Raw genomic sequence first — 72,089 nt, forward strand, 5'->3', positions numbered from 1 at the left:
CTGCGATTGGAAAGACTCCTAGACTTCTTGAGGACATGCCCTACGTATGATAGCATGCTACTACATGGCCGACGAGTTGCATAATTGAGGAGAAGCCCTGCTTGGTCTACAAGGAGAGGGCACACTGCAAATAGGAAATTGGCTACAACATAAGGAAGGAGAAAGAGTTGATGGCCGAACAAAGAGAGATAATGCAATTTTAACAAGGGAAAATCTATCGAAAAGCATCCATAACTCTTTATGTAGCAAACCTTCAACATATAATATAAAATTAAATCTACTTCTCTTTAAGCTTAATCAATATGACACATCTCCTATATTTGTCTTGATGCGTGTTTTGTGTATGGCAGGGAGGACAAGACATTTTAATTGCACAAGCTTGACTCCAACTTGAGAACACTACACAGTTCGTTATTTGTATCCAACACCCCGTGACTATGCGTTTGCTTGGCGCAACACTTAAACGCTATGGGGCAAGGCACGACTTCCGTTTCTTATAATTTTTAATTTGGAGAGACACAATGCTAGCTCTCCACTATACTTTGTATGGCACCTCTGCATGACGTGCATTGTATACTTTGAAGTTTCAATCTGTGACGTTTCATTGCAAGACGATATGTTTAAATATTCACATTGACTTTTTGTAGCTTGACTAACGTTGTCCTCTAGTTTCAATCTGTGACGTTTCATTGCAAGACGATATGTTTAACTATTCACATTGACTTTTTGTAGCTTGACTCAAACGTTGTGCACAATTGGAAGACATTCGTACACGATTATCAGGTTAGTAGTGTAGTACAATTTTTATAGTCTGTTTATGCTTTCTATATTTTTGAGTTTGTCAAAGCTTCCTTAACTTTAGTTTAGCCACATGTTTTCCTCACCAATGCATACTCAATTTCCATCATCATATCTATATATCAAATAGACATGCAATTCGTTTCTCGTAGTTTGGCAATTCAAACTATATATTGAAATAAAGGAAAATTGACTACGCTAGATTGAGAATAAGATGGGTGTCTCAAAGATGGTTCCACAATTTAGAGACTAAATAATCGATATTACTAGGTTGAATGGTGCAATCCGCAAATAACTACCAAAGTAGGTTAATTTGCAACCCTTTTGCTCGATTCAATTACCCTCTTTAGTAGCCCTTTGTCGTATAGGGAGCACTATGGGACACAACTTGCTTCTTCTCAATGCTCATCAAGTCCCAAGCTTAGCTATTATTCGTGCCTATCAATTGGTTCTACTCATTTTCTCATGTCACCACAACAAAACCCAAGGCGACAACAATCACTAACCAGCTGCGCTCCAAAATCTATTAGATTATGTACGACAAAGGCGCACCAACCAAGACTAGTTCCTCTTCAAGCACATACACACACATTACCTAGGCTAATAATTTTGGACACGTGGGGAGTATCAACCCTCTCAGTGTGATAATACCGCTCATTGGGTGTCCAATTATTAAAAAGAATCTGACTGCAATCATCGGCTGGCGGAGAGATAAGCATCGTTGGAAGTTTCCATGGCGCTGGGCGTCACGTGCAATTTACCTGCTACTTCAAGGGTAGGTCACCTTCAACCATACGCTCTTTGGCCACCATGAGCAAGAAGTCCGTCAGGGCAAGGACACTTTAGATGAGTCTAATTGGGTGTGGCCGTTAAATTCACAAGAAGTTTTGGACAAATTCTCACAATGATTCCCACATTGTAACTTACCTCAACATCATGACTTTATGTGAGGGAGGCACTGCATACCTAGCTAGGTGCGATTGGGTGCAGCGGACGGTCGGCCCAGTGGGGGGACCTGTGGTCCCCTGCCCCCAATCGTACATAGCTAGGTATGCGGTGCCTCTCGAGCAAAAGCTCATGATGTTATGCATTGTATGAAAAACATTGATAAAGACTCCGTTTTCCTACATTGGAAAATTTCTAAATCTTCTTGTGTAAACTCCTGCCATTTGTATCGCCATAGTGGTGGTTCTGTTGCATGTTCTTCCTAGGAGCTTGTTTTTAACTCTTCAATTCTGAAGGGGTTTTTCCACAAGGCTGTCTGCTCAGGCTAAGTTTTGAGATAACCTTCCAAATTTAGCTGCACTGATGATCAATAGTTTTCTCAGCTTGCTAATCTGTGTGCTCCTAGTCCCAGGCTTCTCTAGCCTATACTGGACTTGACCCATGTACACCTTGACATGAAAAGTGACTTTGTTTAGCTCATGATGACAGCGTTGCTGCTTCTTCAATGTGACATCGCTTCTTTTACAGGCCAAGCATCATTGACCTCTAGGATGGCTTGATGGGGCACCCTTATTGGGAGCATTTGTCTGGCATCTGGACCCCTATCCTTTGCGTAAAAGGGTGTTAGTTTAGGTGATGAAGCAAGGTAAGGGAAGACAAAGGCAGGATTTGTTCCGGATTTTGTGGGGGCGACCTTAGACCATGGGGATGAGAGTACCAGACTCAGTAGAGCATGGGGCAAGGTACGAGATCAGGAGGTCCTGATATTTTTTGATGGCGTAGCCAAGGCCAACTTCATTTCATTGGAATTGGTGGCTCGACTTGAAACAACGCCCGGAGAAATGGGACCACAAATGGATGTGGTTATAGCAAGTACCCGGGCGTGACGTTGCCATTGCACTCGTCATTCGTTGCATTGTCAGGTCTATATCTTGCCTCTTGAGGATGTGATATATCTTGGTATCACAAAAACTGTGTTGTGGTTGACCATTGTGCAAGAAAGCAACATTGAAAAAAGAGAAGGGCAAAGAAATTATCCTTGATGTAAATCGAGGGTGTCCGAACGGTTTCATCGATTTTGTGCACCAAGGACAAGATTTTGAAGCAGATCAATACACACAAGATTTGGAAACTTCTTTTGCTAAGGTGAAGGAGGCTTTGGAGACATCTCAAGCACGACATAAGAAGGCAGCAGACAAGCATCGACACGGCTTGTAGTTGAAAGAGAATGATAGGGTTCTACGTTGGTTTGAGGAAGCATGCCTACGGAAGAGGAAGAGTAAGGAGAGGCTTTTCCCAAAGCTTAATGTACAATACTATGGGCCCTTCCAGATTCTGAAAAAGATCAATGAGGTATCCTTTTAATTGAAGTTGCCAGATACTTGGAAGATTCACAACGCTTTTTATGTGAGCCTCTTGGGACCTTTTAAGGGTGAGGTGCCAAAGGACAGTGAGCCAGAGAAACAACGAGAGACGGAAGCGATTCTTGTTCCAGAACAGGTCCTAGCGTACACAGATTGGGAAGTGAAGGGTAAGCTGGGCTGTCGATATTTGGTCCAAATTGAGGAACTATCCGGCTCTTGATGCAAAGTGAATGGAGGAGGTGGACTTAGCAGATTCTCCTTAGTTACTTGAGGCTTTTGGTTTAGCTCCGACTATTCCGAAAGTCCACGTCGAATCGGTGGGTTGAATATGGTGCGGTGCATGTTGCACAAGAGGAGTCAACTTTACTCCTTTGTCAAAGATTACCTAGAACGAATGAAGTCACTTTGAGATTTACTGACAGGTTGACAATATCCTGCTAAATGACTTTATGAAAAATGTACATTGAAATGGGAATTCCTAGAAAGAACTTGTTACATGTGCTCTCTCATGTGTGTATGTTTGAGTATGTCTTGAAAGATGAAATGATTGCCACATTTTATGTGTTCAAGTGACGGGTGACGTGAATATGATAGTAACAAGTTTTAGTAGATCAAGGCATTTGTGAAAAGATCAGTGTGGTCTAGATAAATAAGTTACAATGATCATGATTTGTGTATTTGTTCTCAAGAGCGATAATGATCTGAATGTGATGATGGCTATTCAATGATTGGTGTCTTGTGCTAGATGTGTGCAGTTGTCACGTGTAGCGGAATTGAAATGGTTGACAAGATGTAGACTTTTCACTTCTTTACTTCTTTCCTTGCTTGAATGTGTGTTGCTTAGCACGAATGATGGTTCCTTTAGAATATGAGAGAGAGAGAGAGAGAGAGAGAGAGAGAGAGAGAGACGACACTCGATGAGGTCCCAACCAACCCTCTCAAGGGCCCACGAAATGCTGGGCTGGTCTGCACTTGCGCTCCAAACTTATGAAAAACGCTAGCCTTGCTGCTTCCTTATAGTGACTTTTTGGGTGGTAAGTCAAAAAAATGTGCAAATGTGCGCACATGTGAGTTTTAGGCGATAGAAAGGCCATAACTCGCCGATGTGTGAACCATTTGACGAAAGAACTAGACCAACACGTTCCTCTAGTCTAGATCTACATGCACATCATGTCAGATACCGACCAAATTGTAATAACATTTGTCGAAACGCGTGTACAAACCATTTATGCAAGAGGGTTCCAAAACTGATTCGTCTGAACATGCAGGTTCTGCAAGCAGGCTCACAAAATTGCTCATACTAATCCTCCTAGGCTTCTAGACACTCCTATCTAGATATGTGTAAATATGTGTACAGAATTGGCTCTGGAAAGTCAATGAAGCATGTCCATGCGGCACATAGAGCCATGTGCACGTGACATCCCTCCTGCTTAAGACGAGATATGGGTATCGAGTTGCATGGCCTCCTTGTATGAGGCTAGCAAATCTGGACAGTCGATAAAAAATTCCTCGTCCACCCACGATCCTTGAACTTCAGGAAGTATTGCCTTGCTTGTTTCTTTGTTCCGTGCTTGAATGGATGCAAAAGGATATGTTTCGGCTCCATAACTTTGGCTTAGTTATTTATCTCAGGTTGCTCCTCATCTGGAATGTTCCTTGGAGGATCACCTTGACAAACATTAACACTAGCCCTGAAAAAAAAAAGCCACTTTTGTGGCTTTAAGAGGCTTTTGTAAAAAAGAAATTCAACATCTATTTAGATGTCTAAACAAAAAACCGTCTCAGGGAAATACGTCCAACACATAGTATGAGTGGATAAAAAATGTCAAGAAAATAAATCAAGGGTTGAAGTTGTCTTTACATGGCCATTTCTAAGGACTAATTTGGTTAAATGCATATAATTTTAGTAAATTGACTCAATGGTAGACCATTTTTTATAAACAGACTCAAACTTCTATTCCTCAATAGGTATGTAATGAGCCTATTACACTTCTATATTGCTTACACAAAGACTGCCAACATTTACTACTCGCCCAAGTTAAGTAGTAAATTACAATTTTACGCAAAAAAGGCTCTTTTTAAAAAAGTAAATTTTTAAAGCATTTTTAAACCAAATATGACTCTCAAAGTCTTAGACACATCCTAACAAGATGCTCAAGAAGTTTCATGAAGTTTTTATGTCATATGCAAAAGTTATTCTTATAATACTAGAATCTAAGCAGGAGCCGCTTTAGTGGCTCTAGCCACTTTTGTGGCCCATTACAAGACTAGTGTTAAATTAATTAAGTTAATTAAGCCAAGAAATATGAAAAACATTATCCATTGTCGAAGAAGGTTGTCACGTGCACATGGCTTTGTGTGCCACATGGACATGTTTCATCGACTTCGAGAGCAAGTTTTCCACTTCTTCCTAAATAGGAGTGTCTAGAATCCTAGGAGAATTAGTACCTGCAATTTTTTGTGAGCCTGTTCGCATGACCTGCATGTCTAGACGCGTCCATTAGATTAGGTTTTCCGGTTTTGGAACCCTCTTGCATAAATGGTTTGTACAAGCGTTTTGACAGATGTTGTTACAATACGGTGGGCATCCGGTATGACATGCATGTAGTTTTAGGTTAGAGGAATCCAACGATCCATTCCCCGCATTGATCGGATTCCTGAGTGGGCTGATGTGCAACAGTTTCATCGAGAAACTAATCCCCTGGTCAAACTTATTAATAAATCTATCATATGATTTATTTGTAGGATTTGAGAGAGGTTTGGCCCTACCTAGCCCTTTAGTGGTTTATAAGGTGAAATTGTCCTATAAAGGGGCACCATCAACTAGCGTTTTGGCATCAGTTGGGAGAGTGCTAGCCAGAAGAGCAGATCAGCCTCAACGTTTTTGCTGAGCATCAGATCAGCTAGCGTTTTGCAGATTTCAACCCGTGGCGTTTTTGCAACTGCAAATCAGCCCTAGCGCTTGTAGATTTTAGCAGCCAGCCAGCGTTTTTAGATTTCAGCCCTTTCCGTTACCAAAAAACGGCTTGGATCTTCTCTCTCTTGATTCCTGTTGAGGTTCGGTACTTCGGCAACCCATCGAACCTCACCTCGGCCATTCCCTCACCGTCATCAAGTGCTCCCATTGCTGTCCATCATCGGCATCGTCGAGATCTACGTTTTCAGCCCTTCATTCCTCTCACATCGAAAGAAAAATTCAGCCTCATATCTACACATTGGTGGCCATTGCAATCCCACATCGAGAAGGGTCCACCAAAGGTGCATCAAATCAGTCCCGAAGGTGCCTCATCTGAGGAGTTACTGTGGCGACATTCGTCATTTGAGTCAGTAGAAGTCTGCGCTTGAGGTATTGCATGTGTGTGCATATCATTTACGCAATCTAAAGCAAATATCACATCGGCAATGGTGTAGGGGCCCCTTGAGAGGGTTGGTTGGGACCCCATCGGGTGTCACTCTCCTCTTCTCTCTTTCTTTCTCCCTCGACATCTCTATCACTCTCTCATTCCCTCTCTTCAGGGAACAATAAAAGGAACCATCATTCAAGTTAAAGGCAATCACTAATGCAAGGAAAAGAGGTAAAAGATTTGTGGAAGTGGAAAACGTAGATCTTCACCATTTCAATTCCGGTGCACCTAACATTGGTATCAAAGCTTTGAAGATTTTGTACTAGTCCGCTAATCCCACAAAAGTTATTTTTTCTTTTGGTTGTGTTGGCAGCCTTTCACTGTATACTTCTCCCTCTCTTGGAATTGCAGGCCCACCATTGTGCGTAGGACCTTGCGCCTTGAGCGTCGAAAAATAACAACCAATTGTATACCGGGTGTTGCATGCGGGGTGCACCAACGAGGGGGTAGATAGTCTCCCAAAGATTAGTCTGCGACCTTACTTGAACCAAGAGCGGAAATCCTTGCATGGTCAAGACTCGTAGCGGTATGGAAGACGAGCAAGTTCCACCTACGGATCCTCCCATTAGTCCTCTCGCTACCCCTCCCTCTTTGCCACCAAATCCCATGGATTCTATGATGCGGATGATGATGGTGCGGCAAGAAGTAGCGCATCGACTAGAGCGTGCGGAAGCGGTAGAGCGAGAGGAGCGGCGATTAGCGGCCGAAGCCGAGGCTCGTAGGCAAGAAAGGGATTCCATACGTAATCTCATCACCACTTTGGCGGTGCGATCCAATACTTTCTCTTTGGAGCCGGATTATGAGTGGCTTGCCAAGACCATCACAGAGGCGACCAATGCTACATGAATGACCAATGAGAGAAGATCACGTTCAGTAAGTATCAAGGTAAGATGGATGCTATTGTCATTTATTCTTGGTTGCATCAATTTACATCCTATTTTGCGGTTGTTAGAAAATGTGATAATAACAATCTCACGGGTGATGCCATCACTTGGAAGGATGAGTGAATGGAGAAAGAGGAGGAAGCTCACAAGGCTGCCCACTCCGCATCTTTTCTCGTTCCCCCTCTTGAGCTTAGTTGAGAAGAGTTCGAGGAGGATTTGAAGACGTGCTTCTTGCCTCCACAGTACTTGAAGCAATCGAGGGAGGATTTTCGGGCTTTGCCTCAACAAGGTAAACCTGTGATTTCGTATGCTAACCGTGTCTTAGTTAGCTGGACAATTGAGGAAACTGGACGAGGAAAGGTTAAGAGGCCTTTCTCTTTGGATTGGACCACTCGATTAAGTTTGATGTGGAAACCGGGGCCCGGTGATCCGAAGACATTGCAAAAGGCTATACTCTTGGCTCAACTCCAAGAGATGAACCACAAGGGTAAGCTCAAGACTGCCTCAAGACCGCCAACGGTAATGGTAACTCTTCCTCTCATGACTCCTCTAAAGACAAGGACAAAAATTCTAGGGAAAATTACCAAAATACCCCTCCAATTTGTGGAAATTCCCAAAATACCCGGATGAATAAGGATTTCTTTGCCCACTTCCGAGAGTGTCCCAAGGGGACTTCCATTAGATCCCTATGTGATTCTGCAGACAGATTACATACGGATCCCGATCAGGTCCTTGGCATAGCTTCAGATTATTTTGAGCATTTGTTTATTGCTGAAGCTTATAGATGATATTTTGCGTGCGAGAGAAGAGGTTTGGGCTCATGTATAGACTGTGGTTATAGAGGCTATGTGCCATACGTTACTAGCCCCTTTCTCTATGCAAGGGATGCATGATGCACTTTCAGGTTTGTAGTACATATTTGACACAGGAGAGATGCTTGCATCTATGTGTTCAGGACTCATTTCTCTTATACCAAAAGGCGAAGATGGATTGTCCCTCCTACAGTGGAGACCGATCACCCTCATGTCTTCTGTGTATAAGATCTTCGCTCGCATGATCAGTATGCGCTTGAAACCCTTAATGCCCGATCTCATCCATGCTTCGCAAATAGGTTTTGTGTAGAACCGCTTTATCCTAGACAACATCTTCACTTTCTATGAGGCAATTGAGGGGGCTGGTCAGAGAGATCAGCATAGAGCTTTCCTGCTTCTTGATTTTGAGAAGGCTTATGATAGAGTAGATTGGGGTTTCTTGGAGAGCACTATTCAGAGGATGGGTTTTCCCTTACAGTGGATCAAAGGTGCATCTCCATTATACCGTACTGCTTTGAGCGCTGTCACAATCAAGGGCCACATTGGACGCCGTTTTCCTTTGTCCTGTTCAACTCGCCAAGGTTGTCCTCTGGCTGCCTACTTCTTTCCGCTTTTTGCGGAGGTCATGTCTCTCTTCTTGCGCGATAGAAACCCATAGTTTAGAGGTCTTGCAATGCCATTGGTTGACTTGCGAGATTTGTTGGATCAGGAATATGCTGTTGACACTGTGCTCTTTGTTCGATATCACACTTCTACCTTGGACAATCTACGGGATGCTCTTGCATAGCCAGTGATGCTCTCATAAACTGACACAAGTCTTTTGGCTTTCTAGTGGGAGAAGATGAAGATTCTCACTGGGGTGCACATGATAATTTCACTTGGCTACCCAAAGGGTAGACTTGTAGATATTTGGGTTTCCATGTTGGGATTGATGTGTCCGTTGAGCTGCGTTTTGCGCCCGTGCTATAGTCCATCAGGAGGAAACTTTGCCATTGGTCATCTTTGCATCTATCTTTGGTTGGAAGGGCCCTTATGGTGAATCAGGTTCTTGCGACAACTTGGTTCACCACATCTTGCATGACTCTTCACTCAGGCATCATGGCACGTTTAAGGCGACATGTACGCAACTTTTTGTGGGGTGGCGTGGATGGCTTTACTGACACTCGACCACGAGTCCACTGGGACACTATCATTTTGCCTAGAGAGGAGAGAGGATTGGGGATTATTGATCCAGAAATGTAGAGCAAGGCATTGCTTGTGAAGCTCATAGTCCGTAGATTGTTTCCAGGGGCAGAGCCTTGGAAACAATTTCTACATCATGATTTGTCACATCTCTCTCCTCATTTTGGATCTCTAGATACTGCCGGTGTTTGGCGCTCGACCATGTCAAGGAGGTAGCGAGGCAGCCACTAGTATGGAATGCATAGGTCACAGATACAAAAGACCGTCAGCTAGGTGAGAGGACTCGCGTTGATTGGGCTAGATGAGATGACGGACCGGAAAGCTCTTTACGGTGTTTCTCAGATGCTTTATTGGTTGGGGCACAGGTTATCAGAGCAAGCTACGGGATTCGCAGAGGGTTTACCTCTTGTATGTGAGAGATTGATGAGGCCATTCCACCCGATTGGCATGCCTTGATCGAAGGACAAACTACTTTTCCTTCTCATCAAGGATGGTGGGTGTACTTTGATCCCATCGTAGGAAACCCGATTATTGCTTAGCATGGGACTCTAGTCTGTAATATGGCTGAGACGGGCCATCATGGACGTCACATCAGATTGGACTTTCAGGGTGAGGTTTCACCTGATCAGAGGATGACTGCCCATTGGCAGCATGTTAGAGTGGTTGGCTCTTTTCAGAGGAGATCATGTGTCGACCTTGTTTTCACCATTGAGAAGGCTCCACTTTGGAGATTATGGATTTGGCAAGGCAAGCCCCTTGTTTAGTTGGTCTAGGATCTTGGAGAGTGGCATTGGCCTTCGTTGAGAGATGATGGAACCTCTCTATCCTTTTCTGACTACACAGTCGGTGTAGGGAGACGATTCCTTTGCGAACCCGGCATCCACTTCTGTCACGTGCACATTTAACCCTATGTGTACGTTGACAAGCTACTTCATGACATGGGGTTTAGTTCAGTTAGATTAAGAAGTGATCTGGCACTTTTGTGAGTTTTTTTCGCAGACCGTGCATGTCCAGACACTTAGAAAAGATGCATATCCTCTGGTTGCACACATCATGATCATCATATTTCCATCAAAACCCATCAGGAGCATTTTTACAATGCAGACCTATTTTCCAGCCATTTTTCACTTATTATTTTCAAGTGACTCTTGTTGGGAACTGGGTAGGGCAATTTGACTAAGCCAATACATAAGAAACCTAGCGCTAGCACTTTCTGGCAGAAGAGGCAGCAGGAACGCAGAGTTCGACAATGCATCTTCTCAGCAAGACCCCCGGCGCAGGAGATAGAGTTTTCAGCCTTCCAGAAGGCCTAGCGTTTTCAGCATTTGCAGATCAGCCAGCGTTTTGCAGTTGCGGATCAAGCCCGACAGGAGTACTCAGCAGATACCTAGTGTTTTTGCAACATGACAGATTCAGCCCTAGCGTTTTTGCATCAGCATGTCAACCTAGCATTTTGCAGTTTCCAACGACATTCAGCCCCTCTGCATCAACGTTTTAAGTTTCCAGCAGTCAGACTCGGCAATAGAACCCCCAAACCTCGTAGATCTCACCTCCCGCAGCAGATCCTCGCCGCACGGTCAGATCAATGAGCGCTCACAGTTTCAGCCTGGAAAATGCAGATTTCAGCATCTGCGTTTTCAGCACGTCGTCGTCGCATCGTCGACATCGACATCATCACTGACATAGAGTCATAATTCAGCAGATAAAGATTCGCAGATTTCAGCCCTTGCGTTTTCAGATTTCAGCCCGTCTTGTCGTCGTCCTCATCGTCGTCGACATCGTCAGCAAGTCCAAAGCATTGTAGAGATTTGTGCAATCAATAGTAGACCGCTCTCGCCATAGAGAGTGAGGCCTTCAGAGGAGGGTTTGACAACATTCTAGTGTCGTATTCTTCTCTCTCTATCTCTCAATCCCGTGCATCTTCATTCACAGTGTTCACCACTTTGTTTGTGTCCATTGCATTCTCTCACTAAAGGAACGGAAGGATCTCCCTTCCGTAAGTAAAAGGAACCCTTGAGCACAGTTCAGAGCACTCATCTTGAGCAAAGTTCAACATTCACATCCGCTGCACCTTACATTGGTATCAGAGCTTTGGTAGTGTTCTGTATCACTCAAGAAAAGAACCACATAAATTTTTTTGCTTGTTGCGGTCGCACGTAACCCAAGTCTACTTTGGCGTGTCGATTCCGAATCATGTTTTTGGAGAGTGACAGGAAACCAAGAAAGAAGGGCTTGTCCAGCCGCCCCTTGTGCCTCTTTTCACTCATTGAGAGGGGACCGTGTACTTAGCGGCCGGCCAATCGACGTGAGGTGGGAAAAAGCAACCTTGGTGGGAGTGCAAGGCTGCCAAGGGGAGCGCCCGTGGGAAAGAGAAGAGCTCGGGTAAAGAGAAGATCCTTCTCTAACACATATTGCAAGCTAAAGAAGAACCTCAAGACACTCAAGAACCTCAAGGCTCAAGACCCTCAAGAAGCTCAAGAACCAAAGTTCCTCGTGAACTTCAGAACCCAAGACTTCAAGTGTATGGTCATTACCCGAAGCGGGATGAATACTTCGCATGGAGGTGATGAGCATGGCAGTGTAGCGAAGAAGAATTTTCCCCACCAGGAGGTTTTTTTGACCCTCCCCCTTCCCCATCTACGCCAAGGATTGTACCAAATCCGATGGAGGCTTTGGTCAAGATGATGATGGACATGATGAGACAACAAGAAGCGTGGCACGAAGAAAGAATGGCAGCCTTAGCGCGTGAGCGCGAGCAAGCACGCTTGGCGGACGAAGAAAGCATTGCAGCCTTAGAGCGTGAGCTCGAGCAAGTACGCTTGGCGGCCGCAGAAAGAAAAATAGAATTGGATCATGAGCAAGTTGTTCATTCTTCATCTCTCATTTCTAATGTGCAGGTGAAGATTGAAGAGAATCAGGAGAAGGAGACTCTCTCAGTCTTTTCTTCTCCAAAGCACAACACACATGATTTGCATGATAATGATAAACATGATGATTTTCATGATCAAGATGTGATTATTCACGAGCATGATGATTCGCAGGATAAAGATGTGATTGTTTACAAGGATGATGGTTTAGTTGATACTTTTTCTAGTGAAGCTAACCTCATAGAAGATTCGATCAATCACGAAGAACTGATCTTGGCTCTCAAGTCGAGGTCCAAAGAACCCGCACACGAAGTATTGTGTGTTCGAATGATTAGTTAGCACGCATTGTTGGAGTGTTCCATTCGTGATGGTTTCCTTTATTTTAGTCACCGTCCTTATGTGATCCCTTTTTGCACGATGAACAAGATTCACTCATGAATGAGCACGGATGTATGCGGATTACTCATGGAAAGATGAAATGTTTGCACCCAGGGAATTCACATTCTATGTCTCTTTCTTGGCATGACACAGTATCCGAAAGAGCACAAGAAGGATTGAGCATCAACAAGCATCGGCATTTCCATTGTGATTTGCCACAGTTGATTGATTTAGATCAGAAAGTCAAGATTCGACCCCATTGTTTGCGTATGTTTAATGAATGGTTTGGCACTCCATCTCTATGTTCATCTCCATTGCATGCATAGTCTTTTCGAAAGACTAGAAATTTCTCAGTCACTTTACATGGAATGGGTATGTTCATGTTTTTATGTTGGAAGTGGTATCAAGAATTTTCATCCTCGGAGATTTTTGAAGAAGGTAGATGCATGACTATAGACGAAGTTGAAGCATTGAAGGAGCCACAGATGACTTTGTGTCGCTTTCGGCGCGGCCCAAAGAAGCAAGCATTGCAAACCTTCATGAAGTTCAAGTATTGCATGACCCACACATCAGAGTGGGCTAGCGAAGAGTCCTTTCCAGGATTCCAAACACTGTTGGTGATCTCCCTTGACGCCTAACAGTTCGGTACCAGTACTCACTTTGAAAAGGAGGAGATGTCACGTGCACATCTAACCCTGTGTACATGGACAAGCTACTTCAGGACATGGGTTGCTAGATTAGGAAGTGATCTGGCACTTTTGTGAGTCTGTTCGTAGACCGTGCATGTCCAGACACTTAAGTAGATGCATATCCTCTGGTTGCACACAACATGATCATCAGATTTCCATCAGAACCTATCAGGAGCATTTTTACAGTGCATAGACCTATTTTCCCCATTTTAGCCATTTTTCACTTATTATTTTTAAGTGACTTTTGTGGGAACTGGGTAGGGCAATTTGACTAAGCCAATACATAAGAAACCTAGTGCTGGCACTTTCTGGCAGAAGAGGTAGCAGGAACACAAAGTTCGACAGTGCACCTTCTTAGCAAGACCCCCGGCAAGAGACATAGCATTTCCAGCCATCCAGAAGTCCTAGCGTTTTCAGCATTTGCAGATCAGCCTGCATTTTGCAGTTGCGGGTCAAGCCCGACAGCAGTACCCAGTAGATACCGTTTTTGCAACAGGACAGATTCAACCCTAGTGTTTTTGCATCAATATGTCAACCTAGCCCCTTTGCATCAGTGTTTTAAGTTTTCAGCAGTAAGACTCCGCAGTAGGACCCCCGAACCTCGCAGATCTCACCTCCCTGCAGCACATCCTCACCGCACAGTAAGATCAACGAGTGTTCACAGTTTCAGCCCGGAAAACGCAGATTTCAGCATCTGCTTTTGTACCGTGTCGTCGTCGCATCGTCGCCATCGACATCGTCACCGACATAGAGTCAGAATTCAACACATAAAGATTCACAGACTTCAGTCCTTAGCGTTTCTAGATTTCAGCCCGTCTTGTCGTCGTCCTCATCGTCGCCGACATCGTCGGCAAGTCCAAAGCATTGTAGAGATTTGTGCAATCAATAGTAGACCGCTCTCGCCATAGAGAGTGGGGCCTTCTGAGGTGTCACGTCACATCCAACCCTATGTGTCCATGGACAAGCTACACCATAACAAGGTTTCCGTCAAGTCCAGTCACTCTAGATTAGAAGTGATTTGGCACTTTTGGGAGTCTATTTGTAGACCGTGCATGCCCAGTCACTTGGTATAGATGCATATCCTCTGGTTGCACATAGTATGATCATCAGTATTCCCATCAGAATCCATTAGAATCAGTTAGGGGATTTTTCCAGTGCATTTAGCCTATTTTTTCTATTTTTGACATTTTTCACTTATTAATTTGTGTAACTTCCCAACAAAAGTAGGTAGGGCAATTTGGGTAAGAAAATATATAAGCAAACCAAAGCTAGCACTCTTTGGCAGATGAGCAAGGAGCACAACAAGCCTCAGGCAGCAGGTACTCCCCTCTCTCAGCAGACATCTCCAAGCTCCCTTGGCGATCCCAACACTCCTTCAGCCTAGCGTTTTTGCTCATCGCCAACACCCCATTTTGCCTAGCGTTTTCAACATCCCCTACCACTTAGCGTTTTCATTATCGCCAGCAAAGCTGCAAGCAACTAGCGTTTTCAGCCTTCATTTGCAGCAGAGATACCAGCGTTTTTAGTGTCAAGTACAGCAGAAAATTCAGCCACAAAAACAGCAGCACATCAGCGTTTTGACCACCAATTTCAGCCTCCCAAAAACGCAGTCAAATCAGCGTTTTCAGCAGCCTGAATCAGCCCCAGATTTTCGGCAGATAGCGTTTTGTGGACAGCAGTTAAAAGCTTGCAGATTTCAGCCCTTAGGTCATTGTCTCCATCCCCGCCGTCATCACCGACATAGCCCCGAGCTGCATCAGTTTCCATGCATCATCATTGTACCACTTTGTGCAATCAATAGTAGACCACTCTTGCCGACGAGAGTGGGGCCTTCGGAGGAGGGTTTTACAACGTCTCTAGTGTCGTATCTCTCTTCTCTCTATCTCTCAGTCTCATACACTTGCACGCACAGTATCCACTCACTTTGTTCGTGATCACAGCACTCTCCATAAAGAATGGAAGGCTCTCCCTTCCATAAGAACTAAAAGGAACCTTGAGCAAATATGGATCACTCATCTTGAGAAAAAACAACATTCATTCCGCTGCACCTTACATTGATATCAGAGCTTTGGCAGTGTTCTGTATCACTCAAGGAAAGAACCACAAGAATCACAAGAATTTTTTTTGCTTGTTGCGGTCGCACGAACCGAAGTTCGCTTGGGCGTGTCGATTCCTAATCGTGTTTTTGAAGAGTGACAGGAATCCCAGGAAAGAAGGGCTTGTCCAGCCTCCCCTTGTGTCTCTTTTCACTCATTGAGAGCGGACCGTGCACTTAGCGGCCGGCCAATCGACGTGAGGTGGGAAAAAGCAACCTTGGTGTGAGCAAGGTCGCCAAGGGGTGCGCCCGCGGAAAGGAGTAGAACTCGGATGAAGAGAAGATACTTCTCAAACACGGTTTGCAAGCGAAAGAAAGCCTCAAGAACCTCAAGAACCTCAAGATCCTCAAGAACCCAAGTTCCTCGTGGACTTAAGAACCAAAGATCATAGTGCATGGTCGTCACCCGAAGCGGAATGGATACTTCGCATACAGGTGATGAGCATGAGAGAGGTAGAAGAATTTTTCCCACCAGGAGATTTTTTCGACTCTCCCCCTTCGCCATCTACGCCACCAAGTGTACCAAATCCTATGGAGGCAATGGTCAAGCAGATGATGGACATGATGGCCAAACAAGAAGCAAATCGCCTTGCTTTAGAACGCGAGCGCGACAAACAAAAAGAAAGAAAAGAACAAAGAAAGGAGGAAGCGGCAACACGAAATGCGGCCTTGGAGGCCGAGTGTGCAGCTCAAAGAGCGGCTTTGGAGGCCGAGCGTACAACTCAAAGAGTGGCCTGGGAGGCCGAGCGTAAAGCTCAAAGAGTGGCCTTGGAGATCGAGCCTGAGGCTCAACGAGACCTACGCACTCAAGAATTGATTCGACAAGTACTTGCTTCAAAGTCCGAACTAGTCAAAGATCGTGGGAGTTCATCAAGTGGCGCAAGCCACGATGCGGATTCCAACCATCCAGTCACAGAGAAGTTGACTTTCAATAAGTATGATGGTAAGATGGATGCTACGGTTATTCATTCTTGGTTGCATCAATTTAATGCTTATTTTGCGACAACTAAGAAGACAGGTAATAGCAAAGTTTTGACGGCAGCCATGTACCTTGCCGGCAATGCCATCAATTGGTACCACGCATGGCAAGAGGCGCAGTTAGCCGCACACCTTAAGGAAGCCGACGAACTCACGCCCCTGTCCTTCAGTTGGGCTAATTTCCAAGACAAGCTCAAGGCGCGGTTTATGCCTCCTCAGTACCTCGCACGCTTGAAGGAAGATTGGTGCAATCTCAAGCAACATGGTATGCCAGTCATGTCTTTTTCTAACCGTGTTTTGCAGCTCGGCACTCAATTACGCAAGTCGGATGATGAGCGCAAGGAGGCTTTCCTCTTTGGGTTAGACAAATACATCAAGTTTGATGTAGAAGTCTTTGACCCTGCGGATCTCAATAAGGTGGTAGCGATTGCTCTCTCCCAAGAGATCAAGCACAACAAGGGAAAGCCTAAGGAGAACAAGACTTCTCAAGGGACCTCTCAGAATTCTCAGACCACGCAAAATGGTAAGAATGGTAATTCTTCTAGCCCTTCTTCCTCTAATTCCTCGGAAAAGAACTCTAACAATGAATCTAAGGGTACAGCTAAAGCACCTGCAAAACCTAAGCTAACCCCATATGAAAAAGCTGCACAAGGAATTGTAGGAGGATACATCACGGCTGAAGAACAAGTGATTTATGCTAAAGAAGGTAGATGTTTTCAATGTCACGTCAAGGGTCACATTAAGAAGGCCTGTCCTAAGACAATCCCACCTAAAGAACAAAAGGCACCCACAACAACCACAAGCACTATCACAAATCAACCTGCATCTTCTCTTGACTCTGACACACACATTGATGAGTCCCTCATGAAGTGTTATGGTCATGTAAATGGTCAGCATATTGTTTGAACTAGGCAGTATGCATGATGTGATTAGCCTCCCTCTTGTTGAGAGAGCCCGCTGTAACAAACTGCTGACGTGTCAAAGCCTAAAGAATGGAGCCAACTTACAGATGCTGGCCGAGGGGCCTAAACCCTAAGAAGAACAAGCAGTAGAAGAAGTGTCACAGAGTGAGGACGTGGTTGCCCGAGTGTAGAAAACCCTAATCCTAATTTCTGCCAAAAACCCTAATTTTGAAAACCCTAATTGCAAAATCCCTAATTCTGGAAACCCTAACCCTAAAACCTGCAAACCCTAATTTTTGCCAGAAGCCCTAACCCTAAGGCAGCAGACAAATTCCGAAAATTGCGCTGACATGATGACGTGGCAGGTTGTACGGATTTCCGTGATTTACGCTGGCAGCTTTTGGCATTGCTTTTTGGACCATAAGCTTTTGAGTTTGAAAGTTTTTCATGTAAACTGCTTTTTGGACCAGAAGCTTTTGAGTTTTAAAGGCTTTTTACTATAACTGCTTTTCAGGCCAAGGGCCTTTAAATATGAGGCTAGGACTCATTCTCTAGCATGCTTCCTGGAGAAGGTGCAGAGTCTGGAGTACCGGCTTGTACTTTGATGATGCAATATAAAGAAATACCGAAAGGGGCGCCAAGGTTTGGGGCCAATACTCTCTAGGGTGGAATTCTGCCACTTGGTGTCGCGTGTCGTCTCTCTCTCTCCCTCTCTCTCTCTCTCAGTTCAGTTGTTATTGAAGTGCGAAGAGTTTGTTCAGTCTGTTCTTTTCTATTGGCACGTGGTGCCCGCCTTGTGACAGTGGTATCAGAGCATCAGGCGTGTGCTTTTCTGAAAGCATACCGGTCCTACAAAAGAGCAGACAGAGCTTTATTCGAGGATATCTTCGCCCTCCAACCCGGACTTATTAAAGAGAAGACAGAGCTTTATTCGAGGATATCTGCGCACTCCCACCCGGACGTATCAGCCACTCCCACCCTTACTTCATCGCGCATCGGGCGCGCTCCCGTCTTCACCGCAGTGTCTTACAGGGCATAAGCCAATTAAGATCACTTGCAAGAGAAGGATCCAGATTTGTTTCAAGTCACTGTTTTTTTTCTCAGAAGCAGTGTCATGCAGATGTTGATGTCTACAGCTACCAAGCAGCATACTCCAAGTACTTGGCAAGCTTTCAAGAAAATATTTGCCCGAAGTTATATGGTTTCTGACATCTTCCTTCGGAATGCAACTTCTAGCAGAGTGGGGTATCCTGAAATGCTTGCCATGGAAAACCTAGCAGATTATAACTTGAAGTTTCTCGACATCTCGCAGTAGATGTCTCTTCACGAGACGATGAACTTGGAGACCGAGTGCGATTGCTATCTTGGGACTACTATCGCCGCCAAAGAAACACTGTTTGTCCAAGAGCTGATGGACCATGCTGTGCTGGGCTATGACCTTATGGAATGAACCTAACCCTAATTTTGGTGCAGGTTTAAGGATGGGAAGTCAGTCGACTTTTCGAGCTCGACTGATGTCGAGATTGCTTTTTAAGTTTGAAATCTGTTTGAGAACTTGTTTGGTGATCCTGTTTGAAATTTGTTTGAAATGGATGGTATCTGTTTTGAACCTGTTTTGGTGCCGATTTGAATTGTTTGACTCTGGTTTGATATTGGTTTCAATGATTGGTGATTTTACTCCCGGGTGGAGAAGTGAGAAATACTGTTTTGAACCTCGGAACGACACAGGCCGATGCCTGGGGAGCGTTTCGTTGTATGTTTGAAAACCTAAGAACGACGCAGGCCGATGCCTGGGGAGCGTTTGGTTGTATGCTTGTAAAATAATTGTTGTTGTGACTCCCTGCCCGGACCTGGATGGTTATGCGGGAGGAGTATTAAGAAGTCTGAGCAGTGGTTACTCTCAGCACCTCCAAACGACGCAGGCTGCGGTCTGGGGGGCGTTTGGTTGTAAAAGGCCTCTATATCTCCCGGCCTGGATCTTTTTAGGTTATGCGGGAGGAGTGATGAGGGAGTCGTTGAATATCTCCCAGCCCGGACCTTGTTAGGTTATGCGGGAGGAGTGTTCATCGGCGGCTTTATGTTTCTATGTCTTGTAACATGCATATGTGAGCATTTGTGTTGCATTGTGATGTGCCAACCACTGAATATTCCTAATTGGATGAGATTGCTTGGGTATGTAATTTTAGTGCATCAAGACACCCGAGGAAGATCAGTACGGTCTGGGTGTGATGGCTAATTTTACTACGCCGGAATATCAAGAGTTCCGATCTAGACGAAAGGAGACGCTAACTCCTTGATCAAAACAGCCGATAGGAGCAGCTAACTCCTTGATCAAAAGAGCAGAAAGGAGAAGCTAACTCCTTAATAAAAAGAGCAAACTGATTGTCCCTCGGAATGTCCCTTGGAATGACCCTCGGAAATTTTTGAACTAACTTGAGTTGTTTTGCAGATATGCTGTAATCGCGGACGATTACTCTCTTTCAAGAAGGGGAGATGTAACAAACTGCTGACGTGTCAAAGCCTAAAGAATGGAGCTAACTTACAGATGCCGGCCGAGGGGCCTAAACCCTAAGAAGAACAAGCAGTAGAAGAAGTGTCACAGAGTGAGGACGTGGTTGCCCGAGTGCAGAAAACCCTAATCCTAATTTCTGCCAGAAACCCTAATTTTGAAAACCCTAATTGCAAAATCCCTAATTCTGGAAACCCTAACCCTAAAACCTGCAAACCCTAATTTTTGCCAGAAGCCCTAACCCTAAGACAGCAGACAAATTCCGAAAATTGCGCTGACATGATGACGTGGCAGGCTGTACGGATTTCCGTGATTTACGCTGACAGCTTTTGGCATTGCTTTTTGGACCATAAGCTTTTGAGTTTGAAAGTTTTTCATGTAAACTGCTTTTTGGACAAGAAGCTTTTGAGTTTTAAAGGCTTTTTACTATAACTGCTTTTCAGGCCAAGGGCCTTTAAATATGAGGCTAGGGCTCATTCTCTGGCATGCTTCCTGGAGAAGGTGCAGAGTCTGGAGTACCGGCTTGTACTTTGATGATGCAATATAAAGAAATACCGAAAGGGGCGCCAAGGTTTGGGGCCAATACTCTCTGGGGTGGAATTCCGCCACTCGGTGTCGCGTGTCGTCTCTCTCTCTCTCTCTCTCTCTCTCTCAGTTCAGTTGTTATTGAAGTGCGAAGAGTTTGTTCAGTCTGTTCTTTTCTATTGGCACGTGGTGCCCGCCTTGTGACACCCGCCTTGAGGTTAGTCAGAAATCTCCTCTCGAGGTTTCTGGCTTCGCTCCTTGTATGGACTCTCTCATCACGAAGGAGTGCCTTGATGTGATGTTTACCGTTCAACAAGCTTCTTTCAGTAGGAAATTTCTTGTGTCTCCTCTCTCAGGACGTGATATGATTTTGGACATAAGAAAGTTTCGTGAACTCAACCCTCTCATTGATTGGAAGGCTAACACTCTCACTTTACATGACAAAACTGATTCCCCCCTCATCATTCGTGCTGAGGAGGGCTTGCATTCTTTGCCTCTCATCTCTCATGTGCAGGTAAAGCGTGAATTACGACGAGGAGCACAAGCGGCATTCATCTATGCTGCTCTAGTTTCCCAGAGCATTCTGGCTCCAGCTAAGTATTCAAAGTTGTTTACGAAGTTTAAACATCTCTTTTTGTAAGATGATCTTCCACCTCGTCTCCTACCCGAGCGGCCGGAGGACCATCGCATCGAGCTTATGAAGGGAGCACAGCCTGTCAGTAAGGCTCCCTATCGATTGAACAAGACACAGGAGGAAGAGTTAGAGCGACAACTCACGGAGTTGGTGGCTAGAGGATTCATACGCCCTAGTGTAAGTCCTTTTGCTGCTCCTATTTTGTTTGTTCGCAAGAAGGATGGTTCGTCTCGTTTGTGTGTTGATTACAGGGCATTAATCAAGATGACCGTCAAGAACAAGTTTCCGATGCCTCGCATTGAGTATAGGCTCAATGGGGCAAAGGTTTTCAGTAAGGTCGATCTCAAAAGTGGATACCATCAGGTACAGGTATTCAAAGGCGACATTTTCAAGACCGCCTTTCGCACCGAGCGAGGGAAATGGGAGTATATTGTTATGCCTTTTGGATTGACAGGTGCCATGGGTACATTCAATCGTCTCATGGTAGGTCGTTTCGGCGATATGGTCGGTGTATGTGTGCTCATCTTTTTAGATGATGTTCTCATTTTTTCTGCGTTGTGGAAACAACATGAAAGAGATGTTGAAAGGGTATTAACTCGTTTGGATGAGTGTCAGTTGTACATTGCAGCTAAGAAAGTCTGAATTTTTTCTTACAGAAGTCACTTATCTAGGTTATATCATTTCTGGAGACGGCGTCAAGCTAGACCCCGCAAAGGTAGAACAGGTTCGTAATTGGGATTTGCCCAAAACTGCATATGATGTGTGTTCTTTTCTTGGTTTATGTCAAGCATATAGTTCGCACATAGAGAATTTTGCACGCATTGTTCCACCTATGACTTATGTTTTGAAAGGAGTAAAGACTCGCCGTCAGCGCGTAGACTTTCCTGAGGCTGCCATTGAGGCTTTCGCAGCTCTCAAGGTTGCGGTGACAGAAGCACTGTGTCTTATCCTTGCCTCTTGGGATGATCCCTTTGAGGTATGGACGGATGCGAGCAATGTCGCCATAGGCGCTGTGCTTCAGCAGCATGGTCGTCCAGTAGCTTTCCTTAGCCGGAAGCTCATTAGTGCGGAAAAGAATTATTCAGTTTATGATAAAGAACTTTTGTCTGTCATTTATTCTCTTAAGCATTGGAAGCATTTTCTTTATGGTAGAGAGTTTACAGTGTGCACAGATCATCAAGCCCTCAAGTGGCTCCAGTCTATGCCTAGTGCACATTGGAGTGATCGCCAAGCACGGTGGTCACAATTTTTTGAGCAATTTGGAGGTTTGATTGAGTATGTGCCTGGAAAAGCTAACCCTGTTGCAGATGCGTTGAGTTGCAAAGGACAGATTTTGGCTCTTGAGCCAAGAACCACATTTTCTATTCAGGGTGAGTCTTTTGACAGCATGAAGAATCAGTATGCGGATTCCGAGTTTGGTAAGCATTGGTTGTAGACTCTTGCTTCCCAAGGGCAAAGCAACTATCTCATTCGTGATGGATTGTTGTTTTTTCGTCAGCGTCTATGTGTGTTGCCCTCTCTCAGGCCAACCATATTGCATGATGCACATGATTCTCTCTCGGGTGGGCACAGGGGAATGAACACCACATTGGAAAAAATTGAAGGATTTTTTTATTGGCCTAAAATGAGAAAAGATGTGTTTCGTTATGTCACACAGTGCACTATATGTCAAAAAGTAAAAGCTCCTCGGGGTAAGCAGCAAGGCCTCTTGCTTCCGCTGCCTATTCCGGGTGGATCTTTTCAGGATATTTCTATGGATTTTGTGACTAACCTACCACCAAGTTTGCATTCAAGGAACACTCAATGTTTAACAATTGTTGATCGTTTCAGCAAATTTTGCATGTTGATTCCTTGTAAAGTCACAGTTACTGCACAAGATGTAGCACGGTTGTTCATTAAGCATTGATACCCCCTCTCTGGTTTGCCAAAGTCAATTGTTTCAGATAGGGATGCTAAGTTCACGTCCAATTTTTGGTACGTACTCTTTGAAAATTTTGGCACTAAGTTGAATTTTTCATTGGTTTTTCATCCACAGTCAGATGGTCAAACAGAAATTTACAATCAGTTGGCTTTTGATGTTTTAAAGTCCTATGTGCATGATCAGCAGTCTCAGTGGGAGCTCTATCTTCCATTGGTACAGGCTATTTTGAATGACTCTTTTTCTTCTGCTATTAGTCGAACTCCGTATGAGGCAACTTTTGGCCGTCCGTTCTAGTTACTTTTGACTCGCTCGGTCAGTCAAATGCTTGATGCCAATGCTGAAAATCAGTCATTGGATGAGATTTCTGAGAGTGTGAAGCTTCGGCTAAGCAAGGCTCAGGAATCTTATTCACGGCAGGCTAATAAGCATCGTCAGAATGTTTCGATCAAGGAAGGAGATTGGGTGTATTGAAGAATCATGAAACAACGTCTTAAGCAAGTTGGAAAGAAGTGTCCAAAGTTGTCTTTTCGTATGTATGGTCCATTTCCAATCATTAAAAAAATAAACGAGGTTTCAATGAAATTGCAGTTGCCTAACTCATGGTCAATGCACAACGTTTTCCATGTTTCTTGGTTGAAAGTGTTTCAGGGAACACCTTCAAAGGACATCTCGGAAGAAGAAGAATCGGAGATCATCGATGAAGCTGAAGTCATGGAGCCGGAGCAAGTGTTGTTGCATCGGTTTCGCCATGGTTCGAAGAAGTAAGTGCGACAATATTTTTTGAAGTTCAAGGATCGAGGAACCCATGAAGCGGTGTGGGTAGACGAAGAGTTCTTCAAGGATTATCCAGAGTTCTTGGCAAACTACAAGGAAGCCATGCAGCTCGGTACCAGTACCTCACTTTTAAAAGGAGGGGATGTCACGTGACACATCCAACCCTGTGTGTCCGTGGACAACAAGCTACACCATAACAGGGTTTCCGTCAAGTCCAGTTAGTCTAGATTAGAAGTGATGTGACACTTTTGTGAGTCTATTCGTAGACCGTGCATGCCCAGTCACTTGGTATAGATGCATATCCTCTGGTTGCACATAGCATGATCATCAGTATTCCCATCAGAATCCATTAGAATCAGTTAGGGGATTTTTCCAATGTATTTAGCCTATTTTCCTTATTTTTGACATTTTTCACTTATTAATTTGTGTGACCTCCCAACAAAAGTAGGTAGGAAAATTTGCGTAAGAAAATATATAAGCAAACCAAAGCTAGCACTCTTTGGCAGATGAGTAAGGAGCACAACAGGCCTCAGGCAGCAGGTACTCTCCTCTCTCAGCAGACATCTCCAAGCTTCCCTTGGCGATCCCAACACCCCTTCAGCCTAGCGTTTTTGCTCATCGCCAACACCCCATTCTGCCTGGTGTTTTCAGCAAACCTCTGGACCGCAACATCCCCTACCACCTAGCGTTTTCATTATCGCCAGCAAAGCTGCAAGCAACTAGCGTTTTCAGCCTTCATTTGCAGCAGAGATACCAGAGTTTTTAGCGTCAAGTACAGCAACAAATTCAGCCACAAAAACAGCAGCACATCAGAGTTTTGACCACCAATTTCAGCCTCCCAAAAACACAGCCAAATCAGCGTTTTCAGCAGCCCGAATCAGCCCTAGATTTTCAGCAGATAGCGTTTTGTGGACAGCAGTTAAGCTTGCAGATTTCAGCCCTTAGGTCATTGTCGCCATCCCCGCCGTCGTCACCGACATAGCCCCGAGTTGCATTAGTTTCCATGCATCATCATTGTACCACTTTGTGCAATCAATAGTAGACCACTCTTGCCGACGAGAGTGGGGCCTTCGGATAAGGGTCTTACAACGTCTCTGGTGTCGTATCTCTCTTCTCTCTATCTCTCAGTCTCATACACTTGCACGGACAGTATCCACTCACTTTGTTCGTGATCACATCACTCTCCATAAAGAACGGAAGGCTCTCCCTTCCATAAGAACTAAAAGGAACCTTGAGCAAATATGGATCACAAAATACAACATTCATTCCGCTGCACCTTACATGAGGAGGGTTTGACAACATTCTGGTGTCGTGTTCTTCTCTCTCTATCTCTCAGTCTCATGCACCTTCATTCATAGTGTTCACCACTTTGTTTGTGTCCATTGCACTCTCTCACTAAAGGAACGGAAGGCTCTCCCTTCCGTAAGTAAAAGGAACCCTTGAGCACAGTTCGGAGCACTCATCTTGAGCAAAGTTCAACATTCACTTCCGCTGCACCTTACAACTTCATTGCCCACGCCAATCAGAGGTGTGACAGGATGAGCGCATCCTGTCAGCTTTTCAGCGACAGTTTTGGTCCTACATTTGGACCCTCCGGATCAGCCGTAGGATATGTATGGATGATAGCCCATGCTGGATTGCGTGTGGGCACTTGGTCAACAGTCTTTGGTCATGATCGGACTTGGCAGAAATGTACCTTGGAGCATGAGTCTTTGAGGCACTGTTTCTGGGTTTGTCCATATGCGCAGCCAATATGGATGGCAGCTTGTTGTTTGTTGATTAGGGTGGGCATCCATGAAGGGTTTGTGACGCGAGGGGACTGTTTCATGTCTTTTGCAGTTTCCGGGGTCACACATTTCTTTCCACGATTTGCCAAGAGATCCGGTTTTCCAGTTTACTCCCTTAGGATATAGACCACGTACTCTACAAATGATACCAGATGCAGGTCATGAGTTGGAGTTCTAGCACCGAGAGACAATTTTCACCACGATATGCAGTATCACGCTTTTGGGCTCTTAGTCCTCCCCTACGTAGCTGTTGCATACTCTTCGCAGTCAGTGGGATTCTCAAGTCGGCTCCTCGAGGGCTGCGGAGCAGCGTATATGTGTCTTTCTTCACAGATGGGCGAGATCGTCAGTTCTTTTCCATCGAGATCATGGCCACATCACGTGGCATTATGCCACACAATGGTTCCTTTTACATTCATCATATAGGCCACCTTGATGTATATATAGTTTACACCTTGTTAGCCCACTTTTGTAGTTCCTCTGGGTGATAGGCCATTGTGCATCTCTAGAGGTCTCTTATGTACACATAATACAGCCCCTCTTCTTGCACACACACACACACAGAGAGAGAGAGAGAGAGAGAGAGAGAGAGAGAGAGAGAGAGAGAGAGAGAGAGAGAGAGAGAGAGTGTTAGTGTTGAATCTCTTTTTCTCTCTTAGCCTCCTAAATATATATCTCACACATGGTATGAGGATGTGGTCAGCTTAGAATTTCATCAAATGATTGAGCCATAGGGAGAATGAGGGATTATGGGGGAGGTGGGAACCGAGAAGCATTAAGTTTGGCCTCTTGTGTGCTTTGAGGTTGACATCTTCCAATTCTCTGCTACAGGCTGAGAATGTCCCCAATAAGAGAGCTAGCTTGGAATCCTCCTTGTCAAGAAGCGAGATGCCCTTGAGGGCTCTTTCTAGGATAGAGCTTTGTTGGATATAATTTTTGACATGCAAAACTGGTTTTATTACGAGCATTTTTTCATTCATCTACACGCTTGATATCACAATGTTTAGTGTTATTTTGCTACATTTAACCAAACAGTAAGCTAAACTGAACATTTTCTTGTCTTCTGCTTGTTCAGCTCTTCACCAAGTCTCAATACAAGGGTTTTCTCTCTAGTCCCGCAAAATTTTTAGCTGGATTTGCAAGGAATGCTGAATTGGCCAGCATATCAAATTGGAGAATTACAAACAAGAGGCCACAAAAATCATCCTTCATTGTTGCAGTTGTAAATTTTCCAGAGGATTATGATGATGTGCTGAAACAGGTTGTGTTTTAGAACGTTCTTTTTTTAAAAACTTTTTTGTTTACATTAAGATTGATTCATGGTATAATGTGTAAAGTCATTTGTATCGCGAAGAGCCTAAGTTTAACGATGTATCTTGTAGTGTGGCTTGACCGTGTTTTGTAATTGGCATATCACCTTTATGTAATATGCAAGCCTATATTGAGAGAGAGAGAGAGAGAGAGAGAGAGAGAGAGAGAGAGAGAGTTTAACGATGTATCTTGTAGTGTGGCTTGACCGTGTTTTGTAATTGGCATATCATCTTTATGTAATATACAAGCCTATGTAATATATATATATATATATATATATATATATATATATATATATATATATATATATATATATATAGAGAGAGAGAGAGAGAGAGAGAGAGAGAGAGAGAGAGAGAGAGAGAGAGAGAGAGAGAGGATGAGGTTTCTTCTTTGCACCCTCTTCCCTCGTTGCTTTTTTTCTCACACTACTACGTGTGCGCAACCTACCACAGTCTGCCTATCTTCCCTCGTCGCCCTCCACGTTGCCGCTTCTCCTCTCTGCTATAGCGGCTATGCACGTGAGCCCAATGGCAGCCCCTTTGCGTTGCCATGGTTTCTCAATTTGGCGCAGCCAGCCTGTAGCGGACCATCCAGCTCTTGCCCACCGCCTCCCTCGCTTGCGTCATACTTGCTCTATCGCTCAGCTTGTGCAACTAGACCCTGTCTAGGGTTTCGGATGGTGTATGTATATTTTGTGATGTGGCAACCACTAGGGGGTTAGTGTCATTAAAACCCAACTTTGGACAATCGGACGAGCAAGGTCAAACCCTAAAACTGCGGACAGCCGATGTGGCACTATTGTATGCACGCTTTTGAACCGAGGGGAATGACTTATATGGCACTGCACGGCTTGCCGCAAATCACAGAACTGTTTTGGGTGCCGTGTGTTTGGAATTGGGAGCTTTTGGGAGCCTTGCTTTTCATGTATGATGCTTTTGTTAAAGTTTAGGCATCTCAAGTGAACTGCTCAATGTGATCCCATTATTTAGTTTGGCTTTTAGGTACTTATTTTACTTATTTGTTAAAGTCTTGGGTAGGGCAATTTTACTGCGATTGCTATATAAGCAACCCCTTGCCTCCATTGTATATACATTCAGTTATTCATTGCCAAGGTTGATTGGTTCAAGAGACTCTCTCTCTCTCTCTCTCTCTCTCTCTCTCTCTCTCGTGCTCACTCCCCTTGGTCTCTACGCTTCCGGATAGTCGACTTTGACATGGGATCAGAGCTGTGTGCTCCTTGAAGGCCTTGGCGTGGAGGAGTTGCTAGAGAAGAAGAAGAGAACTCCCTTGTTGTCGGCATCTCCCCCAGTGGCGTTTTAAAACGTTGTCCAAAGCCGGTGCCGGTGTCCCCCACACTGTCCCTCGCAACCCTAGCGTTGGTGTTTCAAAACGCTGCTGGAGATAGCGCCTCCCCCCCCCCCCCCCCCCCCCCCTGCGCGTTTTGAGACGCTCTTTGCAGAGACTGCCTTGTGTGGAGCCTCCTTCCCTCTTGTGCCCCAACATTTTGAAACGCTGCGCCAAGGCAAGAGGCCACAGTAGGCCATCGTTTTGAAACGCTAGGCGAGTGGCCTAGCTTGGCGACAGTTTGGAGCGAAGGAGTGTAGTAGCCTAGTTTTGGAGCGGCTTCGTGCCAATTGAGGACTTGAGGAGGTTTGGAGCTGTCTGTAGTCAAAGCGTCTAGAGAAAATGGGGAAGCCCAGGAACTGTCATGAGAATGACCGGAAGCTTGTCAATGCATGAATCTGCAACCCAGTGTGGCCAGGTGGCTAAGCTATGTAAAACTCTAGATGTAGCGATCTGCGTTGTAAACGTCCTCCGAATCAAGGAAAGCCGAACTAAACAGTTTGCACTGTAGAAGCTACCGTAAGCTACATCAGTTACCAATAGACCGCACGGACCACCACCGAATGGTGTCCTGTCAGTAGATAGGGTAATCCAAGATGAGGGGAAAGCCTGACTCAAGAGTCTGTGTTGTGAAGGGCCTCTGAGAAGAGGTGTGGTTAGACCAAGCTGTTTGCACTGTGATCATCCTGTATGAAGGAGGGAAGCCAGACTGAACAGTCTGTGCTGTGAAGATCTTCTAAGAAGAGGAAAGGCTTGACCAATCTGTCTACGCCGTCTTGCCTGTATCTCCTGCCTCCAATCCTCCAGTGTCAACCAAAACAAGATCCACGCCAACAACGCCACCAAACCGCATCTCGGTGTGGCTCTCAATGTGAATGTGCTGGGAGTGTCTACCCAGGTGGGGGGATAAGTCTGCTGTAACTTGTAAGGTAACGAAGGTGAATGTAAGCAACTCAGAAGGTAGCAATTCAAATGATCAAGAGTGTAGAATAGCAACTGCACTACCATCCAAGCCGGCTCTGGGTGACTCCGGATGTAGTCGGATGCCTGATCTCCCGCATCTTGTGGTTAAACTCTCCAAGAGAGTCTAAAGCACTGAAGTCCCACTCCAATCTGTGGATCCAAGCAATGAACTTCTCCGAGAAGAGATCCAAGATCCTCTCCCTGAGGCCATGTAGATGCTCCTGTGTAAGCAAGTGATCTGACGTGTCGAGGTCAAGTGTTAAGTGTCTGTCCACCCAAGATGGTGGTCTCTTCTCTTGGAATGTTGGAATCCCATATTCCATGAGCATGGCCATATCTCGTGTGAACTCCTTTGAAGAGTGCATAGGTGTGCCCATAGCAAACCACAAGTCACCACCCCCTCTTGAGTGCGCAACCGTCGAATGATGGCTGGAATGAATGGATCTCAAGGATGGTACGCCCGTAGATGATCAAGCCGATGTCTAAGATACCGTGTATTGTAGTAGTCACTGAGAGACCGCACGGACCACCACCGGATGGTGTCCTGGCAGGAGGTAACTTCATCCTCTGTAAAAAACACAAGCTTAGAGGCTGCTGTCCACCCAAAAACGCAACTGTGAGGTGATGAAAATGCTGCTGTCCACAGCGATTTTCAGCGTGCCCGTACGCTCCCGGCAGAGTCCGGAGCGGTGCAAAGGGTTTGGGGAGGATGGTGAATCCCTGGCACAACCCCAGGTGGGCTGAAAACAGAGAAAACAACTGGTGTTTATGGCTGAAATCTGGAGGAAATGGAATGGATTTTTTACGGTGACACACCGGATGTGAAGCCGTGTGGGAAAGCAAGATCCACTGGGATGGAAGCTGAGCTCTGCTCCTCCATGCTGAAAACACAGTAGATCCCAACAAAACGCAGCTGCTCCCCATCAAAAACACTCGGGCAGCAGAAAATGCTGATGGAGGAAGGGGTTTTCTAGAGACAGAAATGTCCCAGAAGTGTAGCGCTGGCAGCCAAGAAGTGATCGCTAGTGGAAGAAGCAAAAAATGCAGGTGGAGAGGGGTCTTCCGCGTTGAAAATGCTCCAGATTTTATTGCGTGCCTGGATTTTTACAAAACTCTGGCAGATTTGTGTTCCTTTTTGCAGATCTGCAGTTCTCTAGCAAAAACGCTAGGGGAGGGTTGAGGCCTTCGCGAGGATGTCCTCCAATTGATGGTGCCCCCCCTCTTGGTGTAAAACCCTGGCTGATTTTGCTTCTTGGAAGGAATACCTGATGCTCATGTAGCGCCTTGAATCATCGAGAGCGTGAAGCTGCTGATACCATGTGAGTGCATGTGTGTGGAAGCGTGAGAGAAAAGAGAGAGAGAGAGTGAGACATAAACACAAACACAAACACAAAACGTTGGTATGTGTAAGAGGGGGCGATCAGCCCCCCATGACTACTAGCGCGGAAGACCCGTACAATGATCGTATGATATGTGAAATGGGTACCCCCCTGCCCCCATATATACGAGTGCCCAAGGTGGACAAAACGTGCAACCTATGCATGGGTGGCCAACTCGGAGACATACTAGCTGTACATGTATGCCCTAGACCTGTGTGAAGCAGCAAAGTGGTGTAAGTCCAACAAAACATGCTTATAGGGCCCCTTTGAGAGTTCAAATTTTTCCTAATGATATGGCGATTACGTAAAAATTAATTTAAGGCAAAAACACTAAATGCAAAGGAATCAACTCTAAATGCGACTTCCTTCTCTTCTAATCACCAAAGGGTAGTGGAGCATGTTCATACCCAATTAAGAGAGCTAATGCAAACAAAGATTAATTGATAAATAGGCCTAGGTATCGAACCGTCGGCTTTGATACCACTTGTTGGGAAGCGTGTGCTCACCCCTAAGTGCCATTGGTGTGAGCTAGGCTATGGTGGGTGAAGCCTTAAGCTCACTATGCTACTAGGGTTAGGGTTAGAGCAATAGAGATTAGGGTTAGGGCTACGTCAAGAGCAAGAGCATAATGAGAGTATAGACACAATGAATAGACTCAAAGTGCAATTGATTCATTAGAGAATAGCCTTTTAAGTAAGCTTAGTGCTTTACAATCATTGGCTAGAGAGGCTGCATCCTCTTTCTATTGGACCATTTCATCATCTATCCTTTCCTAGGTGACTATAAGGCTTTCCCATATGAGCCACAAGTCAGGCTTACCCCAACATTGTAAAATATCTTGAGTGGAAGATCGGAAACTTTGGTTTATTTTCTGGGAAGTTGTAGCAATATTTGTAAAGACTAGCTCTCTCTTCATGGTGTGATAACCCACTCTTGCATGTGACATGAGTTGTTGTGATTACTCCAGGCATGCATGGGTGTATCCCCTTATGTTTATGTGCTTCAAGCAATTTCTGGCTATGGCTGAAAATGTCTCTAATTGTACTACGGGCGCCCTCCGTTTAGATCGAGGGGGAGAGTATATGTCTCATGAGGCCAATGCATTTCTAGCTAGTCGTGGGATAAAACACCAATGTACAGTGTCGTATACACCTCAGCAAAATGGTGTTGCTGAAAGGAAAAACAGGTTGCTTACGGAGATGGCACGATGTATGGTCAAGAGTGAAGCTTTGCCACATTTCTTTTGGCTTGTCCCTTCCGAGCCACACGGCTCGTTGCGAAAGCACTACCATGAGATCGCCTCGCGGCAGATGCGTGCCCAGTCCCCTGCGTCTGAGGAGGAGTGAAGGAGGGGTCGAGAGATGAGGCTATGGGCCCCTCCGAGGAGAGAAGAGGGAAGGGGAAGCGAGGGTGGAGGTGGAGGAGGGGGAGGAGGCGAGGGAGGCGGAGCGGCAGCGTCTGAGGGAGGAGGAGGTGGAGGTAGAGGAATTGAAGTGGACGGGCCTCCTCAGGCGGGCCCTACTAAAGGGGGTCAAAACGGTTCCATGTCGGAACCTAGTGTTGTTGAAGTGCATGAGGTCGGCCACCAGGGGGAGTAGTGGGGCGAGTCCGCCCCAATCGGCGGCAGCCAGGCACCTGCTGCCAACCGTCAGTTGTCTGATCGCTAGTCTCTGTCGAAGTACTAGCCTGTGCGTTGTGTGTATCTGAGTGTTGGGCATGCTCAGCCTTGGGAGGTAGCGCATGCGCTATGGGTCAAGGTCTCCTGCGAGGACAGGTCTTTGCAAAATGGCCCATCTGTTTGCAAATGAAACACTCATTCGGGAGACCCGAATACTCCACACTCTGTCTGATCCAACCCCCACTCACCTGATGCAGCAGCCGACCAGCAGCCATATATGGCCCTCGTGACGCAGAATGTCGATGGCCAAGGAGCACCGATGATCCCTATGACAGTGCCCATGTTGCAGACACTTCCCTACGACAATTTGGGGGCACTGGAGAAGCCAAAGTCGTACAAAGAAGGTGGTGCAGCAGCCAAGTTTGAAACCTTTAGTGGCTTCGAGGATAAGACAAAGGCTCTTACCTTCCTCCAACAGTTTGACAGTGCATATGCAGGGGGAAATTTTACCGAAGCATCCAAGGTCAGGAAAGCTACCACTTTCTTGAAATCAAATGTGCGTACATGGTGGACGACATTGTTGATGCAAGGACAGGCACCCGCCACTTGGGTTTACTTCAAGCAATGTTTGCATCTGCGTGGCTATCAAATGAATTCGAAGCCGATGTCATGACAGATTGGCACCAACTGTTGCTAATTGGACTATTTTCTTATTTTTAATGATTAATCTCTTTTTTAGGATATTTTATTGTATGCACTAAGAACTGTTAAAAGATTGTAGCTATAGGAACTGCCATCAAGAACGGACAACTCTGATGTGTCATTTGATGGGTGACGGTAAACATCGCGAAGGAGTTTGCGTAAGTTCTGTGGAAAGGGCCGGGTTACGAGTGCCCCTGATGCGTCACATGATGGGTGACGGGTGCATCAATAAGGGGGCATCCCTTAGGCTAAGAAGGAAATCCGAACTGAGTAAGAAAATACGCGTAAGAACGCAAGAACAAGAATAAAGATGGGTTCAATGAAGCTTTTTACGAAAAGCAGGAACAATCGCGGGAAGGCAGACGCTTTCCCGCGAGGAATCTATGTTTGCATTGCATTCGTGCATGTGGTTGCATCCAGGGACACCTAGGAAGTGTTGTTAAATGCATTGGTTCTAACTTATAAGGTTTTATTGAGTTTTTGGGCAGGTTCAGACCAATTTTAAAATATGCCGGCCGCCAGCCACTTAGAAGATAAAGCAACAAAACCATCCAGTGAATTCTCTCTCCCTATTTCGGGTAGAACAGCGCAAAAAAAAAAAAAACGGCCGCGATCTCTACGCGAGCAGTTATTCGTGCCGTGGCCAGGGAGCTATACAAGCACCACATGCCCTCACTCACGAGAGGTACCAACATCAGCAAGAGAAGACTCTGCCACAAGAGATCGCGAGACTATGAAGCACGGAAGTCGCTTTTCCCGCGCAAGAGCGACAGGTATCTATTGTGGATTCGCCATACGAATTGTTGTCGCGTGTTTGTGTGGTTTGTTTTGCAGGAATCTCCCGTCTTACGGGAAGGCCCTTCACGGGAAGTACGGCTTCACGCCTAAGTCCCTTACGGGAAGGAACGGCCTTGTGCCCAAGCCCTTTATGGGAAAGCACAACCTTCGGGTCTAAGATTACAGAACGGAGGGGTTTCCTCGGTTTCTCGTGCTTGTATACGAATTCTCCCTGAATAAAAGAATACTCTTAACGGGGGGGGGGGGGGGGACCAGCCCATCTTCTGGTCCCCAATACTGTGTCGATCTTCTCCCTTCTCTCACATTTGCAAAGTATTTTAATTTTCAGATTTTCAAGTTCTCGTGTACGCTCCCGTTTTGTGACAGTGGTATCAGAGCTCGGACTCCTCTCTTTCTCTGCAAAGAAGGACGATTCCGGGAAGAACCATGTCGAGCCAAGGGAGAAGCGTTGAAGAGGAGCTTCAACAAGTGCAAGCTCAGCTTGCGGAGTTGCAACAAATTCTACTGTTGCCAGACGTCCAAAAGCTTTTGGGCGGAATGAAGAAAACGAATGGAACTGATGCAGCCAAGCATCCAGACAAAACTGTTGGCGTGAGACCAGAGGAGGCAAGAGAAGAAGCACGTACCGAGGTGCACAAAGGATCTTCGGATCGGAATGAACGGCCTACTTCAAGGAAAGGCCAGGAAAAAGCGCTCTCTCTGCTAGACGAGAGCAAGGACATCTCTATCTCATCTCCATCTTACTCTCCTGATTATACTTCTACTTCTCGATCATCTCGTCAGAAGAAGGAAGCAGCTACTACCGCCACTACCATACATCAACCTAAAGATAAGCCTCGATTCAAGAAGCAAGGTCGCAAGTCTCAACATCGCATGAGAGTCTTCAAATCAGGCGACAAGGACATCAAGTTCGAAACCTACAACGGACGGAGAGACATCTCCAAAGCACTGTCCTTCATCAGACAGTTTGAAGTCGCCTTTACCAATGGGCACTTCACAGAAAAATCCAAATTACGCCATGTGGGGATGCACCTCAAGGAAACGTCAAGTAATTGGTGGTTAGCCAAGATTCTGGAAGGTTCTCAGGCCAGAACTTGGGAGAGCTTTAAATCTGAATTTTATGAACAATTTCTTCCGCCTGACTTCGAGCAGGACATACGGAAGGAATGGAACTGGCTTGCCCAGAAGGAACATGAAAGAGTAACGACTTATGTGGACAAGTATTGGTCGGTTCTTCTGAAGGTCACTCCCTTCATGAAGATTGCCGATGAGGAAAAGAAACGAAAGTTCGAAGCGGGTCTCCAACCGCAGCTTCGAAAGAGTATGAAGATGTATCCGCATGATACTCTTTAGAGGATGATGGAGTCAGCAATCATTGCTGAGGATTTGCACTCAACTGGGACACCCAGAAAGATGGAGCATAGCACTTGTGCAAGACAAAGAGGGGTCTACGATGACCAAGGGGGCCAAGGAAGAAAACGTCCTCCATCTAGAGACGATGATCATTCTAAGAAGCCAGAGGGCACTGGCAAGCGAACTAAGTACCTTTCTCCTACTCAACTTCAAACTTTCAGAGAGGAAGGAAGATGCTTCTACTGTGGCGAGAAAGGACATATGAAACCGGACTGCCCGCTAAAGCAGCAACGACAAGAGCAAGCCTCTACGAGGCAAGAGAAAGCCAGGAAGGAACCCCACCCGCACCACCAAGCTCGAACTCCATTCCAGATGTTCAAGGAAACACAGAAATGGAGAAAGGGAAGCGTCAACTTCTGAAGGGCTGGGGGTCTTTGAACAATCAGCGAGTACTGATTCTTTATGATCCAGGATCCACGGATAACTTCATCTCCCTGGATACTGCGGAACGTTTGTGCCTCACACAGGCTCAACTTGGCACACCGGTTACATCCGGATCGGCATTCGAGGGGTTGACAACCAATGCAACTCCCGTGCAAGGATAGCTCAATCTTCGGATTGGCGAGTACTAGGACCGCGAATCATTTTTAATGGCACCCATCGAGGGATGTGATATCATCTTGGGTATGCCATGGCACTTTCACATGACACCTATTCCCGCTTATGTGGAAAAGACCCTCACTTTTGATCATGGGGGTAAGAAAATAAAGATTCAAGCTGATGCAGGAGATTGGCAGTTCCCAATTGTAAGCCATATCTCCATTAAGAACGAAATGAAGAAGTGTGTTTCTGCTTACTTGATTTTTGCAAAGGATAAAACTAGTAGGGACTCTCTCTCTAGTTTGGAAATTAAGCGTCTTCAATTTATTGAAAAGTACAAGGATTGTTTCACGGAAACACTTCCTGATGAACTCCCTCCGGTACGCCCGGAAGATCACCGCATAGATCTCATACCGGGTAGCTCGCCTCCCAATCAACCCCCTTATTGGGTGAGTCTTGCTCAGCAAGAGGAAATTTTGAATCAAGTCAACGAGCTTCTAGAGAAAGGGTTAGTATGACCAAGTGCTTCACCCTACTGCTCTCCAGTTCTACTGGTGCAGAAGAAAGATGGCACGTTTCGAATGTGCATAGACTATCGGTCTTTAAACAAGATCACAATCAAGAATCGCTTTCCGATCCCTCAGATTGATGATATACTTGATAAGTTGCAGGGTGCAAGTGTCTTTAGTCGCATAGACTTAAAGAGTGGGTATCACCAGATACGGATCGCCCCTGAGGATGTCCACAAGACTGCTTTCCGCACAACCTTTGGACTATATGAATTTTTGGTAATGCCTTTCGGCTTGACCAATGCTCCTGCGACCTTCAATCGCATGATGGACCGCATTTTCAGCCCGTATCGAGCTTTTACGGGAGTATTCTTTGACGACATACTCATCTTCTCTAAGTCAGAAGAGGAACATCGGAAGCACTTGGACTTAGTGTTTCAAGAATTGCGAAAGCATGAGTTGCATGTGAATGCAAAGAAGAGCGAGTTCTTTCTCTCAGAGATACACTATCTCGGCCATATAGTCTCTCACAATCAAGTGAGTATGGATCCTGCCAAGATCCGAGTGGTAGAAGATTGGCCTATTCCCACTACGGTACATGATGTACGTAGTTTCCTGGGATTATGTTCGTATTATCGAAGGTTTGTTCGAGGATTTGCTCATGTAGCAGGACCACTTTATGACTTGACAAAGAAGAAGATTCCTTTCAGATGGGGATCGAGACAACAAGGAGCTTTTGATCGGCTCAAGTACTTGCTAAGCCATGGACCTATTTTGATAGTGCCTGACTTAAGAAAACCATTTGAGGTTCACTGCGATGCTTCAGGCGATTGCATCGGAGCAGTGTTAAACCAAGAAGGCCATGCAGTGGCCTACGAAAGCAGACGGCTTAAGGATGTAGAGTTGCATGCATCAATCTACGAAAAGGAACTCACGGCTGTGATTCACGCCTTATCCAACTGGAAGCACTATCTTCTAGGAGCGGATTTTGTGATCAAGACTGATCACGAGAGTTTGCGGTATTTTCTTACGCAAAGGAAACTATCTGAGAAGCAGATGAGATGGGCAAAATTTTTGTCTATGTTTCACTTCCAGATCCTTCACACGGCTGGGAGTAAGAATGTGGTCGCAGACGCATTGTCTAGGCGGCCAAGGGTGAATGCTATCACTTCGGTGTATCACCAAGAATTAGAAGCACTACCGGATTTGTATCCGAATGATCCAGACCTTCCACCATTTGAGGAAAGCTACATCGTGGAGAGAATGAGTTTCCCTATTCCATTCGGGACGGTTATCTCTACCACCATTAGGCTATATGTGTGGCGGAACCATTAAGAAAGAAGATCATGGATGAAGCACACGCTTCGCCTTATGCGGGTCATCGGGGTATTCTCTCTACGACCTTAGCAATGGAAAGATATTTCTTTTGGCCTAGCCTTAAAGCAGACATTGATAAGTATGTCAGGGAATGTTTGGTTTGCCAAAAAGTGAAGTATGATCGGCATAAGACGCCTGGGTTGCTACAACCTTTGCCTGTGCCTAATGAACCTTGGGAAAGTATTGCCATGGACTTCATCATGGACCTCCCTAGAACTCAGACTGGAAATGACGTGATCTGGACCATTGTGGACAGGTTTAGCAAGCAAGCACACTTTATACCAGTCAAGAAAACGATAAAAGCAGATCATATGGCTAGGGTCTTTCTGGCACAGATCTTTAAGCATCATGGAATGCCTAAGTCTATTGTGAGTGATCGAGATCCTCGCATGACAAGAAATTTTTGGCGTGCCTTGATGGATAATCTTGGTACAAAGCTGAATTTTTCATCTGCCTACCATTCTCAAACGGACGGGCAATGTGAGATAGCCAATTCCTCAGAATTGGATATGTTAAAAACTTATGTGTCAGACCGGCAATCTGACTGGGAGAAATATTTGCCTCTTGTCGAGTATGCGTATAACAATACCATACACTCATCGACAGGGAAAGCACCTTTTGAGATTCTATATGGTAAGCCTTTGCTTCCACCCATCCTTTTAACTAAGGATAAGATCTTTGCAGCAGATGAATCTGTCCGGAACTTGGACACAGCCTACGGGCAAGTTAGGAGAGCTATTCTACGCTCTCAGGAAAAGCATAAAAAAGCTGCAGACAAGCACAGAAGGAATCTAGACTTAACAGTCGGACAGTTAGTCTTACTAAAGTTTGAGAAGGCAAGACTTAAGAAACAAGCGTCTCATAAGGGGAAGGTGGTAAAACTTTCTACCCGTTATTATGGGCCGTTTAAGATCACCGAGCGAGTAAATGATGTCACGTTCCGATTAGCGCTACCGCCTAATTGGAAGATCCATAATGCTTTCCATGTCAGTTTACTCCGGCCGTATGTGGGACCGCCTCCAAGCCAACCTAGTGCTGAGGAACCTCCTGAGGTTGAGGAAACAGAAGAAATACTCCAACCGGAGCAGATAGTAAGTCATCAGGAGCGGTCTCTCAAATCCGGAAAGATAACACGGAAGTATTTGGTTAAGTTTAAGAACTATTCGAATCTAGATGCTCAGTGGATGACGCAGGAGGAATTAGCAGCTTATCCCGAGATACTGGAGGTATATGTCCGAGCACTACAGTTGAGGTCAACTGTTTAGAAGCCAGAGGGATGTTGCTAATTGGACTATTTTCTTATTTTTAATGATTAATCTCTTTTTTAGGATATTTTATTGTGTGCACTAAGAACTGTTAAAAGATTGTAGCTACAGGAACTGCCATCAAGAACGGACAACTCTGATGTGTCATTTGATGGGTGACGGTAAACATCGCGAAGGAGTTTCCGTAAGTTCGGTGGAAAGGGCCGAGTTATGAGTGCCCCTGATGCATCACATGATGGGTGACGGGTGCATCAGTAAGGGGGCATCCCGTAGGCTAAGGAGGAAATCCGAACTGAGTAAGAAAATATGCGTAAGAACGCAAGCACAAGAATAAAGATGGGTTCAATGAAGCTTTTTACGAAAAGCAGGAACAATCGCGAGAAGGCAGACGCTTTCCCGTGAGGAATCTATGTTTGCATTGCATTCGTGCATGTGGTTGCATCCAGGGACGCCTGGGAAGTGTTGTTAAATGCATTGGTTCTAACTTATAAGCTTTTATTGAGTTTTTGGGCAGGTTCAGACCAATTTTAAAATATGCCGGCCGCCAGCTTATTAAGTGGGCAGCCACTTAGAAGATAAAGCAACAAAACCAGCCAGCGAATTCTCTCTCCCTATTTCGGGTAGAACAGCGCAAAAAAAAAAAGAAAAAAAAAAAAACGGCCGCGATCTCTACGCGAGCAGTTATTCGTGTCGTGGCCAGGGAGCTATAAAAGCACCACATGCCCTCACTCACGAGAGGTACCAACATCAGCAAGAGAAGACTCTGCCGCCAGAGATCGCGAGACGACGAAGCACGGAAGTCGCTTTTCCCGCGCAAGAGCGACAGGTTTCTATTGTGGATTCGCCATACGAATTGTTGTCGTGTGTTTGTGTGGTTTGTTTTGCAGGAATCTCCTGTCTTACGGGAAGGCACTTCACGGGAAGTACGACCTTCGGGTCTAAGATTACAGAACGGAGGGGTTTCCTCGGGTTCTCGTGCTTGTATACGAATTCTCCCTGAATAAAAGAATACTCTTAACGGGGGGGGACCAACCCATCTTCTGGTCCCCAATACTGTGTCGATCTTCTCCCTTCTCTCACATTTGCAAAGTATTTTAATTTTCAGATTTTCAAGTGCTCGTGTACGCTCCCGTTTTGTGACACCAACTCACTGCGGCTACTTGCAGCAGTTTAGAGGAATACAATCGAAAGTTCTGTAAAGCTTTGCTCTCAGTAACTTCCTACAGGTTTGTGTCACTAATAGAGCAGATTGAGAAGTATTGCTGCGGGTTGCCAAAAGGGCTTAGGGATTACTGTACAAAGAACAGAGTGGCCACCCTAACTCAGCTTATGGAAGTTGCCAACACTGGTCTTGCCTTGTTGAAGGGAGAGGACAATGGGTTTCAGGGCAACGTTAAAGGGAGCCAGCCTAAGAAAAATTCAGCAAAGAAGCCCTTTTTGAAAGCGGCTCCTGATGCATCACAGGGTCAGAAAAGGCAGATAAAGGCAAGGACTCAGCTGATGCGTCTGAAGCACAGGGCAAGAAAAAGAAAAGAAAGCCTTTTGCGCACAAATCGCTCGAGGAAAAGAAGGCTTTTATGGCTGAGAACAAGTGCTTTATTTGCGAGCAGCCTAGCCATTTTGCTGCAGATTGTCCCCAGAGGAAGAGGCCAGCTGATTCCGAGGAAAAAGAGGATAGAAAAGGCAAGAAGCCCAAGCCCACGGCAGGTTTAGTGCCAGACATGGCGGGTGATAAGCCCAGCTCTGATGCTAGCTACTTATGCAGAACATGGGGAAAGATCAAGGATCACACAGCTCTCATTTTCTTCGATCCTGGTGCAAAGGCAAATTTCATTTCCCCAGAGTTGGCCAGAAAATTGGGCATTAAAGCCGAAGAGATGGGGTACACAGCAGAGGCAGGGATGGCATGCCCTGGCCACTCAGAGCTTGTTACTCCAATCATTGGAAAACTGCGTCTGCATATCTAGTCGTATGTGGACACAGAGGAAATTTACATAATGCCACTGGAAGGGTGTGATGCCTTGTTGGGGATCCCGTGGATGTTCCGAGTACATGGAGTCTTGGATGCCTTCAACAAAAAGATCACTGTACAGCATAGGGGCAAAACTCACATTTTGGATGTAAAGCTCAAAGGAGAGTCAGTCCCTATTGTATCTGCTTCTGCTATCACTTCTGTAATAAAGAATCATCTTTCCGCGTACTTGGTTTTTGCACTTGATGTTTCAGATAGTTGTCAGTCAAATTTATCTGTGTTAGATAAAGACAGGTTAGCATTTTTGCAGAAGTTTAATGGCTGTTTTTCTGATTCATTACCGTCTCAGCTACCGCCGGAGAGGCCCGAGGATCATGCGATTGATTTGGTGCCAGGTTGTAGCCCACCAAATAGGCCACCGTATAGGGTTAGTGAGGCGCAGCGGAAAGAGATTATGAGCCAAGTGGAGGAGCTCTTAGAGAAAGGGCTGATTCAGCCTAGCTCGTCACCCTATTGCTCCCGAGTGCTCTCAGTGTAAAAAAAGGATGGCTCGTGGCGCATGTGTATTGATTACCGTGCGTTGAATAAGAATACCATCAAGAATAGGTTTCCTATTCCAAGGATTGATGATATTCTTGACCGCCTAGAGGGTGCGGCGATTTTCAGCAGGATCGACCTTAAAAGTGGGTACCATCAGATTCGAATTAGGCCAGAAGATGTGCATAAGACTGCGTTTAGAACGACATTTGGTCTTTATGAGTTTTTAGTGATGCCATTTGGTCTTACGAATGCTCCTGCTATGTTCAATAGGATGATGGATCGGATTTTCCGCCCACATCAAAAGTTTGTTGGCACATTCTTCGATGACATGATAGTATATTCGAAGAATGAAGAGGAGCATAGGCGTCACTTGACCATTGTGTTTGAAGAATTACGCAGGCACAGACTGCTCATCAATGGCAAGAAGAGCGAGTTCTTTTTGGAAGAGATCCACTTTCTCGGGCACATTGTGTCAAAAGATGGTGTCCGAATGGATCCTACGAAGGTAGAAGCAATCAAGACATGGCCTGCTTTAAGGACTGTACTACAGAAGACTCATTCGCAACTTTGCAGAGATTGCTTCACCTTTACATGCTTTGCAAAAGAAAGAGGTCACTTTCAGATGGACCCAAAAAGAGATTTCAGCTTTTAATCTCTTAAAGGAAAAGATGACTTCAGATCCAGTCATTGTGTTGCCAGATGTGAGGAAGTCATTTGTGGTCCAGTGTGACGCTTGTGGCAGTAGCATTGGTGCAGTGCTAATGCAAGACGGCAGGGTAGTAGCCTATGAGAGCAGAATTTTGCAAGGGCCAGAGATGACCATGCAGGTCTATGAGAAAGAGTTACTGGTTGTGATTCATGCGCTCTTAAGTTGGAAACACTACCTGCTAGGTGCTGATTTTGTTGTCCAAACGGATCATCAGACCTTGCAATACTTCTTGACACAGTCAAAGCTATCAGAAAAGCATATGCGATGGGCAAACATTCTCTCTATGTTTCACTTCCAAATTGTACATGTGGAAGGCAAGAAGAATGTTGTGGCTGATGCGTTATCAAGAAAGCCACAGATTTCAGCTGTGTCAATTTCTTATCATCATGAGCTTGATGACATGAAGAAACAGTATGCGAGTGACGAAGATTTTGCAAGGATCTTTGAGCAGTTATAGGAAGGACAACGTCATGAGCACTACCTCCTCAGAGATGGTTTTATGATGATGCATGGCAGACTCTGTGTCACTAGGCCGTTGCGACATAAAGTCATGGTAGAAAGTCATGTCCCACCGTATGCAGGGCATCGTGGTATGGATGCTCAGTGAAAGCGGTTGAGACATTCTTTTATTGGCCTACCTTCAGGAGAGATGTGGATGCCTTTGTGTGAGCATGCGTGATTTGCCAAAAGGTCAAGTTTGACAGGCAAAAGGCACCAGGGCTGTTACAGCCATTGCCGATTCCGGATAAGCCATGGGAAAGCATTGCTATGGATTTTGTCTTTGATCTCCCGAGGACGCAGACAGGGAATGATGGAATATGGACCATTATTTGCAGGTTTAGCAAACATGCCCATTTCATTCCTGTCAGGAAGAAGATAAAATCTGATCAGATGGCATGCTTATTTATGTCCAATGTGTTCAAGTACCATGGTATGCCACAGTCAATTGTGAGTGATCGTGATCCTCGCATGACAAGTCTCTTTTGGAGAGGATTGTTTGAAAACCTGGGCACAACGCTTAAGTTTTCGTCTTCATTTCATCCACAAACTGATGGACAGTTAGAAGAGGCTAATTCTACTATCTTAGATTTGCTCAAATGCTATGTGTCAGATAATAAGGGCAAGTGGGAACAATACCTACCATTGCTTGAGTATGCATACAACAATACGGTGCATTCGTCGACAGGCAAGGCACCTTTTGAGATTGTTGAGGGTAGCAGAAAGGTTCCTCCTATCTTGCACACAAAGGACAAGATCTTTGAGGCAGATCGATATGTACAAAGTATGGATGAAATGTATAAGAAGATTAAGCTTGCCTTGGAAAGGACTCAGGCAAAGCAGAAAAGAGCAGCTGATCGTCACCGTCGTGAACTGTTGTTTTCACCTGGTGATTGGGTTCTATTGCGCTTTGAAAAGGCACGGCTAAGGAAGATGCGGGGCAAAGAGAGATTGTTTCCAAAGCTCAGCATGCGTTACTACGGGCCTTTTCAAGTCATTGATAAGATCAACGATGTTGCTTATAGGCTGAAATTGCCTGACAGGTGGAAGATTCACAATGCGTTTCATGTGAGTCTTCTTAGACCCTTCTTGGGTAGTGTGCCAGAGGATATGCCAATTGAGGATCAACCTGAAGTTGAAGAACTTGATGAGATCCTGATACCTGAACAGATTATGGCACACAAGGAAAGAAAAGTCAAGGGACAAGTTGCGAGACGATATTTGGTGAAGTTCAAAAACTATCCACCTATGGATGCGAAGTGGATGGAAGAAAGTGAACTGACAGAGTCACCAAATGTTTTGCAGCTTTACCTTGAAGCCTTTGATTTGCAACCCACGCACTCTCCAACTCTAGTAGAGCAAAGGTCAAAAGGAAAGAGACCTGCTCGAGAGCGGGATGATCTACGAGCTAGCACTTCCCATGTCTATATGGATTATGGGCAATAGAAATGACAAAAGTATGAAGGTCTCATTAAGTCATTTGTCTATATGTTTGATACTCTTTACATGTGATGATAAAAGAGTGCTAATCACACAAAATCATCTGTAACGTGTATAGAATGCATGCAATCGAGGACGTTTGCGATTTCAAGAGGGGGTAATGTCACGAGTCTGTGTAGCTTTATTTGTTGATTTTTCTTTGGGAGGAAACTTTATTTGACTTGTTTTTAGAAGCACCTCTCTGGAAATCTAAAGGCCCGAGAGTTGCATAGTGTGAAACGGACGGACAGAATTGCCAGAATTGCTAAGGCTAGCTAAGGTGGGGTTGCCAGTAGAAAATCACCCGATAACTGGGCTACATTGCATTTTTGGATGTGGTCCCAGTGGTGAAAGATAGTAAGATGACTAGTGGGAGTCTAATGGCAGCATCTCCTAAAATTTAGGGAGCTGCTATTTTTGGACCATGAAAGGTCTTCGCGTCATTAGCTCCGGAATGTCGAGGGGAACATTTCATTGCTCTACCGCTAAGTCAACTGACGCGCCGTTTAAGATCTTTTTAGACCTGAAGGCTGGAACGGGAAATTGCACACATGAGTGCCAAGTGGCACACTTTCCAAGAGAGAGGGAACTAGCGCTCGTTTTTACAAAAGGGCTGATTTTTGCAAACTTTTTTAAAGTGGCTTACAACAGGTGAAGAGCTATTGAATGCCTGCTTTCCCTCTCATGTACAGTGAAGTGCAAGAGTGATGCCTTGTGCACATTTCACTGCTCTCTCTCTCCCCTATGCACACTAATGTGATGCCCCACAAGAGGGCTCTTCAATTGACCTCATGTACAGTTGTGTGGCATTATGCTTTTATGCTAAGGCAAGAGCCTCTTTGAACAGGAATAGGAGTAGCTAACTGCTACTCCAAAGCAGGCACAGGTGAGGGTGATAACCTCACCGTACAGGTGCAAATTCAGCTCCAAATTAGGTGCTGTTTTTCAGCCATTGCAGTGCCAGAAGCATTGGGAACAGTGCCTAACTGTCAGAGGACAGTAATGGGAGTGATTAGGGCTGAAAACAGGTAAAAACCAGTAAATTACAGCGAGTAGGAATTTACTGTTTTGGGCTGAAAACAAAGGGTTTAGCTCATTGGAAGTGAGTCCAAGCATGGGGGTTTATTCCAAGCAAGTTCTGGGGCCGTTGTGTTGCCGAAATTTTGCTAGAACAGTAGCCACCTAGCGGGATACAGGTGGAAACCTTCAAGACTCTATTTTGTAGCTTTTCCTTCTTAAAGAATAAAGAAATACCGAAAGGGGCGCCTGTTTTAGGGGCCTATCTGGTGTCGGTCTCGGATACAGGTGCGTTCTAGTAGCCTGTACCTCTCTTTTCTACTGTGTCTTTAAGTACAGGTTAAGTGGGCGACAATAAATTGAGCGAAAGCCAAATAAGGTTTACGGACTACTGCCCAGTTAAGTGAACAGGCCGGTTTCAGCAGCAGCGAGCTCGTCTTGTCTACACTTTGGTTGTTACCCTGTACAAGCCCTTCAATACACTTTGGGGTGACAGTAAATTGGATGCACCTTTGTCTAGTTGTACTCGTTCAGGTTCTCGCCATGCATCAGATTGTTATGCTTTGGCTGTTTCTAGTTAATGTGATGTAGAGGAACTTGTGTCTTTTGATTCAGAAAATTGAATATTTACCATGCAATCAGAATATGATGCACTTATAGAAAATGACACATGGACTTTATGTGATTTTCCTCCTAGCAAAAATACCATTGGTACGAAGTGGGTTCACAAGTTGAAATATAAGCCGGATGGTGAAATTGATCACTATAAGGCTTGTCTTGTTGCAAAAGGTTATGCACAACAGAAAGGCATAGATTATGAAGAGACTTTTGCTCCCACTTGTCGTATGACTACTGTGCGTTTTCTATGTGCATTGACAGCCTATTTTGGATGGGATGTACATCAATGAGATATTGTTACTGTTTGCTTGAACGGTGATATATATTTGAGGAAATTTATGTAACGGAGCCTTGCGGTTTTGTCATTTAAGGGCAAGAAGATAAAATGTACAAATGTAAGAAAGCTTGGTATAGATTGAAGCAATCTCCTCGTGCTTGGTATGAGAAAGCTGACACTCATTTAGTTAAATGAGGCTTTCGCAACAGTCCAACAGAAAGCACTTTGTATGTGAAGCGTGAGGGTGATGTACTTTTCATCATTGTTGTATATGTGGATGATTTTGTCACGATTGTGACTATGTTGCAGTATTACATCTACTCCTAGTTGCAGATACGCAAAGTGCCATGCTAAGAAGAACCCCTACGCTTGGATGGTCACAACCCTTTGCTCAAGAGACATGCCTCTTCGCCTAAAGCCACACTCCTTCGACGACTGGTCACACCCTTTGCTCTACAGGTGTGACTCTTCACCCAATGGTTGTAGCTCTTTGCCGAAAGGATGTGTCTTTATGGTTAAAGTCATGTCTCTTCACCATGAGACATGCCTTTTCACTACTGACTCTTGAATTCTTATAAAAGGAACCCTTTGTACTCAGTTCTCATTCATTCAATCAAACACAATCTCTTGAGTCTCTTGTCAGAGTTATCTTTCTAGTTCTAGTCTTGTGCAAAAATATAATAAATACATATGAAGTAATATACTAATCCTCACAGTGGTATCAGAGAAAATTTTTTCTCGGGACCCGAAGGTTGTGAGCCTCTCACCTTCGCCGCTACCCTCTTTCCCCCTCTCCCGAAGTGTATGGCAACAGAAGAAAGGTGGTACACGTGCATACGAGGATGAGGTAACTTGAATTTTTTATGTTCAAATCTATATCTAAAGACAGAACAAAGATGTTTGTGCACGGCGTACCCGGAGAACTTTGTGCACCCTTTCATGCGAAAGGGCACTGACCCGGCAGAAGGCAACCCACCTCTCCCTTGCTCGCACCTTTTCCCAAGGCGATGTGCCCCTTCACGGCACCCTTCCCCACACAACCCGAAGGGCTGAATTATGAAAACACAGGGCTGAAATTTGCAGCTCTGGCTTGAATTCTGGAAACACTAGGCTGATTACTGAATTCAGCGCTGGCTGAATTGCTGGGCTGAATTGAGCCTTCGTGCTCGCACCCCTTGGCGCATGGCATGTTGGCTGCCGTGCCTCTTCGACATGCCTCCTCCCCAAGTGCTGCCTGTAGCTTGGCGCCTCCTCACCAAGCGTTGCCCTCATACGTGCGCTGGCTGTTCTTCGTAAGTCTTTTTACTCAAGTGACTTATACCAGCAGTGCCAGTTTTTTATTAAACCCCAAAGTGGGTGCCCAACTTGGCGAGTTAGCCCCAATATTTTTTGAAACCATGTGAAACCACACCTTCAAGTAACAAGTAAAAAAAAGGGCATCCAAAGAGACTTACATTAGAAAATTTAAAGCCCAGCCAGAGTTTCTTTTCGCGCCGGCACTCGCACACGCACTCTCTTGCATGCTGCATGGTCGATGAACGCCACAAATAGGTTCTTACCTCTCGTACATAGACAAAACTCGCGAAGAAATTCTATCGAAACGCGAAGTGATCGTCATATCCGATACTCAGAACCCGAGATTATTACCCGCGACCCCAGAGCCGGAACCCGTTCGAAACATAAATTCCGCTCCGAAGTACCCGTCCCAGACCCTGCTCCTGCACCTGTTTGAGAGTTCCCTTTGAGGCGTAATCATGCCGAATTCTCAGGACAGAGGTGGTCAATCTGACGATGCCATTACTCTTATCAAGGAGTAGATCGCCACACTTTCCACAAACCTTGCATCACTTCACACTCGTTTGGATCAGATGCAGACGCAAAACAATTCTCGGAGTGGTGGGCATCTGTGGGAGGACTTGTGTCATCAATCCCGACCCGGCAGCTCTTGAGACTGGACACTGGAGACTGTGGGCTTGGGAGAGATGTCCACTGGCACGAGTACAGTGGGATCCTGGAGAGTGGCTTTGGAGGGACCCTTTCTCCTCAGCAGACCATCCAGGTGTCCCTTTCTTTCAGTACACTGTTCGACTAGGACGTCACATACTGGCAGCGCAGAGAGAGGCTTGTCCTGTTGCAACACCTCATTGGCAGGAGGAGGGTCTCACAGTTGAGTTCTTGGCAGCTCTTTGGGAGAGGTTGTGGGACTCCAGACAGCTGAGACGAGTCACTTTGTTCCAGTGGCTGGTTGCACACCGAGCTACATCAGTTGGGAGCTGGCTTGTACATAGTGGTCTCTCGACCGCATGTGCAGCTTGTAACCATCGTGTGGAGAGTCAGCGTCACTGTCTTTGGGACTATCCTCTTGGCACAACAGCTGTGGCTTCGTGTTCTCTGTCTGATGCCAGCTCTTTCCACAGCTCGGTAGTACACTTTGGGGGCAGCTGCTTGGTCTACTCTCACGGGCCCGACACTTCAGTTTGAGCTATCCTCCACCAGCAGGATGATAGTGATGCGGGGGGGTTGACCTACACTCCAGCTTGCTACAGAGCTTACTCCACAGGAGTGGTGCAATGAGAGAGAGGAGTGTTGGGAGCTCATCAGCGGCCTGACACTTTGGTTCATCTGGCGGTCCCACTACTTCCGCATCTTCGAGGCTCGCCCTGTACCACCAGGAGAGACTGTTCGGGATCTTTGGCTAGAGCTGATTCATACTCTCAGAGGACAGTTTGAGAGACTATAGGGTGCTCCGACCGCATAAGGGACCGCAAAGAGGCTTTCCTTCGACTCTGGCGTCCTGGGCCTTTTTTCACCATGGTCCACGGTGTGCTCAGATGGCACTATCATCCACCTGTGTGGCTTTTCTCTCCTCCCATCTCTTGATTTAGCCTCATTGTACATATGTTGTGTTTTTTTCATTGGGAGAGTCTTCCCACCATGTTTGTTGTAGCCCTCTCTTGTATAGGTGGTTGTAGCCCTATGGGCAGTTTCATAAACCAATAGAAGGACCTTTTTCTCAGAGAAAAAAACAATTCTCGGAGTCGTCCTACGACTTCTCGGACGACTAATGCTGCTTCTCCACCACCTTCTTCCGAAGCTTCAGTGGACGAACCAAATGAGCCAGATCTAACTAATGAGGTAGACAATCGCGAACTTCAATTACTCTATAAAATTTTTAATGCTGCACAGAAGAAGAAACTGGATATTAAACTGTCCGAACCGTATAATGGTCACCGCGACAAGCGCGTGCTGGACCAATGGCTGTTCAAAATGGAGGTCTACTTGTCCAACACGGACTTAGTAGAAACTAAAAAAGTTGCACTTGCTAGTTCTCTGCTCAAGGACACATCATTTCTTTGGTGGCAATGAAGGGTTGCTGATGGTAAACACACACCTTCATGGGACAAATTCAGGCGTACTATTCGCAAGGCATTCGAACGTGCCAATGTGATTTTCATGCTCAGTGCTCTCTTCGTCGCCTGAGCAAAACAGGTTCCTTGGCCGTGTATATCACACAGTTCCAAAGGCTAAGTCTAGAGATAGAGACCCTTAGTCCCTCTGATAAACTTCATAGTTTTATTGACGGACTCAAACTCAACCTAAAGGACGATGTGCTTAAATACAACCCTACCACCTTGGATGCTGCAATTGCCTATGTGGAGCGTCTTGGCGATAATCGGCACCCTACACAAAATTTTCTCCCTGGTGACAGATCTTCAAATAATGCTCGCTTTTCACAGCGCAATCGCAAAGAAAGCTATAGCCAAAGTCAGCAACACCAATCTTAATTCAGATAGCAAGCAACGGAACCTTATTCAATGTCAAGGTTCTATTCTCAAGATCGACAATCTCAAAGCAGATCTTCTTCAAATGTTCCTCCACTTGATCGTGGTAAAGGACGTGATTTTTCTCAAGATCGGCATTCCAATTCTCAGCAAGGCTCGTCCTCAAATGCATCTTCGACTTCAAAGAAGGATGGTTTATGTACAATTTGCGGAGGTGACCATAGATGGTATCAATGTTCAAAGAAACCAAATCCGTCTAATTTGAAAAGAAATTCCAAGGCGGAAACATCATCGAATTCTGAACAACTAGCTTCTGCTCAAGATAAAGAAAAATCTGTGGTCAACACAATTTGTGTCTCAGACGATACGACTATTCTTATGAAGCATGCTCAATGCAATTCTTTAGTTTTGGAGCCTCTTTTAAAGCAAGTTTTTAGCCTTCTTGGAACTCTCAATGGTCGCTCCATCAACATTTTGGTAAACAACGGATGCTCTAATAATTTCGTCAGCACTCAGATAGTTCAACAGCTTGGCTTACCAACTCAGAAGACATCTCAGTTATATGATGTGGAATTAGCAAATGGATCAATTTTAACTTGTGATGAGACAATTCGTGTCATGAGGACGTGGCAAATGCTAACTTGAGTTGTTGGTTTCTTTCCGATGATTTTTGTTTAATTTTTGGGACCCTCTTTTTGAAGTTGCAAATGACCGGACATTGCGTGGCCAATGTGAAATGGCCGACGGCCCAGAGTTTCACCCACAGTCCGGAAGGGCAAGTCACCGCGAGTTGATCGGACTAATCAGCACTGGAATCCGAGCAGTAAAAGGGTGTCTAGGCTTAGTTCAAAGTCATTTGGGCCCCTCGCGACACTTCTAAGGTGGTGGGTACTAGGGAATTAACTCAAAAAGAGGCAAACTGGACACATGGCGGCTCCAGATGCATCTGCCAAATTTGCATGAAGAGGGGGCGCTCAAATTGAGAGAGGGGGCTGATTTGACTTGCAGTGTGTGCTACAATGTGTGCTACAGCTTTAATGGAAAGCTTGCCTTCTTTCTTGCTCTATGTAGCGCGACGATTTCTCTACCGCATCTCTCTCTCCCCTTTTCACATATGGTAATGCCCCACTAGTTGGGCTTCTTAGATGACCATGTACAGTTCTGGGGGTTTATGCGTGTTTGCCAAGGCAAGAGCCTTCTATACAGGAATCGGATTAGGTAATTGCTAATCCCCTTCAAGTACGCACAGTTCCATCGCGAAGGAATGCGAAAACGGAGAGTTTTCCCGCGTGCGGGAGCATTTGAGACACGCGTAGGCGTGCTCGTTCCGCCCGAAACGGTCCAAAACAAAGAATTACAGCCTGCTGTGTTTTTCTGCAGGTTTAGGGTTTTGCACCTAAACTGCAAGGAATTGCCAGGGGAGCCTCGGAAAGGCCTTGGGATGCGTGTAGAGGGCAGTAGGCACCAAACAGTCGCAAGACAGAAAATTACAGCATGCTGAAATTGACCTACAGCTTAGTGGAAAGCTTCCATACCGCAAGGGAAAGTGTCTTTGACGTGTACTTTTGACCTATAGGGATATTTGCACCGTTATGTTGGCGAAATTGGGTCAAAAACCTGCAAATACAGCCATGGACAGGTTTGGACAGCTTGGTGAGGGCTAGGTGCAAGGGTTCGGATTGTTTATTTGCCAGGGGAGCTTCGGGAAAGCATTGGGTGCTTTTATAGGACAATTTAGAGAGATTTCTGGCGAGGAATCTCGTTTAATTCAAGGGGCAAGTGACCCTACAGGTGCGCGAGCTCAAGACCCACCCAGAAAAGTGATCGGCACACAGATCGGAGCGCAAAAACAGAGAATTCAGCGAGCTGCAATTTCTCGCCAGGTTTTGCAAAGAGCTCTAAAGTGCGTGGAAAGTCAATGTTTGCTTGGGATTTTGTCCGTGGAGACTTCTACTGTGGTTATGTTGCCGAAATCGAGTTCGAGTAGAGGAATTTTAGCCCGATAAAAGTGGGACATCTTGTGGAAGTTTATAGGCTTTTCTCTAATAAGAATAAAGAAATACCGAAAGGGGCGCCAATCTTTGGGGCCAACAAGGTGTCGTTGTCTGCTTGGTAGCGCTCTAGCTGCCAGGCTGTGGTTTGTCTTGAAGTGTTGAATTCCAGTCACAAGCTTATTCGTGAAGTTCCTTTGTGTCCTAAAGTTTAAAGTAAAGAATTTCGGGTGAAAGCCAAAGCCTACTGCCCTACGGGCCGGTTTCAGTTCGACATTTGCAGTTCGGTATTCAAAACTATGCAGATCAACTGGATTTTGAAGTCATGCCTCTATCTTATTATGACACGATTCTTGGTCAGCATTGGTTATTTCAATATGATCCAGCAATTAGCTTTCGAGGACATACTATCAGTTTGTTCAAAGATGGACGTGAGCTGATTTTACATGGGCTTTATTATGCGGAACGAGTGATTCAAGCATCACGTGTACAAGTTAAACGACATGATACAGTGGATTATGAAGCAAATATGATTTCCGATGCAGATGCAGAAATTATTATTGATGAAGAAGTTTTTCCAAGTGATACTTCGTTACCAGACAAAGATAAGGATATGGTTGCAGATTCCGAGTCTGAATGCGATTATGCTTTCTTTGATTCTTTGCTGAATGATGATATGCCAATTGCAAGTCATGAAGAGGAAATTTTTGAAGATGATTCTGAAGAATTTTGGGATTCATTATTGGAAGATGGACAATCTCAAGCCAAAATCCTCTCCAGTGATTCGTAAAGATGAAGTTACCCCATCAGAAGAGTGTCTAGGGAAGATTTCCTCTTCACCAAATATTTTGCAGTTATTGGAATATCTTAAACCAAAAATCTTACATCGCATGAAGATTTTTGAAGATCAATCTCTCTTGTTGCAGTCAACTTGATTAAGCTAGATTCTTCTCAAAAGTATTTGAACAATGCAATGACATGGGATTTAGATCAATCTCTCTTGTTGTAGTCAACTTGATTAAGCTAGATTCTTCTCAAAAGTATTTGAACAATGCAATGACATGGGATTTAGCAATCAAAGAAAAAAGGTTTTGCAAGAAGAAAAAGTTCAAGACAAAGGTTCCAGATAACTCAAAGATTGAAGATTTTTGAAGATTCAATGCTTTTCCAGAGTTCTATCAACATTAGAAGTCATTTCTTTAGCCGAGGCTCTCATTTTAAAAGGGAGGGAATGTCACGATTGTGACTATGTTGCAGTATTACATCTATTCCTAGTTGCAGATACGCAAAGTGCCATGCCAAGGAAAACCCCTACGCTTGGATGGTCATGACCCTTCGCTCAAGAGACATGCCTCTTCACCAAAAGCCACGCTCCTTTGACGACTAGTCACACCCCTTCGCTCTACAGATGCAACTCTTCGCCCAATGGTTGTAGCTCTTCGCCGAAAGGATGTCTTTACGTCTAAAGTCATGTCTCTTCACCATGAGACATGCCTTTTCACTAGTGACTCTTCAATTTCTATAAAAGGAACCCTTTGTACTCAGTTTTCATTCATTCAATCAAGCACAGTCTCTCGAGTCTCTTGTCAGAGTTATCTTTCTAGTTCTAGTCTTGTGCAGAGTATAATTAACACATATGAAGTAATATACGGTTCTTCACAAATTTGCTGATCACTGGACCAAATGAGACACATTGTTGAATTTAAGGTTGATTGAATGCTACTTTCAAGATGAAAGATTTGGGGTTGTTGCATCATTACTTGGGCATACAATTTAAAAAGTATGATGGTGGTATTGCCTTGTGTCAATTCCTATGTAAGTTTGGACTTGAGGACTGCAAGTCTATTGCTACTCCCATGGAAACAGTTTGAAGTTGAGTCTTCATGATGCTGGTGATCCTATCAATGTCACTCTTTACCAAACTACTGCTAGATGCCTTATTTATGTATGCAATACGAGGCCGGATATTTCAGTTTGTAGTCTCACAGGTCAGCAGAGTCATGCATAGCCTAGGTTCTAAGCATTGGCAAGTTGTTAAGAGGTTTTTTCGCTACTTAAGTGGCGCTTTGCATCTTAGGTTGTTTTATCCCTAGGGGGGTTGAGTGTGTGTGGCTCAGATGCCTTATGGCTGATTTGGGTGTTGGACAGGACACTGCCAACATCATCTACATTGACAGACAGAGCGCATTGGTAGTTGCGAGGAACCCAGTTTTTTATGCTTGCACACATTGAGGTGCATTCTCACTATGTCATGGAGAGACTCTCAGCCGGAGAGTTCAGCTTGGCTTATGTGCCAACATAGGACAACCTTGCAGATCTGTTCACAAAGGCATTGCATCGGGAGAAGTTCGAAACTGTCCGCAAAGCTTTGGGCTTACTCCCCTTTGTGGATTGATCATGCACTCAGGGCATGGCACTAACCTATACATTACATGCCAGCTCTTGTTCACTGCATCATCCTAGGGGGGATTTGTTCCCATATACATGTGGTAGTGATTTGTGTGAACACACTTAGGACCGCCGAGGCATTTTTTCCCTCACTAGGAGGCTTTTTCCCTGTGCATTGTATATACGTCCATCACTCTAGGGCTAACTTATCTTTCCATTGTGCACTAAGCAATACTACTCTCTATTGTGTGCCTTGAGATTCTTGATCTTCTCCAAGCTGTGTGTGTTTCCTTGCAACCCTACTTTCTGACACTCAGAGCCATTATTGAGGAGGGCAGGTCACATGGCAGATGGATCTATTGTAGCTTTGCGGATTTCCGCAAAGCATTTGACACAGTGCCCATAGCTAGATTGATGTGCTGATTGTAGGAGATGAGAGTACCCACAAAGTTGATTTGGGGGATCATGGCACTATACATGTCAGTAGTGGGGCATGTACGCAGTCCAGAGGGGTTATCTACTTTGGTTCATTCCACTATCAGGGTGAGTAGGGCTGCCCACTATCTCCTACACTATTTGGTATGTATGTGGATGAGGTTTCTGACTACATTGAGAGAGATGGTGATAGGGGAACACAGTTGGTAGGGACATGGATTCCACTATTGTTATGCTGATGATATTGTGCTGATCTCCAACTCCTTGGAGGGGATGGAGTGTCACCTGGATGCTTTGTATAGGTTTGCCCACGACACTGGTTTGTCTATCAACCTTGGTAAAACCAAAGGTAATGGTGTTTAACACCACCCCACAGTGGATCAAGAGATGAAACACCCACATTTACTTACGGTCATGAGACAGTGGAGTATTTACACCTACCTTGGGGTGGTCTTTAGTGGGCCTGTGTTTTCATTGAGGAGAGAAGCAGAGACTAGACTAACGAGATCCTATGCAGCATTGGGAGGATCGGAGAAGATGTGTTTTCAGGTTCAGTTTTAGGAACCTTGGACAAACTGTGGTTTTTCAGTAATGCTTTACAGAGTTCAGATATGGGGGCCCTCATTGGATCATTATGGGAGATCTGTTAGCGCTGATGGATGGAGAGGCATGGAGAGGGCTTTGGTCTCAATGATCTCGCGCATGATTAGAGTCAAGGCTTCAGTACCACATGAGATTATTCGAGCAGAGCTAGCAGCCCCTCCCTTGGTGGTCGAGGCGCTTACCAAGTCAGTCTCCTTTATATATAGGGTCTATGGGACCTCCTTAGAGATAGATATGCCCAGCTAGCTCTTGAGTCCTCCCGACAGGTAGCTCTGCAGGGGGGTACAGTAGGCTGTATGGGAAGATGACATCATGGTTTCAGTTACATGGATTCAGCATGGACAGATTGCCCCCCTTCCAGTACACCCTCTGTGACCCTTACAGAGACTCAAATCACCAGGCTCGTCTATTAGGACTTGATTCAACTAGATACCAGGAGGACATGGATACAGCCGACGAAGGACTTGGACACAAAGATGGCTTTCTATAGAGCATATTCTCCAGATCACAGAGGTTGGTTTTGTGACCAGACCCAGATACATGGACACCCACTTATCTCATGGGAAACGATAGGCTATTGGCCAGATACGCACATCTTCACACCAGCTTCGGGTCGAGATTGGCAGATATAGAGGAGTACCAGCAAAGGCCAAAATATGTCCCTTATGCCATATGGAGCCTGAGACAGAGCTGCACTACATATGCCACTGCCTGGTGTACTATGAGATATGAGGCCGCTTTCACTGCTTGTTCAGAGAGGGGTTTGGATCACTCTCCAGAGTCATGAGGTATGAGGACAAGAGATGTCTTGGACTGTTTCTATTCAAGCTGTGCAGACACAAAGAGAGCCTGTTGAGGAGAGAGTAAGCCGACTAGTCTCAAAGATGGGTCACCGATTTCTTTCTACCCGACGTTGGGCACCCAAAGGGGCAGCTATCACACCAGAGCTGACATTCTTGCCACACTAGCGGCACATTGATTGACCAGCAACCGAGCTAGGGAGATCCAGACGCCCACAATTGCAGAGGACTTCACAGCGTCGCCGGAGGCTACATCGGAGGATTCAGATCATTCTAGCCCGATATGCACTGTGCCCAATAATGAAATGATATACTAATGTCTTCAAAAGGCCAAAATGACCTAAGAGACCAATGTGTTACAAACTGGTGAATCTGATACCATGTCTGGGTATACAAAAAATGAGATACGAAAATGAATTTTGAAGTGCTACTAGCTGGAGCTGTGTGGGGTATGTGTGAGAGGGGGGGGGGGGGGAGGAGAGGGAGGGAGCTTGTATTTTGTAAGAAATGAACTTTGCACTGGGCTACATGTATACAGGCAAAAGATGCGACCAAGGCAGCTCTTAATGATGGGAAGAAATTGCTGGCAAGTCTCTTTTCTGACACAAATAACCAAGCTGAGTGTCCACTTTACTATGCTGTTTCTGTAATTGTTTTAGCTTGGCCAGGAGGTTGAATTTCCAACAGCAGGCCTCAAATCTGTTTCAGGTAGAATCAATGCCTGATCTTAAATACCTGTACTTATGATGGAACAATGGAGGCACTGTAAGCTATCGATGGTTTTCACTTTGTTTTTGGAGGCTAGAGTTGTATGCATTTTTGGGCTTGTCCATTTCTTTCTGCCTGGAAACTTGATCATGTGTTGAAATGTCGTTTTGGTTCGAATAACTTTAAAGATTCATATTTTTTTGTTCTGTCTCAAATTGCTGGACTGACAAAAACCCCTACAGGTGATGCTGAGGGAGGAATTGAGATGACTAGCAGTATGATGTTAATTCGAGACTTCTGTTTAAATTTTTTAGCAAGCGAGCAGTATGCTCGCACTCGAATTGTGAGTGTTCAGTCAACTTCTTGAACACATGAGCAAAACCCAGCGTAATCATTATGAAGAAATGAACTGGGTTTAAGGACAAAGGAATTTTGGTTTGGAACTTGATACAGCTATCGCTCTTTTGAATGCCTTTAGTTCTTTCCCGATGTCAATGAGGTTGCAGCAGCGAAAGCAGGCATTTTTGAAGGAACCTACTTCAAGTTGGATTACCTTACCAAGCCTTCGGGGCTTGAAGATATTGGTTTCACAAAAAAAGTGAGAGTGGTGGATCATCTAAAGCCAACTGATGAGATTATTGTTGTAGCTTATCCCTATTTCAATGTCAATGGTAAAGGAATTTCTTTTTATGCATTGCTTGCTTCAGTTCTTTTGCAAACATGCTTAACCAGTACAACTTGCAGAAATGCTAGCAGTGGAGGAACTTTACACACAAGGCACAGCAGAATCCAAGGTACCAATACTCGTTTTCAATGGGGAGCTTGACAGGATAAGAAGTGGTTGTATCCTTCAAAATAGCTCCGGAAACAAGAATATTTCAAGTTATTCAAATGTGGAACTACAATGGTTAACAAAAAAACTCACTAAAAGAGATGATATTGAGTTTCTATGTATGAACGAAATGTGTTTAATGAAAGGGAGGACATAGCAATCAATGTTTTTTTTTGCTCATTAATCATCTTGTGCTTGGTTCAATTTTTCCTTTTCGATTCATATCTGAACATTCATTGTTACTCTTATTTTCTTATGATCACCTGCACAGTGCAATTTGGGAAATTTTCAAACTTACTTTACTTTCAATGAAATTGGCAGAACATACATGAACCTTAGGCTTTAAGAAATCACTGGTCATGATTGAAACAGAAGTTCCATTTTCAATGTTTCTATGTTGGACAAGGGGAGGATTTTCATTTGGAGGTGTCGAGGGAAAATAAGCTGTCCTATGAAGGTACAAAATTAGTTTGATGGAAAATAGATCAATACATCAAGGACCCTATAGGTGACTTTTATTATGCTTATTTGGAATATTATCTTATGTTCTCTTTGACATACATCTAGATTATCCCCCATTCTTCTATCCTAAACTGGCAGCTTTGGCAAAAAGCTTTCTTCCGAAGTTTGAGACCGTGTACTACATTCACAATTTCAAAGGGAATCACGGTGGTACTTTGTTCAGGTAAAAAACATCTTCTAATTTCACAAGTTAACTTGAATAGAGTATTTGACAAGCATGCATTGAAGCTGGATTGCAAAGCTCATTAGTTCTCATCGACATCGACTCTTTTTAAGTAAAGAACGGTCTTCTAATCTTGCGAGAGAGAGAGAGAGAGAGAGAGAGAGAGAGAGAGAGAGAGGGAGAGGAGAATTTTTTACGTCCTGGAAAACTATCCCAAGAGAGAGAGAGCACCTTGCTGCCAAACTGCCAAATTACAGCATTTAAAGCTTGTCTGCCAAATTTCCTACACATGCAGCGCTAGTCTACAAGTCTCTTGCCTGCGTTCCCATACCAATGTGGAGTGTAAAATCCTCTTGACACTTTTGCACATAAAAGAGTAATCATTTCATGAATGTGAAGTTAACAGCAGTCAAGAAGGGCATAATAAGTTTTATGTTTATGCGCAGAGCTTATCCTGGTCCATGGCAGGTACTTCGAAGAATGAACGATGGCCTTGTTTGTGTTCATGAACAGGAGACAATGCCAACCCTAAAAGAGGTGGCACTAAACATTTTGATGCGGGTGTGACACAGGGTTTGCCATCACTTGATGTAAGTTCAAGTGGATGAGTCTCTTGATCCCATGAGCCAATGTGTAATTTTAATCTGTGATTGACTGAGGTTTTCAATTTCATCTGAAGAGCTCTGAAGAGCTTTGTCCTTACCTGGTTGAACTGGTTCACAGCACAAGGTACAAAGTTTCATGTAAGATCTCAAAAGCTCTTATCAAGGAAAATACCAACTAGGGCGTGTGCCGTGAGCCGGAAACATCACTTGTAACCTGAGCCGGTACTGCGGTTACAATTTCCTGCTATAAAGAAGGGCTTCATGTAATTTGGGGTTCCTGATGTATTGAACTCATTTGTAGCCAGTACACAATCTTATACCGCTCTATTATTGATGGAAAAAATGTTTGTGATGTCGAAATCTGATCCACATGTCATTTGTCAGTACTAGAACAGGTGTGGATGAGCCAGAGAGATTGTTTGTTATGCAGCATTATGTCTGCAAATGTATCTACATGCGGTGATAATATAGCTATGCGGGGCTTGAGCATAATTTGAAAATGTCGTCATTGTTGCTTTAGCAGAGTAGTCTGCATTAGGAAATGACAGGTCTCTGGAGTTCCTTAACAAGGAAAAAGAAGAGGCCGTGTATCATTACATGTGCAAGAGCATTTTGACCACACAACACCTAAGAGAGAACTTTGGACATAGCTCACTTTTCATAGTTTCTGATTTTTTAGGCACTTTAAAGGTAAACTTGTTCTCCTTCCTCAAAGGTGAGAGGTCTCCTATGAGGGTCATCATAGGCTCTAGCTCTATCTTGAGCTTTCCTAATGCTGTTATGAGAGTTTAAGCATTTCATTCATATCTTCTATGAAATTTTAGCTACCTGAACCTTCTCCTTTTGTAGTCCTCCCTACATAGGGTGGGAGCTCTTGGTTGAAATCCATACATAAATATGAATGGACTATATACCCTTTGGAAGAGTGTTTGGCATCGTTATATGCAAACTTTGCTATAGGTAAGCACTCTTCCCAATTAGTTTTCTTTTTACTTCTCTTAGCATATCTTCTAGGATTTAGTTCACCTTTTCAGTTTGACCATCTGTTTGTGGATAATCATTTGTACTCATGCCTTATAAGCTTGGTCTCAAGTTTAGCAAATATAGCTCTCCAAAAGTGGCTACTAAACTTTCTATCTCTATTAGAAGTAACGTTTCGAGGAAAACCATAGAATTGGTATAGATGCTCAACAAATAGTCTAGTCTATTTATGAGCCGTAACATTTGATGTGATAGGAATAAATCTGGCCATCTTGGTTAACCTATCAACGATAACCCACACAAAGTTGTGCCCCCTTTTGTGTCGTGGGTAATCCAATGAGAAAATCCATAGAGAAACTCTCATATTTTTAAGGAATATTTAATCAGTGGAGAAGACCTTTGATGTTTAGCCTTTTAGCTTACTGATTTGACGTTTGTCACACTTCGTAACATATCAAGGATGTCCTTAAGTATTCCTAACCAATCAAACTGTCTTTTAAGAAGATTATAAGTCTTACTAACACTTTGGTGTCTCGCACTTGGGGTATCATGAGGATCATAAAGCATTTGATGCCTTAATTATTATTCCCTTGGAACACATACTCAACCCTTGTAGAGTAGATAGCCATCAATTATGGCAAACTTCTTTCACTTGAATCCATTTTGAGCATCCATTGATGCTTTGATCTCATTGGAAACTTCTTCATTTGGATCCCTTTTTACAAGGTTTTTTCATATCTTGAATTATGTAGGATTATCTTGACATTTTTTCTTGATTGATCCAAGGATCACATGCATTATACCTAAGCTCGTAATCAAACTCTTGAAGGATTTCAACCCATCTAGCCTTGCATCCTTTGAGTTCTATTTGATTAGAGAGCCACTTGATGCTCTCTTAGTCAAGCACTATCATGATGTTGGCACAAGACAAACACCAAACCGTGAACAACTCATAAAAATCTCTTTTTACAAGCTTTTGAAGCTCCAAAGAACAAATAAAAGGAGATCTAGGTATATTATGTTCACCTTGAATAACTTACCTTCCTTTGCAAATTTCAATGAGTTTTGTTAATAATTTCTTTTCCAAAAGGTCCCAGCCCCCATGGTATCCTTATAGCTTTGGATTTCTACTTTGAAAGTAGCAAAGTCCGAAAACAATGTCTGGAATGTGGATTCTCGCGTGCGTTAAATCACATGACCAGTCATGGTGAGTGGTTCAAGGAAATGAAGACTTTACAGAGTCTTGGCTATATAGAGCCTGGGGGGATGACACTGCACATCCCATTATACATACAAGAAATGTACCATTGTCTATGATAGATGGTAAAGTACGTGGTTGATGTACTCCATGTACTTAATATCACAAAGAATTTGGTTTCTACTCAAAAAATGGTTTGAGTAGGGTTTGCAGGTCATGATGGTCTCTTTGTCAAAGAGCATAAGAAGGATGGAAATTTGGTTGTTCAAGGAATAAAGTGGGTAGAACGTTTACTTTGAAAGTAAATGTGCTCGAGGTGAATGCTGCCATGTTTGCAGAAGGTGCATGAGTTGTTGTAAATATGGAGATCTGACACACATGTATTGGTCATGTATATTTGCAAAGACTAAAGAAGAAGAAAACTAAAGAGATGGTTTTAGGTTTTCCAACCTTTATAATTGTTAAAATGTAGAAAATTTGTGCGGCTTGTCAATTTGGAAAACCGGCAAAAGCATCGTTTCTTCATGACAACAAGGGACCCTTTGGGATTAAGGTTAATTAGAGACCAGCCAATAGGAAGAGGGTGGTGGACACACTCTATACCCTAAAAAAAGTAGGGGGACAAGGTAACCTTACACCTCTTAATGGCCTCTTACCTAGTGAGAAGGTAAGGGAGGAGGCTAGGGAAAAGGGATGGGAGGCGGCCAAGAGAAAGGGAGGGGGAGGCGGATTCAAAATACACTAAAAGTTTTTTTTTTCAAAACTCATATTTTTCCTCCTTACAAGCCTCCCAAACCTATTTTAAGGTCTTTTTTTTTTAAACTTTTAAAAGTAAAAACGTGCAATTAAAAATCCAAAAAATATATATATTTTTAAAAGAATTCAAAATAACACTTTCCACCCTCCAAATTCTCCCTAAACCTATTCTATAGCTAAAAAGTGATTTTCTCTTTCTAAAAATCTATTTCCAACTCTCCATTGCTGTAACAACATCATGCACCTTATAGTCATACATTCTCTCTCTACTAGCTTTCTTTCACCTCCATTGTAGCACCAAGCAAGCTCCTCCCCCTTCTCTTCCCTCTGTTCACCACATATTTTCACACCAAGTTAGCTCCTCCCCCTTCTCTCACCTCCATGGAAACATAAAACAAGATCCTCCTCCTACTTTCATTCACTCACACTACATGTGGACCTCTACTCTAAAACCCAACAAAAAGATCGGTTCAAAACACTTGTACGCCACAACAACAGGAGGTGTAAGTGATGAGTGGGAGTTGCAAGGGTTTGAAATTGTCCTTGGACCTTACATTCAGAGCTTGATAGCATCTCCATCTCTAACTTTATCATGCTAGAGACAAACAACCTTTGAACACCTAGGGCTTCACACCTCTATCAAAAAAAGTAAGCAAAGTTCCTCATACAATTAGGGTGTGATGTTATGTTGGTGGCTTTGGTGCACCATCTAGTGTTGCATAGCATGCGATTGAGTCTTACAATGTAAGTTAGACTCATTATCTATGGAGAGTTTTCCAAGTTTCTCCTTCTAATTTCTTCTTTGTATAATTGTCACTAGATTATTGAAATGATATCATTTTATACTTTATCCCTTTTTGCTCACAAAATTTGGTGTTTACTAAAGAGTCAATTAGTTTTGAGGTGATATGAGCAAGCAACCATGTGCAGAGATGGAAAACACTCTATTCTTGCTTCGTGAGGAATCTTACAATCCCTCCATTGCAATACCAAGCAGCTGCATCCCCTTATTCCATCTCCATTGTAGTACCAAACAAGCTCCTGTTTCTCCTTCTACTTCCCTTTACTCCTATAGGAAAATCTCTGCTCTCCAAAGCTAGCCAGAGAAAGAGCTCACCGGATTTCAATGCCATAATAGTAAAGGCATAGATAGTGAGTGGCTACCCCAAAAGTACCTTCAAGGTGTTTTGGTTTTCAAGGTGGAGGAAGGGAAAAACTTGCCAAGAATATCATTCCTTATACAACTATCCTTACCTTGCTATCAAACAAGTACCATATGCCTCTAAAAATGAGTGGCCACAAGGGCTGCGAAACTCTCAAACAACAACCCTTGTTTGGCCAGATGGCCATCCCTTGTGGCCCCTCTTGTTGAGGGCGCCTAGAGCCTTAGCATGACCCTAGGGCCAATTTTTTCTTCTTTAGCACAACAAATTCTTCTTTAACCACCATGAATCAATTCAAGAATCATTCACCATCTTATAAGAGATTACAATATAGGAACAAAAAAATAAATAAATCTTTTCCACAATAAATTCATGATAGATATGGGAGCCAAGTTTTTGGCTTTAAAAAAAAAGGGTCTTAAGACCATGCTAGGGTCCTAGGGACCTTTAACTAGAGTGTCCACAAGGGCGTGCATAACTACCAAACAGGAACCCCTGTTTGGACAGATGGTGCTCCCTTGTGGCCCCTCTTTTTGAGTGCCCCTAGGGACTTAGCATGGCCCTAGGGCCCTTTTTTTTCTAGAGTTCATGGAAAAAATCAATGGACACTTGAAGCCAGAGTTGTGCTTATGAAGACCATTTGAAAATCATACCTCAAGAAGTCTATGCTAGAAGAGCTTGAAAATGAAACATACACAAGCTTGGGATACTTCAAGTCATCCCTAAGGTCTTTGGAAACACCCAAGAATGATAAATTTAGGGCTTACTTATCAAAGTATTGAATCTTACCTTATCATAACACATTTGTTTCTTTCTTGTTTTCAAAGAGTACATAATCGGTTAGAGCCTCACCTCAAGGTTATTTTTGAGAAGATTAGTTCATTAAAGCTTATAATTCATTTTATCTGTCTATGTGCCAAATATCAATGTTGTTAGAGTCCACTAACTTGTAAGAGACTACAATATATAGACGATCTTGTAGATCTCTCTCTCTCTCTCTCTCTCTCTCTCTCTCTCTCTCTCGTCCTATAAGAAGGAATCAAGTACTAACATAAAAAAGTTCTTCTTGATATGTAATCAAGTGACACAATTATATCAATATATGTTTTTGGATGGCACAAGTGCATGGTGATAATCCTACCAAGGTTTATTCCTTAGATATCATTTAGAGATTGGACTCTACTCTATTATATATTTTTATGTACAAAATAGTAAAAACAAGAAGCAATTTACACTTAAAATATTACAAATCTAATTTGACTTACCGACAAACTCAAAATATGGTAGAGATAGAGTGCTCTTGCACCAAAAAAAAAACAATAGAGTCCAAATTGCTTCTTATTAATCTTGATCAAAATATGGTCATGAAGAGTATACAAGGGGAAGTGTAGTTATAGTTATTGCATCCATTCCATGACATAGTGTACTCATGGTAACCTATTACATAAAACTATCTCTGGTGGGGGTGTTCCTTGCTAGGAAAGAATGTCTTGCTCAGGGAAATCTTTTCTATTTCCTTGCGAAGTATCTCTCCATGTTAGCATAATGGTTGTTGTGGTGGGCACTGCATTAAATTATACAATGAGATTGCTTGAGGAGAGCTTTGTGTTGCTAGAAGTGAATCATGTTATGCCAGCAGCTTGAGCCATTGTCACAAAGATCACCACTCAACTAACATAGTAAGAGGTCACCTTGTTCCATGACGGTTTAGAGATATGTTGAAACAAAAAAACACATGAGTTCTACATTTTCAAGTTGTATAATAAACACTCTTTCTTAGTATATGTTGTACAAATTTGGAAGTATTTTCATCTAACTTGGACTAAACAATGCTAAAATATGCATTATGATGAGACTACTCACCTCTAATAAGCACAGATTTGAAGAACCTACCTAGAAGAGATAACAAAGAAGGTTGTTTTAGAGAAAAAGCGGTGTTTAATCTCTATTATGTCAAATATTAAAAGGCTACGCAAACTTTACAATGAAATATAACGAGATGAGGGAGTGCATGTGTGTGTGTGTGTATGCTGGGTACACACACACACACTCACACACACACATACATGAAAATTTGATGAAAAATGGTAGAAGATTTGAAATGAACATTTTAAAAGGAAGAAAGACAGTAGAAAACAAATTAGACTCTATAGGAGGCTGTTGTTTACATTATCCCAATAGGCATGCCTTCTCTCTCCCAACATATTGAAGAAACATCAAGAGACTTCTTAAAGTAGGATGGGAGTGGCGGTCACATGGGTGCAAATGTTCTCCACTCAACAGTTGACATTGGTGTCAATCTGTAGCACGTCATTATTGTCATGACCTTTGGTCACCCACGTGTGCCACTTTTGATGTAAACTCTATGGGCAAGCAAATATACACACTTCTGGTGTGCAAGGTACATGGTTTGTGATATTGTTGAATAGGCATGCCTTCTCTCTTTGAACATATTGAAGAAACATCGAGAGACTTCTTAAAGTAGGATGGGAGTGGTGGTCACATGGGTACAAATGTTATCCACTCAATAGTTGACATTGGTGTCAATCTATAGCATGTCATCGTTGTCATGACCTTTGGTCACCCACGTGTGCCACTTCTGATGTAACTCTATGGGCAAGCAAATATACACACTTAGGGTGTGCAGGGTACATGGTTTGTGATATTGTTGAGCACTATGGCTGTTAAAAGTTCAGGATGCAATGGAGGAAGACAATGGAAGGGAGAAGAGGAGAGGGAAAGAGTTAGGGGAGAGGAGAGGAGAGGAGAGGGAGGGAGAGAGGTAGGACAAAGGTAGGGGAGAGGGAGAGAAAAGGAGAGAGGGAGAGGTAGGAGAGAGATAGAGGGAGAGAAAGGAGAGGAGAGGAAGAGGGAGAGGGAGAGGTAGAGAGTTACTTTTTTGGAGGGAAAAGAAAAATTCAAAAGGTTATCTTTCTAGTGAGTGTAAGTAAAAAAAAAGGTCATTTTCTTTTATATGTATATAGATTGAGAGGAACTTTTAAGTTTGAAAAAAAAAAGTGAAAATTGGATTTTTGAATTTTTTTTTTTTTTAGCTTGGGTTTATGCACGTTTTTTATGTGGTGGCATGGGAAAGGGTGGAAGTAGGTAGTTAATGGCACTATACTTTTCTCCTTCACTTTTAAAGAGCTAGAAGAGAGAAAGGGACCTCTAAGAGGATCTCAGCCTACATGGACCTAAAAAAAAGCCTAGAGAATCCTACTCAAAAGTAGCTTATTGAATGCACTTGTCCCCCAAAGTCTACACAAAATTAGGCTTAATTCCTTAAAATTCGGGATTCTTACAAAACCCATGCAAAGTTCATATTTTCCTAATGCAACCATGTAAGCATGAATGCATTGGATTTAGTACTTATAGATATATGGAATCTGGAAAAGACTTCGTCTATGGGTGAATGTAGGTACTATGTGAGATTCATTGATGACCATACACGGAAATTATGGGTCTATTTCATGAAGCAAAAAAGTGAGATGTTTATAAACTTTCATAATTTCAAGGCTATGGTTGAAAAATAGACTCAAAAACATGTTAAGTGCCTGAGTCAGATGGAGGGGGAGAATACTTCTCCAATGAGTTCAATGGTTTCTCGAAAATGCATGAAATTCAAAGGTAGTTTTCATGCATATATACTTCGTAGCAAAACACTACAAAATGGAAGAACATGCATATAGCTGAAGTTTCTAGAGCGTTGATAAAGGAAAATAATATTTCTTATTGTTATTGGGCTGAGGCTAATGGTAGAAGTGTTTACATTGTGATTAGGACCCCTACTACTGCAGTGCATGATATGACAACACAAGATAAGTTTTGTGGTGAAAAACAATATGTATCAGATTTTAAAGAGTTTAGATATATTGCTTATGTGCATGTGCCGGATGAGTTGAGAAGTAAGCTTGACTCAAAAGAAAAAAAATGTGTATTTATTGACTATTCCCTTCAATGAAAAGGTTATCTATTACAATTTTGTCATGGGCAAAGTGAGGGTGTCCAAATAATTATTTTTATGAAATGGAAAGTTGGTATATGGATGTGTGTTAGGGTTCAGACTAACTGGTCGAACACCCATCATAGTCATTGTGCTAACCTTATCTATTCTTTTAATCATATAGAACAAAAAGGAATAGTGAGGCATTCCAATCCTCACTGAGAGCTCCACCAATACTTTGTGTTTTCTCTTCTTCTCCCTCTCACTCCACACACACCGCGCACTCTTCAAGTGGTATGAGAGCTGATAGTACTATTCCTCTCCCAATGGTTTCCTCTTCCTAATGAGCTTAACATTGGCAACGGATAGAATCTCAGAGCTTCCATGACTATGGAGGCATTGTGAGCTCCACACATAAAGCTCACGCATCAAGTGTCAAGAGGCTGAACTCCACAAGCTACAAGGGGTAAGGGATTGAGTTTTTTGTGAGATCAAATAGAGAGAGCACACTCTTGATGAAGAAGAGAAAGAGGATTCAATAGAAATAAAGAGGGATTATGTGTGTAGTATGACACACACACATACTCTGATTCTTGACATTGACGACTTCTCCTTTGACATTGACATGCACAGGTGAGGTGCCACTTCCCTATAGGAGAGACAACTGACATTGGCATCGACTTGATGACATTGAATACAGGTTTTCACATGCTCTCTGGCATTGTAGAGAGCGGGGCAGAGAGATAGTCTGTTGGGAATGCTATTAGCAATGTTTCTATGCATTTATGGGATTGGATTTGGATTTCCATGTGTGTGTTAGGCCATGATGTATGTTCTCTGTGGTACTGCTTATGTTAGCCATTGAAGACTTCTTAGAGACAGCTCTCAGATACAATTTTATATGCACATGGATACTCTCACAGGTTCTCTAGACATAGTGTATCTTTGGCAGTGACACCCATTACAGCTCTGTTGAGATGCATATGATTTATGTGTGATTAGAACTTCAGAGTGCTTGTGCTCTATTGAGAGTGTTTTAATTCCCGCAAAGAGTTGGTTCTTTGCTTTTGCTTGCATACTCCTTGGCGTCTGTTTGAGTGTGTGTTGTCTTGTGGTTTTGCAATGACAATTTCATGTTTTGGATGTATGTTGCATTGGAGAATTAATTTTGGCTTTTTTTGGCAATCCCAATAGTTCTTGAGACTCAATCCAAAAAAGCTCTTTCTGAGACTATGGCTTGTCATGTCTGCATAACCTTTTCTTAAGGGTCGTTGTGTGAGGTTTTTTGAAGCCGAGCATAGGGGACCACGTTGTTGGAAAGAGTGTCACAGGAAAACCCTCACCTTGGAGAAGATAAAGAAGCCCAAGGAACACAACAAAGAGTATATTATTTAGTGCACAATGGAAAGATAAGTTAGCCCTCTAATGATGGATGTATATACAATGCACGAGGAAAAAACCTCCTAGTGAGGAGAAAAATACCCTGATGGTCCTAAGCGTGTTCACACACATCACTACCACATATATATATGGGGTAACAAATTCCCCCTGAAAGTGATCGGTGAACGAGAACTGGCACCTGCTGTATAGGGAAGTGCCATGCCCTAAGGACATCAAAAATCCACAAAGAAAAGCTACATTGCATTTATATGCCCGTACCGGAATAATTATACATATAAAACACTATTATACATCGAAATCCGATATAACCACCGTTTTGCTGTTTTATTTGTTTCGATCAAAAGATTTTTCTTATATAAGAAATTGTCAACGGTTTTGATTGAAAGCAGCTGCAGAGCTTGAGGAGTTGTTTGAGACAGACAGAGCTTGAGATTGCCAGAGTTTGAGGAGGATTTTGGGACAGTCAAAGCTTGAGGTAAAATTTACAACTTGTATTGCTCTTTTCTAACTTGTTTTTGTGTGTTATGCCAGACTGCTATGGTGCAGTTGTTTTACTTTCACCAGAGAGTTGGCTTGCAAGTTATAGGCCACTTTGTGGTGTGTAGCCATCCGGCTCACTCCAGAAGTGTGTAGAAATTAGTCACTTTTCTTGTGCTGTGCAGTCACTTGGCTCACTGCAGAGAAGGGTTTTAGGGTAGACTTAGATTCTCACTCATGTGGTGCAATTGTCTATCTCTCACCACAGGGCTGAGTTTAGGGTTTAGTGGTCGACTCGTGGTGTGCAGTAGGCATGATGCTACACCTCTCACTCCACTCCATAGTGGCCTATAGGTTGGTCAATTTTAGATCAGCTCAAATTATCGTTTGTTTCACGTACACATAAGAGTTTCTGTTCGTCAAACAGAGAGTGGAGAGATGCATAGTTTATGTCTTCTTCATCTTTGTGTGACACACTGGTTACTCTTGTGGTTCAAACTCCAAAGACACATCATTGTTCATCACTAGATGACTTGGTGTTGTTTTGGATGTAGACACATACGATATTCGACATGCATCTGAGATTGTTAAATTGTTCGCTGATGTTTGTGTTGTGAGTTCCACACACTTCATCAGGGATTTGATTAAGTCACATCATCGTTCTTACTACATAGAAATATGAGGGATACGTTTGTCTATCTAAGAGTGGAGAGATTCATACCTATGCCCTCTTCATCTTAGTATGACACACCTTGTACTTTCTGATCCGTAGATATGTCACTTATCAGTAGATGACTTGGTGTTGTCTTGGATGTAAATATGTACGATATTTGACCACAATCCGAAATTTTTAATTTGTTCATTGATGGTTGTGTTTTGCATTCCACACACTTCATCAGAGATTGATTAAACTATCAATCAACATTATAACAACGTCTAGGACTTGTGTTGAGTTACCTCACACTAGCTGGGTTGTTCACATTCACGCTCCGATCGTTTATGTGTATTATATGGTGCACATAACAGGGTCCAATTCTTGTGAGCATACCTCACTCCTGGCGTGTTCACCTCTCTCCATCTCTCTCTTTGTGTATTCTCCTCTCTATTGTACAATGTATGTATTGCAATCATAATATATCATTGTTTGCTATGAATTAATTCAGATTGTGTATAAAATTTGGATTAACAAACATGACACAAATTTGATAGTTTTTTCTCTTCTCTGAGAACATTTATGTTATAAAGTTATATCTTGCAGATATGGTGGATATTAAGCTGTCATAATTTTCACATACTCACAACGAGAAAAACTTATAGACCTTAATTCATACATCTCTGTCTCCATCAAACACACCAACCATATCATTTATTTCCTCCATATCAGAGCATTTTGAAGCTATTTCCCATTCCATATCATTATCATCGTCTAATTCCGCAGCTATAGCTTCATGGGTTTGAAAAACACCATAGTGCTTTTGTGCTGCTCTTGTTGCAATGTTCACCAGCTTATGAATGAGTCTCATGTTGCAGAAAACATAAACCAAATCAACAACACGTTGAGGATGAAGCCAGTTTCGTTTCTTAGTATGCATGCAGTCAAAAGACCAATTCCTCTCACAGCTTCCACTTGATGCTGCAATAGATAGAACCCTGACAGCAATGTGCTGCAGCTCCACTTTCTCCCCACCATACTCCTTCCACCATAGAGGCGCAATTGTGTGTGCACTGTAATCTATATGCCATGGATCCTGGAACATGCCAGTTCTATTAGCATAATCAACTCGCTCATGAAAAGCATCCTTCCCATCCGCTTGTCCTAATAGTTGAGAGCACACTGTTTTGAAGTCACTCATGACTTCTTTATTGGATGATTGTTGGTGCATTTTAAATTTGGGATCTAATACAATGCAACACCATGCAACGGCGTATGCAATTGCACCCATCGCCTATTGACAATTGCAATTATGGAAGCTTTGTCCTTTGCACCAAAGCCAGCATGCTCTCTTACTTTGTGCAATGCCTGATCTGACATATACCAGTAGAATCGACCAAAGACAAAAGAGTCTTTTCCGACTATTTGTAAAAGATCTACAAGTGGTTTGTCCACGGTGACAATTCTCTCTACATTGCGCCAGAAAACTTGCGAGTTCACCTCTTGCAACTACCTCTTGGTAGCTAGGATACTTGCTGAGCCATGTATCCTAGCGTCTATCAGCTACTGTTTCAATCAATGCAGGCTTCACTTCTTGCAAGGTGGCAAGAACATAATATGTGGTTGCAAACCTTGTCGCACAAAATATTTGCAAAGTTTTGTTGGGTGATTTTAATTGAAAAAGAGAATATGAAAATTGATGCTCTCTAATAATTTCACCGCATGATTAGCATCTAGCAGCGTTTGCTTTATGATGGCCATTTTTATTATATCTTTTAATAGCAAATTAAGAGTATGCGTGGCACATGACACCCAAGTAATTTCTAAGGACTTAACTTGGATAGCCCTTCATGCAGCCTTGTTATTGGATGCATTATCTGTGACAATTGCAGTCACATTCTTTGGTCCACTGCCTTTTCTATAGCACGCTCACATATCCTTGCTAGATAATCACTGCTCTTCTCTTTGAAAGAGGTGTCAATGGATTCCACAAACATAGACCCTATACGATTGATAAGCATCACATTGATGAGTGGTTTCTTCTGACAGTTGGTCCATCCATCCAACACTATAGTGCAACCATATGCAGGAACAAAGTCCACCACCATGCGCTTGAGGATGGCTTTAGTATTGTCTTTATCTCAATACTCTGTGTGCATCTTATTATAATCAGGAAGCACAAACCCTTTTTTGGCCGTGCTCATTAACGCATCTTGAAATATGGGGTTGCGCATAGCATTGAATGGTATACCACATGCCACAAAGCTTGCGTCCATTTCAAGTGCAATTCAAGCAACCATTGCTTATCTATCGCTTCATACAACGTTTGACCATTGGATGATGCTTTACTAGCTTTAGTTGAGCTAATATTTGCTGTTTTGCTGACGTCGAAGCATGTTCGTGAAAAGGAGTTGACTGGGGAGTCTAAACATTTGCTTCCGTAGGCACATGCTCTGTCCTCTCATTGACAAATACCATTTCAACATCCATTGCAACTTGTTCGGCATTCATGATTTTCTTTTTGGCTACAAGAATTTGCTCTGCAATGCGAGCGTACTTTGGTAATCTAACATAAATATCTCTTGGTGGTGCCGTACACTCGGGAACATTAACAGTGACTTTAAACAAATTCTCTTTTATTCTCGTCACATTACCACTGAACTCATGGCCGCATGTCTTGCATTTCAATTGAGATGTATTTTTTCCAGCACGCACTTCGTGGATGTAATTCCACTCATGTCCTTTCACTATGCTGACAAATAAATTTAAGTTTCCAGATCAACAAATCCACTTGTTAATTTCAAGGTCAAAATTAATTCAAAGCAACAAACTACACAAGCCATGCTCTATCGATCAATATAATGATCAAAATTTGTTCACATTATTGATTAGTATCGCGCTACATTATC

General features: G+C 43.8%; 1 protein-coding gene across 5 annotated transcripts; it reads left to right on the forward strand.

The window, feature by feature from the left end:
• Window positions 1-1,418: 1,418 nt before the first annotated feature.
• LOC147465323 (LOW PSII ACCUMULATION protein (DUF1995)) lies at window positions 1,419-58,969 on the forward strand. Of its 5 annotated transcripts, none has more exons than XR_015189074.1 (10): window positions 1,419-1,573; window positions 26,524-26,709; window positions 56,318-56,365; window positions 56,439-56,487; window positions 56,730-56,830; window positions 56,966-57,158; window positions 57,232-57,330; window positions 57,887-58,004; window positions 58,473-58,594; window positions 58,728-58,969. XR_015189074.1 is itself a non-coding variant. In XM_086519378.1 (10 exons), the coding sequence occupies exons 1-9, from the start codon at window positions 1,532-1,534 to the stop codon at window positions 58,569-58,571; spliced, it is 957 nt and encodes a 318-aa protein (XP_086375504.1). In that variant the 5' UTR covers window positions 1,419-1,531; the 3' UTR covers window positions 58,572-58,594; window positions 58,728-58,969. The 5 variants fall into 5 exon arrangements, 4 of the variants coding, with proteins under 4 accessions (XP_086375504.1, XP_086375503.1, XP_086375506.1 ...); XM_086519378.1 differs by having other exon boundaries at window positions 58,451-58,594; XM_086519377.1 differs by having other exon boundaries at window positions 58,451-58,969.
• Window positions 58,970-72,089: the final 13,120 nt, after the last annotated feature.

This window comes from Adiantum capillus-veneris, chromosome 1 (assembly GCF_014529385.1).
Source record: "Adiantum capillus-veneris isolate H3 chromosome 1, ASM1452938v2, whole genome shotgun sequence".
Classification (NCBI taxonomy): Eukaryota; Viridiplantae; Streptophyta; class Polypodiopsida; order Polypodiales; family Pteridaceae; genus Adiantum; species Adiantum capillus-veneris.

What these genes read in the sequence shown, in the direction of transcription:
- LOC147465323 (XM_086519377.1), top strand. Translation starts at nt 1,532, where the DNA reads ATGGCGCTGGGCGTCACGTGCAATTTACCTGCTACTTCAAGG. An exon ending in ATGATGGGAAGAAATTGCTG is followed by an intron (nt 56,366 to 56,438) that starts GCAAGTCTCTTT and finishes TAATTGTTTTAG; the next exon opens with CTTGGCCAGGAGGTTGAATT. An exon ending in CACGGTGGTACTTTGTTCAG is followed by an intron (nt 58,005 to 58,450) that starts GTAAAAAACATC and finishes GTTTATGCGCAG; the next exon opens with AGCTTATCCTGGTCCATGGC.